Source organism: Talpa europaea (assembly GCF_964194135.1).
Source record: "Talpa europaea genome assembly, chromosome: 10".
In the NCBI taxonomy this organism is placed as follows: domain Eukaryota; kingdom Metazoa; phylum Chordata; class Mammalia; order Eulipotyphla; family Talpidae; genus Talpa; species Talpa europaea.
Window position 1 is genome coordinate 92,250,710 of NC_140077.1, and position 72,089 is coordinate 92,322,798.

Genomic DNA, 72,089 nt, shown 5'->3' on the forward strand with positions numbered 1-72,089 from the left:
TAAGTTCTGTGTGTTTGTGTTTGTGTGTGCTGCTTTTGTAATTAGGGAAAAAGGAAACTAGAAAAATAGGCACTGAAAGTGATTCATTTCCAAAGTTGTCATTGGCTGAATATTCCTTTTTTTGCTTTGAAAATCTGTGAGCCTTCCAGATAAGATGCCTCCTGCCTCTCTAGCCCGTCATTTCAGTTAGAATCCACTTCTACAAACTGGCTTCCTCTGGGAGTGTGAACAAAACTCATGCTCTTGCATCAGGTCTTGCATTGTGTGGGGCCTGCCACACTCAACTTCATTTCTCTCTCTCTTGGCCACACTGGCTGTTCCTCAGGTCCTTGCCGTATCAACTTTCTCACCCTTAATTCTAAGCCCACACTGTTCACTCACCTGCTTCCTTTGCCAGCATCTCTCTGCCCCCGCCTCTTCCTCTGATCCCAGCTGAAACAATTCTTCGGTAACATTTTCTCTAATGCCCTCAGGTCCAAGCCTGGTGTGTCCTAGGGAGTTAAGAGATGATTGTTACAATTTTACGCGGAAGTTGTTTGAGTCAACACATTTTGACCATTCAGAGGCAAGAAAGGAGCCTATATTTACAGCAATAAAGGGAATTTCAGAGATGGTGAAACTTCATTTTGGCTCTGGAGGGGGAGACCCAGAAGTGATAGAGGATAAGAATAGGAAAGTTGGAAAGGAGGCATCACAAGGCCAGAAGCTGGAGATAGGGGTAAAAATAATTAATGCAGTCGTTAAACAAGCTACATAGGCAAGAATCCAGAGGTGCAGGCTAGAGGTGGGGATATGGGTATCGAGGGCCATTGTAAAGGAATCACCTGTCCTTCCCAATTGACCTAGCCAAAGCAAATAAAGAAAGAATCCCCCAGGCGCCAACCCTAGAAATAATTAATTTAACAGCAGTTAACAATCCTGGAAAGGATGATCTCCTCCCCAAGAAAAGAGGACTATGTCAGTGCAATCTCTGCACAGGCTCGGGGCAGCGGCCCTTCTGCCTTCCTGTGACTATGCAGGGGCTTCTTTTCACCAACCTTTCCCTCCACAGGGCAGCACCTTCCTGCCTGCCCGTGACCTGCCCCCTGCCGGGGCTTCTCTTCACTGACCTCCCTCAGTGGAGGCAGCTCTCCTCAAGGCCGCCCGCCTGCAACCATGCAGGCCTCTCTTAGCAAACCTGTCCCTTTGGGGCAGCTCTTTCTGCCCCTTTGTGTCTATGCACGTGACATTTTCCTTCCCTTCCTTTTCTTAATAAACCTGCCCTTTTGGATATAACTAATGTTTCTGTGTCATGAGAAACTCACCGGTGCCACTGAAAGGGGAGCTCTGCTGAAACCTTTCCCACAGTGAGCCCAAGGGCCCCTCTCTCCAAACCCAACAGCTCTAAAAAATAGCTTCAGGAAGCGGAGAAGCATGGGGGGCGGGGGGAGAACAGGGATGAGGAAGTATAGTTGGAAATGTGTGGTATTTCTAAGAACCCAGGGGGCATGGAAGCTTGACTGGAAAGGAAGGCTTATTGAGACATGAAGCCCCATCGGACTGTGGGGAAGCTCGCTAACACATAGACAACAGCAAGAATTGGGGTAAAATCTCAAATGCATATCCCCAGGGATGTGCCCCACGGTGATGGTCACAGGCTCAGTATTCCAAGCAGCCTGAGGGTGAATCTAACTGAATAGTAAGATAAGCAACTGGAATAATAGTCGATGCCTTAAAGCAATCTATGTAATCAGATAAAACTATTGAGGTGAGCAGAGAACAGTAGTACAGACCCTTTGGGAAGGAAGTGGCAGATGAATGGGCAGCCACCAAGCACTAGACTGTGACTTATGCTGGAACCTGAGCTTTCATACTGGCTGTTAGGTCCATAGCCTTGTTAATTTACCAGAGACACACCCACAAAGATAAGAGCACTGGGGCGCAGCAGACCTCTCCTGACTCGCTCACTGCTCCCCTCAGCAGTGTATTTCAGTAGATCCACCTGTTCTGCTCCCCACTGTCTCTGGTGAATCCTCTCACTTCTCACACCTCTGGTCTGTACCCCAGTTCTTGTATGCATAAATAAATCAGGTGTGTAGGCCAAAGATGCGGGGGGTTGGGGAGCAGTGGGCAGGACAGGAAAGGTGTGCTGTGCCATGTGGGTCAGCAACCTGGCTGGGAATCAAACTTGGTCCTTAGTGGTAATAGCACTGAGACTTAAACCCTAGGCCACCAGGAAGGCCCCCAAACACTGTTCATTTGCTAAGGGAAACTGAGGCTGGCATTTAGTAACAAAAGGACTATCATGCTTTGCAAATCCATATAATCCAAAAGCCTTACTTTATATACTTATTAATAAATGAAAAAACAGAATATATCATCTGTGGCCGAGTAGAACCCTTCCCAAACTTTTAATTTGCTCCCCTTCACTTTCCATTCCCCTGTAGCTTGCTCAGTGAAATGCAAACATGTGAGGTGAGCTACTGCTGCAGTCAGGTGAGAGAGAGTTTTACCTGCCAAAGCCCTGCACTTTGGGAGTTAAGTTGCAGTGTCTAGTCTGTGCTGATTAATACACCCATATTATGAAAATCTTACACCTTCCAAATTCCAAACTTACAACATTGATCTTACTCACATCCCATAAAGGATGTGTACCTTTGAAAATGCGAGATAACCATACAACATATCTCTAAAGCAACAAAAGTAAAAAAAGACTAGAACTGATGTCCTGACTTGAGTCAGTTCTTTGCATTGTGATTGCAGGTGAATTATTTACTGTTATACTTCTGTTTCTTTACCTATAAATAGGGGACATTATTGAATGTTTATTTTTCTCATAAGATGGCTCAAATGAGAAAAGTTATGTTATACCTTTAACAAGTTAATGGTCTTTGTGGATCTTATTTTTATTTCCAGAAATTACCTCCTTGAGAATCAAGAAACTGATTGTAAGTTTTCATTGCTTGAGTCCACCAAACTTAAATACAAAAGTGTTAACTGTCAGTGAATAGGGACATACTTATTCACTGTATGAAATTCATTAACTCAGGTATTTTCTTTTTTATTATTTAAATATTTTATTTTATATAATTCTTACATCTTTTTTCATCTTTGCACAATGTATGCATTTTCATTTTGGTTATATTCCCCATACAATTGCACCTCCCCCCTTATTTTGACTCTAGTCCTTCCATTCCCCCCTGCCTCCCTCCCCCACCCCCCTAGTATGTCTCTGGTTTATAGTTGCTTGTTGATTTTGACTTTTACTTTGTATTGATTAGTCTTTTTCCTGGTATCTTATTTAGGTTTTCTAAATTCCTGCTATGAGTGAGACCATCTGGTATTTTTCTTTTTCTTTCTGACTTATTTCACTGAGCATAATTCCTTCTAGCTCCATCCATGTTGCTGCAAACTGCATGTGTTTATCTTTTTTGATTGCTGAATAATATTCCATTGTGTATATGTACCACATCTTCTTGATCCAGTCATCTAGTTTTGGGCATTTGGGTTGCTTCCATAGCTTAGCTTTTGTAAATAGTGTTGCTATAAACATAGGGGTGCAGGTGCCCTTTGGAATTACTGTTTCTGTGTCACTTGGGTAAATACCTAGGAGTGGAATTGCTGGATCATATGGAACCTCTATGTTTAGTAGGTCAAGAAATCTCCACACAGCACTCCATAGTAGTTGGACCAGTTTGCACTCCCACCAGCAGTGCAGGAGAGTTCCTTTTTCTCCACAACCTCGCCAACATTTGTTGTTGCTAGTTTTTTTAATATGTGCCATTCTCACTGGTGTGAGATGGTATCTCATGGTAGTTTTGATTTGCATTTCCCTGATTACAAGTGATGTTGAACATTTTTTCATATGCCTGTTGGCCATTTGCATTTCTTCTTCAGAGAAGTTTCTTTTTAGCTCTTCTGCCCATTTTTTGACTGGATTATTTTCTTTATTTTTGTTGAGTCTCATCATCTCTTTGTAGATTAACGCAGGTATTTTCAAGAGCTAGACAATGAAGTCACTTGTAAGTGCAGTTCCCAATTTGGCCACTGGATGGAAGCATTCTTCCAAAAATTGTTCTACTTCACTTCGTCATTTAATGTTGATAAGGTTCTATTTCTCCAATAATTTACCTTCAGGACATGCATGCACTTAGGATCACACACGTAATATAATATAATTTAATTACAATAATGCAATTCATTTTCAAATAAGTGGTTCAACTATTTTTTTAAGGACGGTAAGGAGATCCTTCCCTCTATATCTTTTTATAGTCTTTCAATTTTTAACCTTGTGAATATATGATCTGTTCAAAAAATAAATTAAGTTGAACTTTTATTTTTATTTCTTATACACCAGGCAAATAAATCACTGAGAGAAGTCAGTAGAATTCTGTGTTTTTGAAGCTGATTCCCATTATTGAGTTGTCTGCTATGGAAACAGCCAGTATTTGTTTTTACAAATCATTCTGACTTACTTCACTGCACATAATTCTCTCCATTTTTGTTGAAAATGACTGCTTTTCACCTTCCTGTGACTCTTTAATACTCCATGGTGGGGATGTATCACATCTTTTTGATCTGATTATCTGTCCATCAACATTTACGCTGCCTCTGTGTCTGCTATTGTAAATCATGCTCTTGTGAACACTGTGGAACATATGGGGTTTGTGTGGATGGTTTCTTATTCTGCCCAAGAGTGAGATTACTGGGTTGTAGGATATTTCCATTTTCCATTTTTTAAAGTAAATCAAGATTGCTTTCCGTAGTGGGTGCAACTTTTATTCCCTTTGTTTTCTGCTGCAAAACAACTTAAAGATACACAGGAATATAATGCAATTATGGGAAAGAGAGCATGAAAACCTAGGTCTGAATGATCTGTCCACCACACTACAGAGAATCAGTTGCCAGCCTCTATTTTAGCTCTTTCTTGACCGTGCCTTTATATGTGTTACCCTCAGCCTGGAATTTCTCCAAAATCCAGGGGTGACTTGCTCTGCCAGGCCGCCACCCTCCCCTTATCCTAAGGGCAGGGGACCAACTCTCCTGGCTTCCCTGCAGGTCTGCACTCCCTACACACGATTCAGCACTGCCCCTTGTCCAGTGGCTGGTTTATTAATCTGTCTCCACCTTGTTATGAAATTTTGAGCACAGGTGCTAGAGCTGCTGCCCGGCAGTGGTGTCTGCAACGTTGCACTAAGATATGATTTGGTCCAAAGTGATCAAATCAAATGGTCTTCTGGACGATCTCTATAATTCCCCCTGTGCTGGCTACATCTGCAGAAATTCAGGTCCTGGAAAGGACCCAATGACAGAGTTTTCAATTCCCTGAGTTTCTTATATATTTTGTGAATGTGAAAAACTCTTCAGTTTAAAATCATTAACTTAGAGATTATTAAAAGTTTGGGGCCTGAAATCAAATAAAATTGAATTTTAATAATTGCTTAGCCATTTGCATTAATGTGACTACTATTAATAAGGATATTAATTAACTGTTTTAGGGAAAACTTTAACCTCAGCAATTGACAGATTAAAAAATTTCCTTAAGGAAGAGAAAATTAAAATAATACAAAAATAGTTTACTTTGTCATATATAAAAGTAGTTTCAGTAGCAACAGAGTAATCCTATCTTAGCTTAAATATTTGGCCAAAGTTTGCATGAAATTAGCTGCTATAACCACACTGTGGCACTCCTTACTTATTTACTGAAGACTTTTCATTTCAATTTTTCTCAGTAAATTATGCTTATAAAATACAATGCCAAAATAAATGCATAAAATGCAATGCTGCATTATTTCTGATAATCCATTGTGTTTTCTGACACATTTCTAAGTATTTTGATAATTTACTGCAAAGTTTCATAAAGACTGAAGCTTTTGAAAAGTAAAAACTTTTCATTACAAGTTTTTGAAAAGTAAAACCTTATCTTAATATTGTCACGGTAAATTCAGAAAACCCTAACTTTGGCTCTTGGTTGTGTATGAGTGTGTGTATGGACGTGTGTGCAGAACAGTAATGATAGTGCAAAATCACATGCACACCAGCAAACCCTTGGGAGCACTCCCCACAAAGCCCAGCACTGATCAGCCAGCTATGTGATCCCCCGAGCTGCAAATCCAGAATATGCTCTAACTCTAGATGTTGAAAGTGTGTCTTCTCAGCAACAGAAATGAAAAGAGAGCCTTCAAAAGAGGAGAGATGGACCCAAACAACAAACAGTATTCATGGAGGACCTATTGTTTTTTAAGATTTATTTATTTATATAAGAGCTGGAGAACAGGCCAGAGGCATAGGAGGGTGAAAGGATTCACCAGAGACAGAGTGGGGAGCAGAACAGGCAGGCGGACTGGTGGACTGAAAATTCTGAGGCTAGCAGCGGACAAGACAGGAGAGGTCTGCCACACCATGTGGGTATCTCCATGGCCGGCCGGGAATCAAACACGCGCTGCAGAGGCTGTAGACAGCTTCACAGCTCTGCACTCAACCCACTGCACCACCGGGGAGGCCCTATGGAGGACCTATTGTGTCCCAGTCACTGGAATCCAGACATCCAGGAGTTGCTTAGAAGTAGCTCAATTGTTTCTCTCGCCACAGCCACTTAATGAAAGGAGATTGGACAGTGAGGTGGGAGCAGCTAAAACTCTCTGGACAGAGAAACGTGGGCCTGCTGGAGGCTGGACAGCTAGAGCACTGACTCCTCAGGAAAGCTGAGACGTCGCCCTGAGCCCAAGCCTGTCCCACAACCATGGTGTTTGGGGACAGAGAGGATGGAGGGGGACCATCTCTGACTCTGCAGCAGCCTGCAGAAATCTCTAGATGCATCGCTCATACACTCAACACACATTTACTGAGCACTGCTACTTCACATGCAGAGTATGGGGTCCCGGCATAAAAATGACATGCTTGAGGTTTGAATCTCAAGGAACACACACCCCTGTATGAGGATGGACACGGGTGTGAGTAACAGGAATGCATATCTCGCTGTGGAAGTTCCTTGAGAGAACATAGTAAACATCTGTGGATAGGGAAGATATTTCACCAGCTGTGCAAGCATGTGTCATACATTTAAAGACCACATTATTTACTCAGCCTTTGCTACATGCTAGGGGTTGTGGTATATTCTGTAGGCAAGTCCTCATTGTCACAAAACTCTCCAAGGTAGATGACATTACAAGTGAACATGTGAGGGTGGTCTCTTATCAGCTCAGGTTCTGTCTGGTTCCAACATTCAGGTTTTGCAAAGTAAGTTCTAGGCATTCTGGCTCCAATTTGAGGATCTTCTCACTCCCAGGAGGACAACAGGATCCATGGGTAAAACTGCTCACTCCTGATGCCAGGGGTGGGAGAAAGAGGCCCAGAGGGGCAAGCACATAAGGGACTGATGGAGCCAGGTCATCTCTGGCCCCAGAATAGTCCAGTTCATCAGACTTGCATCTAAGCTCATTCATCAGGATCATAATTATATGCTGTTGTAAATGGGCTCAAGCCAGGGAGTCCACGCTACATGATCTTGAGGGTCAGCCAGCAAAGCCAGGACAGCTTTAGAGACAAGCTGTCAATAGGTGATGGGTGAGACAAACTGTGGCAGAAATAAATTTGCCCCCATATGTTCTTCCAGTGCTTTCAGACGCTGAGCAATGCCAGGTGGCTTAAAGCTGTCCCAAGACCAGCTGCTTCTTGACACTTAATTCCTCCCATTTTGCCCATTGCATGTTCTGCTCCAGCTACACAGTCCCCCTATCTATCAAGTCCTCTCCTGTGCGAGGATCTGTGCTCTTGTTTATCTCTCTGCACACATATCCCTCCCTCAGATGCCTGCATGACTCACCTTCCCACCCTAGGTCCCTGTTCGGGTGACTTCACCAGTGAGAAGTGGAAAGTGACCACCTGTCCTTAGACTCTTCATTTATCTCACAGACCCATTGCCATTCACCAAGGGGCACTGCACCTCTGTGTTTGTGTTGGCTTCGTGGTGAAGTTCTGAGAGCAGAGTTGGCCTGTCTTGCCCACCTCAACACCAACTTTAGTGCCCAGAGAACAGTAAATATGGATGGAAGGCATGTGGTTATTTTGCTAATAGAACAGAAAGGTGTTTATTTTCCCTTTTTACTTCCCTGAAAAGACCACGCTACATTTAGTTAAACAAATAAGTTTTGAGCACCACTGGTTATGCCAGAGACCATGTGGGCACTAGCACAGCTACTGGGGTCCCTTCAAGGACTTAAGGTGAATAAATAGTTAAGTATAACACAGAAAGAGATGAGGATTCATTTCAAGTTTCCCCAGGTGAACCTAAGATGGTCATTGGAATCGGTAGCCAAGAGGAGTGGATATGAAGGAGAAGAAAAAGTTAACCAAGCAAGAGGAATATTGCATGCATGGATAAAATTTTAAGTGGTGGGCCTCTCCGGTGGTGCAGTGGTTGAGCACTGGGTTGTGAAGCTGCCCGTAGCCTCTGCAGCGCCGGTTCGATCCCCGGCTGCTCCCCAGCCACCAGAGGAGGGTCCCACATGGCGTACAGACCTCTCCTGCCACACTCGCTGCTCCCCTCAGCAGTGTGCTTCGTCAGTCTGCCTGTTCTGCTCCCCGCTCTGACTCTGGTGAATTCTCTCACCCTCTCGCGCTTCTGACTGTACCCAGTGCTTGCATAAATAAATAATCTTAAAATAAAAATGCAAGTGGTTCCAACCCAAAATCACATGAAATAATACATTTTCTAAAAGTATTTTTTTACCATTAACCCAGGAGCTTGAGTCAAAATGAGTTTAACAGACACCATGCACTTAAGTGGTGTGTCTTCTTAACCTATTGCTGCTGAAAAAAAAGTCATTTACTGACCTAGGAGGAGAGTAAAGATCAAGGACAACAGATGTGGACTTGGAATTCTTCTCACTGAACTTCTGGGTGATTGAACCAGTAGTACTAAGTTTTCCCAAATGTAAAAGCAGCCCACCACCCGCTACCTCATCAAGTGGCTGTGAATGCTCATTTATGAAAATACCAGGACCCAATGGATGCCAGGAGCAATTCTAGAAATGAGGTCATAGCTACAAAAATGGAGCAGAACCCTACCCCCGTTGTGGTTACTCTCCCGTGGATCTACAGGGCAGAGGGAGAAGCAGACAATATGCAAAGAAATCAAGCAGAAGCAAGTGCAGGAACATGAAGACCAGCAGGTAGAGAAGCGGGGTGAAGATTATTTTTGATCAAGGGCTCATGGAGATTTATTTTTAAAGATTTATATATTTTTATACAAGAACCGGGGTACAGACTAGATGCAAGGGAGAGTGAAAGGATTCATTGGAGACAGAGTGGGGAACAGAACAGGCAGACTGATGAAAATACACTGCTGAGGGGAGCAGCCAGAGAGACAGGAGAGGTCTGCTTCGCCATATGGGATTCTCGCTGGCCGGCTGGGATTGAACCCGCGCTGCAGAGGCTGTGGACAGCTTCACAGTGCAGCACTCAACTGCCTGCACCACCAGGGAGGCCCTCATGGAGATTTTTTTAAAGGAAATGTAATTTCAACTGAGAACCTGCAGAGTAGTTGGAGCCAGTTGTGAGAATTTGGGGGGAATAAAATTCTAAGCAGAGCCAACAAGTATCAAGCTTGAGCTGAAGTGAGTTCATACGTTTCTGGGAAAGACTGTAAGGGGGTGTTGGCTAGACCAGATGGACAGTGGAGGTGACTTAAACCCCAGGATCAGACAGCAGAGGGTGAAGGTTATTGCAGGTCAAAATTAAGATTGTTTCCCCCAGTTTTACTGAGGTATCATCGAAAAAATTGTAATATGATTTGATAGATGTAGGCATTGTGAAATGCTTACCACCATCAATTCAATGAACATCCATCATTTCACACAACTGCTTTTTTGGTTTGTTTTGTTTTTTTTTTTTTGGTGAGGACACTAAAGATCTACTCTCAGTAAATTTCAAGTACACAGCACATTATTACCAATTTTGGTGACCAATCTGACTTGAGATTCTCCCAGCCTCCAAAAACGTGAGAGACAAATATCTGTTGTTTAACCATTCTGTCTATGATATTCGTTTATAACAGCATGAAATCAGACTGGAATACTTAATTGAAAAGTAAAGAGCCAGTCAAATGAGTCACTGCTAATGACAAATTAGGAATGGATGGAGGTAGAGAGAGTATCCATCAGATATTATTTCATTGAAGTAATACTGCTTTATATCATTATATAGGTTCCAGGTAGACAGGACTGTAAGTCAACATGTGTTCATCACTAGCAACCTAGTTTCCAGTCTATGCCCTACAATGACCCCTTTTACTCAATTTACCTGCCCCTCTTTCCCTGTCTCTCTAAAAATCACTATTTTGTTCTTATAATTTTTTAAGGTTTGCTTTTGTTTTGTTTGTTCATTAGTTTTGTTTATCTTCACACATGAGTGAAATAATAGTGTTGGTGTTTCTTTATCTGACTTATTGCACTAGGCAAAATATTCTCTAGATTCATCTATTTGCAAATGGCAGAATTTCATTATTTCTTATAGCTGAGTAGTATTCCATATGTATATATACCATGTCCTCTATATCCAGTCACCAGTGGACATTTAAGTCCTTTCCATGTTTTGGTTATAGTGAATAAAGATATGAGGAACATGGGGATGCATGTACATTTTTGAATTAGTGTTTTTGTATTTTTCAGATAAATACCCAGAAGTAGAATAACTGAAGTTATAACATATAGCTTCTATTTTTAATCTTTTGAGGAACTGTACACTACTTCCCATAATAACTGCACCAATCCACATTCCCACCTTAGCCCAGGTTTCCCTCCTCTCCCACACTTGTTCTTTCTCATCTTATGGACAACAGTCATTCTCATAGGTGTGAGTGATGCTAGAACTGAGACTAAAAGGTTCAATTGTTTCCAGGCCCTCAGAGCACAAAAGGAAAAAAATAAAATAAAACAAATGATTGAGGCTTGATTTTTACAGGCATGGCTGAGGCAGGAGACTTACCAACACGTTTGAGCCCAGCACCAAGGCTGGCTGGGAACTGAGAACCCGGGAGAAAGGGTGCAAGCACTTCTAAAGCAGGGCACCCCCACCCTTTCTATAGCCATTACTTTTCTTAGTTCCCTTAGCTCTTCCTTCCTGGTTAGTAAACATTTCTGAGGAAATGTTTAGCTATATCAAATGTTATTCTTTTAACTCATTTTTCAGCAGAACAAAGCTGATGGAAACATTTTTGCGGTTTTTATTCACAGACCTCTACAATGCTTTGGCATCAGCTGGAAAGAAGTGTGGGGGCAGGATCTTTCCAACATCTTTATTTTTATGCCTCAAGGATGTCTAACTTCCCCTCACCCAGGCGACTGGAGGCCCCTTTCGCGCTACTCTCTTCTTCCCTTCCATTGATGTGATCTTATATTTTTATCCTATTTGTCAGCGTTTCATGCCCTACCTCCCACTTCAGCTTCCAGTGTTTTTCAGACACATCCCTTCCAAGGAATAGCATGATGAACTGGAACTTAAGCGGCCTGGGTTTCAGGCTCAGCACTGCCATTATTCATGGAGAATTGGCCTGGGGGGAGAGACTTCTCTAGGCTTCCTCCATTGCTAGAGTTCAGCATTTGGCTTATTTCATAACTATTTACTTTCCTCTCAAGATTTCTAGTTAATTCAACCTGAGTTGAATCTGAAACATTTCAACTCAAAGATTAGCTCATGGATAATTAAGCCAGGGCATCACCAAGGAAATTGTTCCAAAGCTCAGGCCTTCTCCAGACCTGCTAAATCAGAACCTGCATTTCACTGAGGTTCCTGAATCATTTACATACACATTTGCAGTTTAAAAGCATTTATCAAAAGCACATTTCCTGGAAGTCTGAGGGAACACATCCTACTGGGACCACATGACAGAAGGAATCTGGTAGATTCAAGGAAATCTGTGTCTCATGGTTATAGCTTTTACCATTGACAACAAGAACCTCGGAGCTTCTTCCTGGTTCTGTATTTGAAAAGGTGCCACTCTGAAAGATCCAGAAGCATATATTTTACCTGCAACAAAGAACCAAATATACCACCAGGAATAAAGGGAAAACCAGTGACAAACTCAAGCAAAAGTTGTCTTAGTTATTCCTACCTCATGAGATCTTATCCTTGTACAAGTGTCCTTCTGTCTTTTCTCTGGCCTCTATTTATTCTGTTGTTCCACGTGGCAATATTATAGAAATAAATTCTCTGCTCTGCTTCCTTTATGACTTATTTGAATCTAGCATTTTTAACAGCTTTCCCTGAAATAATATTATAAATTAGTAAAAGTAGCCAAATATATCTGGCATTAAAATCACACTCTGGCCTGGCTCCTCTCTCAATACCAGAAGAATCTGGCTCTCCAATTACCCACTGAGTTTCCCTTCAGAGCTGGCAAATGCCATCACAGATGCAGCTGGAATAAAGGGAAAACCAGTAATGAATGACCTCAAAGAAAAATTATTTTAGTGCTTCCTGCCTAGTGAGATCTGATCCTCCTACAAGTGTCCTGGCAGAAGGTGAGAAATTAGATTTGGTTAACAATAGAACAATAAATTCTACACTTCACATTATCCCAAGTATCTCACAGTCTTATTCCTCCTCTTCTCAATTCAGGAGAACCAGTAGTTAATTTTTAATGAACTCTAAACTGCAAAACAAAATTATATAGACAATATGAATAGAATTGATGTATTTTATACCTCACTCACGATTTAAATACGCTTGCTTGACACTTTGTTCTAATAAACTTACATGTCTAATTTCCAAGTCAGGAAATTATAAAATCAATAAATATTGCTCTAGAAAAGTGCACTGTCACTGTCATTTGGCATGGAGCAAAGGGTAGACCCTCCCCTCCACACCAGCAGTGTGGCACAATTTTATGTAGAAAGGAAGACCATCCTTACACATCACTTACAGTCCTACAGAGCATTACAACACAATGCTCCAGTTAATGTTCTAAACAACAAAGCTGAGTCATGCAGGAAATGTGAACTCTAGTAAACTGAAACACAAAAAGACACTTCAACATGAATGATAATTTAAATGAAAAAAAAAAAACACCTGTAACTAAAATAATAGAATTTAGGAAAATTTACACTAAAATAATTAACATTTTGATGTGTTATTCCAGGATTCTAATGAGTTAGAGATTTATAGCACCTTTTATTTTGTATAATCTCTAAGGGTTTTTCAAGATGGGGCCTCCCTGGTGGCACTTAAAGTCTCAGTTCTATCAAGCTATCCTCTCACCCCCCCCCAACATCTCTGGCCTATAACCCAGGTCTTGTATGCATAAATAACAATGAATCTTTAAAAAAAAAAAAAAAAAACTTTTCAAGAGGTTCTCACATATATTATTTTCTCTTTTCCAAATGAAATGAGCAAAAAAACTCCAAGAATTGAAGTAAACAAGTGGAGGAAGGTGATTGGCAGAAAACATCTGTGTGGAGACAGAATGATTTCATGATTTCTATCACTCTGAATTTATAAAGTACTTTAGGAATTGTAAAAAGAACAAATGTATGTAGAATCATACTTCTCAGAATGGAATAAGTTTAGCAATTACTTGTTTCAATTATCCATATATTATTCAATATCTTTCTACAATATCTGATAGATTTTTCAATGAGGATTAAAACATCTTAAGGGAAGGAGAAATTATCTCTAGATCCAGATCTTTAATTTCCAAGTGACTCTCTTAGACCATTCTATGTTGACTCATAATCTGCCTCTTACAGCTTCTACTAATGATCCTAGCTTTATTTATTTATTTTTTTATCTTCTTCAATGGGAAGACTCAGGGGTAGAAATAAAGACAGGTGAAGTTGATCTCTTTAGATACTTATGTAAAAGAGAAACTGGAACTGTGTTCTACAGTAATTGTGATCTATGACTAGAAGTTATGGAAAACCAAAAATAATATTTAAACAAACATCACCATCCACCAAAGTAGCAAACTCCTTGGAGAAATGCTAAGGTTCTTGTTAATGTAAGTATTCTAACAGAGGCTTGATTACCAATTATCAGGATATGATAGACCATGCTTCCATATTACATGAAAGATTGTGTTTTATAAACTGCCAGTTTTGCTTACTCTAGCATTGTGATTTCTGGGTGTAATTCAAGGCTCAACATTTTAATCATCATCATCATCATCATTAAAATTTATCCCAGTAGTAATGTGTCCAATATTTTATATATTATTTGTTCAACTTTTTTAACAACCAAGTAAATAGGTATTATTAGCATTATCACTGATAAATTTAAAAATCCTAATTATACAGAGATCGAGAATTCTGTCTTTAAACTAGAGAGATTAAGATCAAATCTGTGGTTGCCAGAAACTAGCAAGAGACTACAGGGTGGACTGATTACAAAGAATACATGAGAAAATTTTAGGTAATGGAATTGTTCTGTAAAACAATGGTGGTTACATGGTTGAATGTATTTATAAAATCTCACAGAACATATTCAAAAGAGTAGGTTGTGTAATATAAATTATATCTAAAAAAAATTTGACTTTTAAAATCTTATTGTTGGGGCCTCCCTGGTGGTGCAAGGGTTAAGATGCAACCTATGAAGCAATCCACAGCCACTGCAGCATGAGTTCAATTCCCGGCCTGCTAGCGAGCAACCCACATGGCGCAGCAGACCTCTCCTGACTCACCGGCTGCTCCCCTCAGCAGTGAACTTCGATCAATCTGCCTGTTCATTTCCCCACTGTCTCGGGTGAATCCTCTCACCCACCACATCTCTGGCCGGTATCCCAGCTCTTGTGTGCATAAATAAATCTTTTTAAAAAATTAAAAAAATAAAATCTTACTGTTGATTATACATGTAGTTAATACTCCTCTGTGAGTGAAGATCTTTATAAGTTTGGATTCTGACATTATTTGATCCTTGCGCAAGGTCTGTAATTGGGTAAGGTCCCACATTTGCAATGGGGGTTCTTAGCATAGGCCTGAAATCTACGTTTGTAATGTTCTATGGGGATGTCTCCGTCTTAATAATTTCTAGGATGTTGTACTATTTACAAATATGTTGTACTCTAATTCAATAACTTTATCTTTCTAATTATAATTATATAATTCTGGTTTCTTTCACAGTATTTGATTCAGGCTCAATGAGTCTTTGCGTCAGTAAATCTCACTAGGAAAACTGAGATTTGGATTCAGCTCCAAGAAACATTTCAGATCGTCACTGATGCTCAGAGACAGACCAAATGCCCACTAGTGCAAGGGTGGCTTACATCAGAGAAAAAAGTATTTCTAAAATCACCTTTAACTGAATTTATGTTTCCAAATTAAAAAAAAAAAAAGTTCAATGATTTCCACAAGGCATGGAGAAAACTGACTTAATAAATTTATAAACACAGAAGAGCTTTGCTTTTTCTAAGGCCACTAATCTTTCTGTTCCTGCTTTTCTTTTTCCTTCTTTCTTTTTTTTAAAGGAAAGACCACCTTTATTTATTTATTTTTTAAAGATTTATTTATTTATGCATACAAGAGCTGGGGTACAGGCCAAAGGTTTGTGGGGGGTGAGAGGATTCACCAGAGACAGAGTGGGGAACAGAACAGGCAGATTGACCAAAGTACACTGCTGAGGGGAGCAGCAGGCAAGTCAGAAGAGGTCTGCTGCGCCATGTGGGTAGCTCCCTGGCTGGGGACTAAACTCATGCTGCAGTGGCTGCAGACAACTTCATACGTTGCATCTTAACCCCCTGCGCCACCAGGGAGGTCCTGTTCCCACTTTTGTAGAGATTTTATAGAGATTCCCATTGAGGGTAATTTAAGGGAAATATTTTTAGACAACTGATAAATTCACGGTTATTAAGTTTATAAGGGGAAATATTTTTGTAATGATGATATATAAAGGTATTTATCAGATCACTTGTTTTGTTTCAACTGAAAAGTCAAAGACTCAAAGTAGTCTAGGGTGCTTTAATTGGTAACGATATGAAAATGTGGGTAAGAGGGAAACCTGCATAAGTGATAGATGATTGTTGAAAAGCAAATTCTAGAATTCCTATTTTCTTTACATATATGTCAGATGGCCACACACCAGTCTCTGAAATTTTCTAGAGCCTACATGATAATATACTGTCAAAACCATCATTACAGGATGCTGAAATTTCCACAGCACTGAATCCCCCAAAAGAGAGCATGATTAAATATGTACTCAAAGATGGAGTCCCCTGGGAATTGAGGCCTGCAGTTCTCTGCAACAAAAAGTGTACAGATTGTTACAAGGGAGGTAGCTCCCTGACATCAGGCAGGGACTCAGACCCGTCCTCCCACTTAAGTACATGACCTTAAACAAGCTACTACAGATTGTACTTTTGTTTATCACCTGAAACATGAGTGATGCGCACTGGTTGCATAGATTTCAGAACAAATCTGAAATTATTTAAATAGCTGATATTAAATTCCTTAAAATTCTGATCTGACACTGAGAGTATCTGGAAAATTCTAGCTTTTCATATTTGCATGAAGTTTGAAATGCCAAGCCATTGTGAAAATGTCTTTTACAGCTTTCCAATGTCTGGCCAATCAGGCAAACAGCAACCCGTGTGAATTGAGTAAGATAAAGAGTAATTTTAAAATAGAAAAACCTTGCCCCATAGAACTTGTGTCACTATGAAAACTAAGAAATGTCAAAGAACAATTTCTTACAGTTGCTCAATAGTGGTAGAAAAGGTTAAATAAAAGGGACAAATTGCCTAATATATACTCCCCCACTAAAATATAAAATGAAATTAGCAGGAACAAGAGGCAACTAGATAAAACCAGGAAGTCCTAAAACAGAAAAGTCAAAAAGTAAATTTCTACTAGACTAGAATGCTACAAAATATGGGAATATACAGTATGTTTTATTGAATTAACATTGGATCATAATACTGTATAATTTTGGTATTATTAATAATAGGCTCTTTTTGTATTATGTTCTACAAAATAAAAAGTGTTCACACACATTGTATTGTCTTATTTGTGATTCAGCAAAACCCTGAGATAAAGTAGCCTCTGCCATTTGGATATTTGTTCCTACCTCCAGCCCTAGAAGCCAATGGGAATGGCCCACATAAATCAATGAGCAAACCTTTGCAGTCACATGACCCTTGTGTGCATGGGAACCAGCTATGGTCACATTTCCAATGCCATTCCTGGACCTGCGAGAAGTGACACACGTTCTACAAATAAAAACTTGGGTCACTTGCAAACACGAGAAGATTAGAAAGACAATCTTATTTTCCCTTCATCCATCCCATCCCCCAAACTGGCATAACTTATCATCAAGCGGGAACTCCTCATTGAGAAAGAGTTCCCCTCACCCAGAAAGGAAGAGCAGAGAGCACAGCCACTTTATATTCCTGGGTCAGAAGAAATGATATTGTTAATGTCCATGCTACCTAAGGTCATCCACATGTTCAATGCAATTTCTATCAAAATCCAATTGTACTTTTTAATTAAAATATATTGACTTATAAATTATGTAAGTTTAAGATATACAATGGGTGTATATGATGCATTTTTACATTTAATAGGATTATACAGTAACATTAACACGCCTGTCATGTCACATATTTATCATCTTTTTTTATGGTAGGGACAACTATGATCTAATCTCCTAGCAACTTTGAAGTTTAAAATACAATATTGCTGACTAAAATCACTAAGCTGTGTAGTAGTTCTTCAGGACTTATTTATATGCTACTTCCCAGTTTATACTCTTAAACAACATCTCTCTAATGCACTTTGGCACTCCCATGCCCACAATTTGTGGTAACCACCATCCTCTGTTTCTGAGTTCAGTTTTTTTAACTTCCCCATATAAGTGATATTATATGGTATTTGTCTTTCTGCGTGACTTACCTAACTTAACATAATGCAATTAGGTTCCATCTATCCATATTTGTGTGTGTGTGTGTCATAGCACACAAATATACCACAACTTTACCCCTTAATCTATAAACTTTGGTGTTTCTATCACTTGGTTATTGAGAATTAGAGGAGTGTGTATATCTCCTTGAATTCCTGTTTAAAGGCATATGAAAAAATGTTAAGGGCACCCTCATGTTTATTGCAACACTGTTTACAGCAGTCAAGACAAAGAAGCAAACTAAGTGTTTATCTGTGAATGAATGAATAATGTGATATGTGTGTGTGTATTTGTGTATATCTCTGTGTGTGTCTGTGTCTGGTGCACATGAATATTATTGAATCATTAAAAAAGAAGGAAATGACCGCATATTATTGCTCCCTGCTATGTAGAAGTTCTGGTTTAATTGACATATATCTGTGTGCAGCCAACACATTAAAATAAATTGTCATCAGTGAAAAAAAAAAAAAAAAGAAGGAAATTTTGAAACAACCTGGATGAAACTTAAGGCATTCTATTAAGTAAAAAAATAAGTGTGAGAGAAAGACAAATACTATATCATCTACATGGAGAACCTATAGAAGACAAGCTTATGGAAACAGAGAGTGAAAAGTTGGTTACTAGAGACTAGGGAGTGAGAGAATTGGGAAATGTTGGCTAAAGCATACAACCTTCCAGTTATGAGTAAGTTCTGAGGAGGAGCTAAGATCCCCGTATATAATCCCTTGGTGACTAAAGTCAATAAAGTTGTAATACTTAAAAATTCTTAAGAGATAAAATCTTAGTTCCTATGGCAATAGTGGGAATTATTTCTGTAATGTATGTGTATCACATCAATACATTGCACCTGTTAAATTTGCACAGTAATATCCTGATAAAGCTGTAAAATAATGATAAATACATGCCATACTTAAAAAAATTTTAAAAACCTGCAAAAAAAGTCCCTACTGTATACAGGCCCAGGCCAAGCATTACAGGTGCATCAAGGGTATGTTCCTTGACCCTGGATTTCACGGTCTAGAAAAAGAGGGGGAAAAAAAGGAAAGTTTTTTTTTTATGATCTACAAAGCCCCATAGGGCAGTTACACTTATTTAAGGGAGGTGGGACAGACTGACCTAGTTCAAATGTCAAAAGTGAAAAAAAAAAAGGAAGTGAATTCCCAAAGATTCTGTCTTGGGGCCCTGACTCAGCTTCCTGTGTGTACTTGTCGCTCGAGTCCTAACTTGGACTTTCATGTGTAAAACAGCTGCAGAATTAGACGAATGATCACAAACATGTTACGTAATCGAGTTTTTATGTAAGTACAATTCGAGCATTTTCCTACTTCAGTCATGTGAACTCTGGGGCAAGGCCCTCTGTGGTCCAGGGAATGAAGCAAGACCCGTTATTCTCTACTCACAACACCATCCCCTCGGCTTTCCACAGAGTTGAGCTCAAAATGCTGGCTGAGAATGAGGTGTGCTGACGTGAAGATGAAACTGGCTCTGATCTCCCCCAGCGTGTAAAGTTCTCACAATGCTCTCCTCACACGTCAGATTTTGTAAATTTGTGGAGTGGAAACATGTAAGAGGAAACAGAGAAAAGAAGACATGTGGAAGTGGCTATAAAGGTGAAGCAAAAAGCAGAAGTTGAAACAAATACAGCAGCTTAGTACCTGTTTGTATCCATGGCAGGGTAGCCGCTGCACCACTGGGCTCCAGGCCAGGCCTTGGAATGCGAAGCAGCTATGTGATTTGGTCACAGCACCAGGTACCTCCACTGTTGCTGTGCAGCAAACTGCCATGGTTTGGTAAAAAGATCAATAGAGTAAGAATCAGGAGACATGACTTTTAGCACAACACCGTCATTACCTTGGCAAGTACATGCACAGCTCGGGCCTTCACTTCCAAATGTGTAGAATGAGTGAGATGCAACAGATGATGTCCAGGAGTCCCTCTGGCTAGATAAGCTTCAGAAAGCTATGATTCAATCAACATAGAATTGTAATAAAATGTCACAACTCCCTAGTTTTATGGAAAATGTAGTAAGCTTTTATGACCCCTGGTTTCCTCATAGATAAAATGTGAATAATGGTTCCTGTCAGTGTATTGGAGGGATTAAGTGATAGAATGCATAAAAAGAATTAGCATAGCATTGGTAGCATAATAGGGGATAGTTCCATTTCCCTCTGAGGGTTCTTTGATGTATGTCCCTATTAAACATTGATTCAAACTCTCAGTGTATTCACAGGGGGCATTTCACAGAGGAGCCACGGTGCGAAATGGCTGGGGTTCTTGTTCAGTCACCCACTATGACCTCATGCAGTCCTGAGTACTAGAGAGCTTCTCTTTCTCCTCATGTAAAATAAAGATACTATTTATTACTTGTCCCATTTAATCTCTTGAAGCTATTGTGAGAGCAAAAAGAATGAACAGGGGATGTTTTATAAACTCTGAAGCACTACCCAGGTGTCAGAGGGAGAGTGGACAGGGAGCAGCATCCACACTTGCCAAACAACCTCTTGCTCACTGTGGGAAGCAGCTGCCCAGCGCCACCAGACTGCATTCATGCTCAGGTGTTGTGGAGCTAACTCAGACTTCTATGTCCTCTAATCCACTTAATTTTTGGATACTGAGCATATTTTTTTCTTTAATTCTCATCACACGAGACTCCTAAGAGCAGAGGTGCTCTTAGTGCTAGCTGTGGGAGGAAATTGCATCCAGGCTGCCTTCATTCTGCTTGGGCAAGTGACATAATTAGGCATCAAGAGTCACAGTTAGATTGCTTTGAACAGACCATGTTCCTGTGTACAAAGATTTTATGTGGTGATTACACTATGGTAGGCAGAGGTTTATGTTTATAACTATTGTCAAGGGTTAATGAAGAATATTTTTCATTATTTTCTTTTTCTGAGAGGCTGATTGTGTTTCTGACATGAAAAGTGTGTTCTAAGAAAATACAGTTTGTCCCATTCTGAGCTCCAGACCTTAATTCCACCCATTGTAGATTTTCCTCACCAGTCTTAACTCCATGGCTTCCTGATAATGTGCCTCACCAGTATGAAATCCATGGCATTCCTATGAGTGCCAATGCATTCTCCATGCATGATCCTTGGAAAAAGTTACTCATTAGGTCTAATCACATACACACACAAAATTGCAAAGCAAGTCATCACATATACTTTCTATCAAAGATCAAACTTTCTAATTTTCTTTAGACACCAAAAAGAAAAGGACTATAGGAATGGGGATGTAGTAAAAAAGTTTCAGAACCTTCAAAACTGGAGACAGTTACCTCACATACATTCTTAATCACATTAGGCAAGAAAATAGGCATCTGTTAGTGTAATTGAATATCTGGGATGACATAAAAAGGTCTATTCATAAAAATGAACCTAGAGCTAGATCAGAATTGATTCATTTATTTGATTGTCTTCTGGCTATTTTGAAACATCCTGCAGATACATATTTATACCTCAATGGCAATTATGTAATAATGATATGATGACAAAATATATAATTACAAATATATAATGTCTAGGGTTTCATCATGGAAAACTGAATATGTACTATGACATGTCTGTGTTATACAATTAGTCATCATCAGGTAGCAGGATTCTTTTTTTTTTTTTTAAATTTATTCATTTATGTATACAAGAGCTGGGATGCAGGCCAGAGATGCAGGGGGGTGAAAGGATTCACCAGAGACAGAGTGGGGAACAGAACAGGCAGACTGACTGAAAGACACTGCTGAGGGGAGCAGTGGGCGACACAGGAGAGGTCTGCTACACCATGTGGGTTGCTCCCTGGCCGGCTGGGGGTCAAACTCATGCTGTAGAGGCTGCGGATTGCTTCATGGTGAGGTGCTCAACCACTTGCGCCACCAGAGAGGCCCTGTTTTTATTCTATTATTTATACTGAGATAACAATGGTTAACAACTTTGCATATAATTCCAGGGGTGTATGCCCGCACCTCTTCAGATATCTAACACCACATCCACCAACAAAGCACCCAAAATCATTCACACTTTCCTCTCCTTCTCTTGTTTCCTTCCCTTGCTGGTAGCTTAAGTTTACAGGCAGGTTTCTAGGTTTTGTTTTGGTTTAGTTTATCTATTCCTTTTATTTTTCCCACTATATTTCACATATTAGTGAAATTGCCTGGAATTTGTCTTTCTCCTTCTGCCTTATTTTGCTCAGCATAACTTTCCTGTTCTATCCATGTTGTTGCAAATGTCAAATTTTCAGTTTTTATACCTGAGGTGTATTCCACTGTGTACGAATACCAGTGGATAACTCATCTGTTGTTGTGCATTTAGTTCATGTCCATAACTTGGCTATTATAAATAGTGCTGCAGTGAATATAGGAGACCATCTGCCATCTGTCCTTTCATATTAATGTTTTTGGAGTGAGACTGCTGGGTAATAAGGTAGATCTGTGTTTTAAATTTTGAGAAACCTCCATCCTACTTTCCATGAGGCCTGGGCTAGCCTACATTTCCCACCAACTGTGTAAGAGGGTTCTTTTTTCTCCAATTTCACAAGAATGTGTTGTTTTGGGTCTTTTTGATATGGGCCATTCTTAGAGGTGTGAGTTGGTACCTCATTGTAGGTTTTTATTCGCATTCCTGTGATGACAAGTAATGGTGAATATTTTTTTCATGTGTATGTTGGCTATTTGGATGTCTTCTTTGGAAAACTGTCTATTTAGCTCTTCTGGCCTATTTTTGATAAGGTTCTTTGTTTTCTTTTTGTTGAGTTGTATGAGTCTTTGTACATTTTGGATCTTAGAGCCTATTGTATATATAATATACTGATGTGCAATTATTTTTTTTCTGAGTCAGGAATGTGTTTTTCCACTTTTAGGATACTTTATTTTACTATACAGAAACTTTTTTTTTTTTGTAGTTCTATTTGTTTATTTTTTGCTTTTGTTTTCCTTTCCTGAAGACATCACTGAAATCAAAGTCATGGAGTGTTTTCTCCTATGTATTTTATTGTTTCAGGTCTTACCTCCAAGTCTTCAATCCATTTTAACTTAATTTTTTTAGATGGTGTGAGATAGTGATCTAGTTTCATTCTTTTTCACGTGGCTATCCAGTTTTCTCAGCACCATTTCATAGAGAGGCTTTCTCTATTGGACACACGTGGCTCCTTTATCATAGATTAACTGCCCAAATACGTGTAGATTTATTTATTTCTTCTTTATTCATAGGGTCTCAATTCTATTACATTGGTCAGTGTATCTATTTTCATTCTAATACCATATTTTTTGGTATTTTTTGGCATCTCTATTCTTTTGTCAGGATTGCTTTGGCTATTTAAGTTTTTTTGGTCATTCCATATGAGTGTTGTTTCCTCTATTTTTTTTTTGTAGAATACATTGAAAGTTCATAAGGGTTGCAGTCAATCTTCTGTCAGGATTCTTGTATTGGGCTTATAGATAGCACAATGTGTCAGGATAAAAATTGGAAAAAAATTACCAGATTGCAAATATATGACTATTTGATTTTATAAGACAACACATCTGAATAATTTCTTGATATCATGTAGACAAACTAGAAATCATGAGGTACTATGCTACTGCAGAATTCTTTTAACTCCCAATTGCAAAACCAAGATAGTAACACAGAAAGTATTTCTTCTTATTGACACCAAGGCAATCAAATATATAATACAATTACAGTTATTCTTTGAATCTTTTTAGAGTACATCTTCCCAAAACAAGGGCTAAATTCCATTGAGATATAGTAAATTATAGAGACTTCCCTGATAATTTGCTCAATCCGTTAAGTCAAATCATGGTAAGTAGGTACTACATTTTTGCATCAAAAATTACAGCCATTGAAAAATAAACTCAAGGACCTCCCCGGTGGCACAGAGGTTGAGCGCTGGGTTGCGAAGCTTCCCACAACCTCCGCAGTGCCGGTTCGATCCCCAGCCACCAGGTGAGGGTGTCACAAGGCCGCAGACCTCTCCTGCTGCCCGCTGCTCCCCTCAGAAATGTAATTCGTCACTCTGCCTGTTCTGTTCCCCGCTCTGGCTCTCGTGAATTCTCTCACCCTCCCGTGCTTCTGACTGTACCCAGTGCTTGTATAAATAAATAAATAAATAAATAAGTAAATAAGTAAATAAATAAATAAATAAATAAATAAATAAATAAATCTTAAAAAAATCAACTCAAGATAAAAAACAAAATAAATATCAACTCAAATTCATAGCAATTGTAAAAATTAATCCTATGTAATTAAATTTCCAAGTGCAAACATTTTCACAGTGAAATATTTCAAAGCATAGAATGACACTATGGACACAGCAAAATAAATAAAATGAGCACTCTGAAAAATTCACAGAAAATCAGAACCAAAACTCAAAACAACAATAAATCTTACTACATTTCTAAATAAATTTATAACTTTAAGTTAATACCAACTTTGCTTTATAAAAATTTTGAGTGCACTTTGTTTTCAACTAATGTAGTTATTCTTCACTTTTTAAAAATGATTCCATATTTATAATACTGATATTCAACTAAAAATTATTTCTTCTTCTCTAACATTGTCTTGTCTTATTGAAGATATTAAAATGTTTTATTTTTAAGATAATTAAAAGGATATATAAGTACCCAACAGAAATATAATCGATGGAGAAATAAAAGGCTAGATTTGGGAATGGAGGGTATTTACCTCTGTGGGAAAAAACTCCCAGCTCTTCTCTCCTGACTGAGCTTACATTCTAAGAATTTAGAGTTTGGATTATTTGTATTTTATATTTAGATTGCAAGGCAAAGCAGAAGAGAAAGGTGGAAGAAGTTTGGGTTATGTCCAGAATATGCCTCTTTGCCTATGATATCCTGGTATAGAGTTCCGACCAGTGAATTACCTTTTCTAGACCAATGTATACTGAGTTGAGCTGCCTCCAAAATGAAGAGACAAAGGTCAGTGGTCACTGTTGACTACAAAGTTCTTTTGAAATCTTCACATTCTCAAATATACTTTAGCAGATGCCTTCTGAAAAGCTTAAATAATATTTCTTTGGAAGTTTAGGTGACAAAATAGACTTGTTTTCTAATTTACTCTTCGTAAAGGACATGAACACATCAAAGTATAAACAGAGAGATTCTGACCGCTTCAGACTCCAGTAGATTCAGGAGCACAGAAATCATGTAAGGATCTTAAGGAGTGACATTGAACACACATAATACATTGTCTCCAGCATTTTTCCTGGTAAGCTCCATAAAGAGAAGTGGCCCTGGACTCTAGGTACCAAGGTTATTTCCTTATGCACTTATTAGAACTGTGACTTTTAAAGGGTAAAATTCTGAGAAATAGGAAAAAATATTACATGGTGCCAGAGTACTGGGTCAGAACAATTCTGAGTGAAATTTACTTTCCGCTCAGACATAAGCAGTTTCAGGAACACCATAAATTTGAGTAAACATAACTTACTATTGGTATTTTTAGCTATTTCTTGTGATTTTCAATCTTTGGCATTGAAAGTTTACTTTTGGGGCGTAATATAACATTTCAAAATACTATTTCAACCTTAGAAAAAAGCAACATCAAGAAGCTACAAATTATACCTGTAAAACAATGCCTGAGACAAAAGCTTGGTCTTTCTTTATTGGGAGATGACACAAGTCATAAGAGTGAGAATGAAAAAAGGACGTGAGACTGGGAGGAGGAAAAGCAAATACAAGGAAATACATTATGTAACTGGCAGAACTGGTTGTTTAGTCTTGCCGGGTTGTTTAGTCTTGCCGGTATCTCCTGAGAATGACTTAGAACTCCTACATCCAGAAGTGTTCAGTCTAGGGGGAGTCGGGAAAGAAAAGTTACCAATTTATGTGTGAGTTTCTTCCCATTTTCCTCTTCCATTGGTTAATATCTTCCCAGTAGCACATTAGTTCCTGCCCAGAGGTGCAGAGGAACCAGTAGGTTACCTGGTTCCTTCAAGCATCTTCTGAGGTTTCGAACTAGCCTAAGCAAAACTATAGTGGTCTCTCCTTACCAGTGGTTCTCTGATCAAAACAATAACATGGGCTATATTCAGGACATTCCCCTAATCAATTTAGGGGCTGCCTGAAGAATCTGCTATCTGTTTCCCCTAACTCAGATCCCATGAAAGGGTCTCAGACAAGACAGAGAAAGATTAAAATCCACAAATATCTGGAGCAAGAGATTAAAGATAAAGACATACAATAGAGCATCAAATGCAGCAGCCTAATTTCTGATCCCTCTTTCAAACTAAAAGGAGCAAAGAAATTGTACTTATTGTATTCTAACCTATCGGAGGTCTTCGTAAAAGACTAATTTCAGTTCCACCGCACTCAGGCTCCAGTAGAACCAGAATCAGGTGCTGTTCAGGAATTTCAGGGGGACACACACAGATACACAGGGCAAGAGATTACAAAGGAAGACATGCAACAGAACGTTGAAGAAGAGAAACTGAGTAAGACTTTACGCACACTAGGATGGGTATTACTTGGGGGAAAAGGCAGAAAATAACTAGTGTTTGTGAAGAAGTTGAGAAATTAGTATCCCTGTGTATTGCTGGAGGGGGTGTCAAATGTTATAACTGCTGTGACAACAGAGTGGCAGTTACCCCACCCCCCACCCCAATAGCATATGATACCATATTATTGGGAACAGATGTTAATAATGCATAAGAGGCAGAAACCATTTAGATGTGAAGCACCTGTAAGATTAATTTCTAATAGGGAAGTATTAGCAATGTTTATAAAGTAGCCATGGGTTCTTCCACTAGGAAAGGAGAGAGCAATTATAGGGATGTCCTCATCAGTTTCACCACTGGAAATATATTTTAGTCTTAATGAGTATTGCCTATGAGGAAGCTTTACTTTCTCAAGGTTTTCACCAAGGTTTCTCAACTTCAGCCTGATTGACACTTGGATCCGAATAATTTATTATGTGGGTTTGTAGGAAGATATTTAGCAGCATTTCTAACTTCAACCCACTAGGTGGCACTAGCAACTCCTCACTCCTCCCACTTACAACCAGAAAAAATGTTGCATACATTTTCCAATGTCACCTGTGAGCCTGGATCAGGCCACTAATTTATATATAGGCTTATCTAGAGTAGGAATAACTGGTATATTGATATATATTTAACAACCACGTCTTGGGTAAACAAACTCCAGCTTCTGCTGTTTGCTGATTACCATGGTGTAAATAGTCCCGCAGGGGCTTATTTCAACCTGCTTGCCATCAACCTTGCCAAGTTCCTAAAATTTTAACAATCAGCTTTAATAAGCCAACATCAGCCTATGCATTATAGGTAAGGATTAACAGTATTTGATAAACCAAGTATTCCATCTTAGGGCCTCTGTGACTGCTGACATCACAGTGATTCCCCCAAGACCAGAGTTCTCCTAACCAGGAATAAGCCAAGAACTCCAAGTTTTGTGGTCTCCTTCCCTTTTATTGTGGACCTTGCCACCTATTCTCAATATTCTCTGAGGTTCAGTGACACATACTTTCCTTGGAACATTTAACTGAAACTGCCAGCACTGCACTGTGAGAAGATAAAGGCCACCTCATTCAGGCAGGACTGAGTTGATGAGACTGCCTATTTCCTAGCCAGTCAAGTAGACAAATTAGGCTCAAGGTCTCTAGAGAAAATTCTCAATTATGTAGACTCAAGGTCCTGGCAAATTTATGCCCCTCTTACATTGCTATTAGGTAATAAGTCAACTGGGTTGACCTTCTGTAGCCTAAAAGGATCCAAAGAGTACATCTAGGGTAGGGTAGGGTAAGTGCATTAGATTTGGGATGACTGGGTAGAGTTTTGGACAAGGTTTGACCCAACCCCTGTGTAGTGAAAGGAAATGTGTTAATTAACACGTGAAGTGAGAAAGCAGAACTTTTAGAAATAATTCTGAAAATCAATTTGTGTGCTGATTTTCCTGGGTGGTTCTTTGAGAATCATGACAGGTCCAGGAAAATTCTTAATGCTGAGTATATGTAAAGGACTGCCTTTACAAGTCTGTCCACATGTGATTCATTGAATTATCATTAGGCTGTTCAAATAGCTCTAGTGAGAGATATTGGAGTTGGTACCAGACAGCATATATTTTTTGATAAAATAGTACTCTAATTTCTCTAACTTTACCAGCAATGGCAAAGAATTCATAAAAAATGACAATTAGTAGGAGAATAAAATCACCTATAAAATATGTCAGTTCCTATGACATACCTAAGTCATATAATAAAAATAAAAGTCACTACTAACCATATACTCACCATAGTTCTAACAATTCCAGTTCAGATCTAGATGTCTTGACATGGTTCTGATTTCTTGCATTTACCTTTACTTCATTTGTGAATAGCATCACACTGTCATGTTTATTCATATGTAAATTATTGCTTTAATTCTAGCTCTATTATTTAACACTGTTGCCAAAAAAACCCTAGAAAACAAGTTGTAAGATAAATGTAAATACCTTGTATTATATCCTGACTTTTGGAACTTTCAAACTTTTCCTTCCATCTTTCTTCTAATCAATCATTTGTTGACATAAATGTTTGATTGCTTACTCTGGTATACAATTCTATGTTTGGTACAAAGACTGGGATTCTATCTCCAACTTTGTGAGACCATATTCTCATACAATAAACAGTGAATAATATCACAGTGAATAATAATATTCTGGGAAGCAGTCCTCCCTGGTCTTGCAGGCAAGAGAGAAAAGTCATCTGCCTAGATTTTAAGCCCTAACTGGCTTATTTTTTAAAAGAGCTACGCAAAAATCTACTGCATATGGGTAAAAAAAAAAAACAAAAAAAACCCACAAAAACTTTCAACCACCACTAATGACCAAGGAGTCAGATTAACATTTGAACAATGGAACCAAGCCTTTGCATCTCTCCAATGTGTTCTTTATAAACCTGGGAGGTGATGAAACCCCAACATTTGCCTTCTTTTTTTAAAAAAGATTTATTTATGTATGCCAGAACTAGGGTACAGGCCAGAGGTGTGGGGGGTGATAGGATTCACTAGAGACAGAATGGGGAACAGAACAGGCAGACTGACTGAAATACACTGCTGAGGGGAACAGTGGGTGAGTCAGGAGAGGTCTGCTGCGCCATGTGGGCAGCTCCCTGGCTGGGGAGCCAACTCCTGCTGCAGTGGCTGCGGATAGCTTCCTAGGTTGCTTGTGTTAATCCCTTGTGCCACTAGGGAGGCCCAACATTTGCCTTCTTTTATGCAAAGATACCATCAACATATCTTCGGGTTCAAGGAACTTAAGGTCAGTATCCCCACTTCAAAAATACCTTCATTTTTATATTAAATGACTCACTGTTCCTATCTATATAATCTAAACTCAAACTTGCAATTGTTACAACAGTTCTCACAGTAAACCTCATTTTGACACTCTTTAACTATTATTGAGACTTTTATTTTAAGTATAATAATCAAGACATGAACACTCTTTTCTTTGCAACACGTGGAGGTGGTAACAAATTCTCAGAGGGACTTCTGGGAAACTCAATCGAGAAAGAGGTACTTAGGGCCTCCCTGGTGGTGCAGCGGTTGAGCGCTGGGTTGCGAAGCTGCCCGCAGCCTCTGCGGCGCCGGTTCAATCCCCGGCTGCTCCCCGGCCACCGGAGGAGGGTCCCACATGGCGCACAGACCTCTCCTGCCGCCCGCTGCTCCCCTCAGCAGTGTACTTCAGTCCTTCTGCCTGCTCTGCTCCCCACTCTGGCTCTGGTGAATTCTCTCACCCTCCCGCGCTTCTGACTGTACCCAGTGCATGTATAAACCAAACAAACAAACAAATAAATAAATAAAAACATGCCTCTATTAAGAAAAAAAAAAAAGAAAGAGGTACTTAGCATTTTGGAAGTTTCTCAAAGAATTAAACTTATAGTTACCATATAACTCTACGTATTTGTGAAAATTTAAAGCATATTGTTCCCACAAAAACTTGTAAATGAATGTTCATAGTAGCATTATTTATTCATGGTAGTCAAAGAGTAGAAACAACCCACATGTCCATCAAGTAACAAATGGATAAATTACATGAGCGATAGTCATACAATGGACATTATTTGGCAATAAATGATAGAAGTAACAAGTCATACATCAGCATGGATGGATCTTTAAAATATTAGGCTAAGGGAAAGAAGTCAGTCACAAAAGCCACATATGATTTCTTGTATAAAAATGTCTAGAATAGGTGAATCTCAACAAAAAGTAGCTTAAAGCTGAGGGGGAGGGAAAGAGGAATAGAGAGTGACAGCCAGTGGATACAGAACTTCTTTAGGCATGACCAATATGTGCCTTTGAATCATTTTAATACAACTCTATGAATATACACAAAACAATTTACTCGTATGCCCTAGAGGGATGAATTGTATGATATGTGATTCATATTTTAATAAAGTTGTTTTATATTACATTAGTCATATATGTAAAGCTCTTAGATTAATGCCTGGAACATAGAAAATGCTATGTAAGTTAGCAGTTATAATTATTTTATTGTTATTATTATTTAAAAGGAAAATTAAAACAAGAGGCTATTTATATTTTCTAGGTTGGTAAAATTACATAGAGGATCAGTGGCTTTACTTTATTAGAATAATAAATAATCAAACTTTTGGCCTCAATAATCTCAAAGAATTTTGTCTTTGTTCATGGTTTATATGACCAAAAGTCCAAATAAATATTAACAGATATCTGTTTTGATAACTAATGATACAATCATATAAGGAAGCTAACATGGCCAAGAAAAAAAAAAAAGATTCTTCATTTTGTCATCTCTAAGTTAGATTATTGGGTGAAAAAATGCAGAACAGTGCTTGTGGTATGCCAATGTTACTATGAAAATAAGTTGCATATGTATGGGTGAATATACACTCACACATGCCACATTTACAAACACATTTGCACTTTCAAATCCATAGATTTTTCTGGAAAGATACACAAGACAGAGAACTACTTTCTTCTGGAGAGACTAAGAGTGAAACATCTTAGGTCAAAGAAAAACTTTTGCTTAGTTGTACATACTTTCATGCTATTGAAATTTTGTCTTTTGTGGGGATTTTTTCATCAAGTGTATATGTCATTTTTAAAGTGTATATTTCATTGTGATCATAAACTTTTCTGGGGCCCCACCCCCCCTTGGTCTAGCAGGCAAGACAGCAAAGTCATCTGCACAGACTACATCCTGTCTTTAGGAATCCACTGCATGAAGGGAAAGCCAGTCTTTTTACAGCCACTGGCACCAAGAAGCCAAATAAGGAAGATTTAACAATGGGTCCCAGCCTTTGTGTCTCTGCATGCATTCTTTGGAGAGGAAGGAAAGAATAAAATCCTGCACTCCCTTCCATTAGATAATCACATTTGTAGGTCAGAAAAATTTAGAAGTCCCTCCCTTCAAGAATGCACATTCTTGATGTCAGTGACTCACTCCTACTCACATAAGCTAAATGCAAACTTGTGTGTATTGGAACACCTCTCACAGAGTAAAATCGGTCAGACTACATCTTGGGTTCAACTTTTTCTCTTTGATTATCAAATAAACTCTGTCTAACTATCGTTGAGACTATTTTTAGTTAACAAACTGAAAAGTTAATTAAAAGGAAGATATGAAATATATGAGGCCAGGGGGAATAAAACCACCCAGTTATATGAAGTTGTCCTCCATTTCCCTAAGCCATATTTCACCTACCTAGACTATAATATGACAAGGATGTGTGTGTGCATGTATGTGTGTGTGCGTGTGTGTGTGTACGTGTGTGTTCAGTTTCATAGCTACTAAATCTAGTAAAAAATCTTAAATGAAAATATCCTGGTTTCTCCTCCAGTTAGCACTGGATCATTATTTTTCATCGGTGTTATTAAATCTTAGTGTGTTCTTCCCATACAATTTCACGCTAAGGACAGTACCACAGAGGTGAGAAAAACAAAATGCCACTTCATTCACGTGACATGTAATTTTACAAAAGAAATAAGAACAACTCAAAATAAATGCAAGATAGCAAAGACATCTTCACAGACTCCTTCCTGTCTTCAGAAATCCACTGCATGAAGGGAAAGCCAGTCTTTTTACAGCCACTGGCACCAAGAAGCCAAATAAGGAAGATTTAGCAATGGGTACCCCGCCTTTGTGTCTCTGTATAATGCAGAGGAAGGAAAGAATAAGAGGAAGGAAAGAATAAAATCCTGCATTCCTTTCCATTAGATAATCACATTTGTAGGAAAATTTAGAAGTCCCGCCCTTCAAATGGTTAATCCAGTTGATTCTGTTTCAAGCCTGTTAAAATGTGTTTTTTGAGAAGTTGCAGTGTCTTCAGGAAGGCAGCAGAGGGCACTTCAAACACGTCACTACTAAGTGCACCTCAGCTCATTTTCAATCTGGGGCTTTGCTGTCCTGTCTGAAGTTCTCTCTGAACATGAATCCCTCAGCAAAAAAAATTCACCATCCTGCATACTCAAACCATTAACCAGATCTCACACAAAGTTTCCTTTTATATCCTACATGGGGCTTAAGTTTTATTTTGTTGAAAGATGAAGATAGATTATAAATCCATTCAGTTATTTGTGGGACATTCTGCTTAGTTTGTTTGAGTTGCCTTCTAGGAAAGGCCCGTTATCTTTCTCCCCCTTGGCCTGTCATAGTTTCTGTGACAGCATCTATTTTTCTGGCATGTTTCTATGGGTCCCTCTCACCATAAAAGCTTGTTCTAGGACAAGTCACAGCAAAGCATTGACTTTTTTATTTTCGATTCTTATTTTTAAATTATCTTTATTCTTTTTAACTTAGACAAATCATTTCATGCTAATTTCACAACTTAACATTTCCTATTTCTTGTTTCCTTTTGTTTTTGGAAGCAGAGAGGGGATGAGTATTCCCTTCTCAAGAAAACCAAAGTCCTTAAGATATGTCTAGATTATTTAACACCATGCCATTTTCAGAAGCAATTTCCCCCATACCCTACAATGACTTTGTCTGCAAAGAACAGAAAGTAACCTTAATTCCTTTCCTCAAGCAGTAGTAAATGGACCAAATATAACATTCATCTGTACTTTAAATTTTGTACAACACAACACCCAACTTTGCCAGTGGAAAATTATGTTCTGTCTGAATTTAATCCTCCCTTGAAGTAAGCTACTTGGAATTTCTTCAACACAGCTTTGCTATGTTGTTAACATTTCTTATATTTATGATTTTTGTATTTGTAAATGAATAAAAGAGGGTAATGAATAAAAGAGATTCTGCAAGACCAGCATCTGTACTCAGCTGCCCAGCATGAGACCTCCAGCTTCCAATACCATACCCCAAAGCTAAGACCTCAACCTCATCCTCACAATCAGTGACATCACCAGCTCTGTTCAGACTCAGCGTGAGCTCCTTCCTACCAAGAGTTAGTGCTGTAATATGGGTGGGGACCAGCATAAAGGTTTTTTTATGGCAATTTTTAAGTACACATCTCTTTTTTAAAGATTTATTCATCTATGCATATAAGAACTGGGGTACAGGCCAGATGTGTGGGGGGCGAGAGGATTCACCAGAGACAGAGCAGGTAACAGAACAGGCAGATTGAAATACACTGCTGAGGGGAGCAGCCAGCCAGACAGGAGAGGTCTGCTGCACCATGTAGGCAGCTCCGCCGATGTGGGCAGCTCCCTGGCGGCCGCTGCCCGGCGGCCGGGGATTGAACCAGTGCTGCAGAGGCTGTGGACAGCCTCGTAGGCTGCATCTTAACCCCTTGCACCATCAGGGAGGCCCTTTAAGTAAACATCTTGATTTTCTTATATTTATGATTTTTGTATTTGTAAATTTTATTTGTATTACTCATGTCGTCTACATTCCTATGATGATTCAAAGGAGACCAGAACCTCTTCAGTGCTGATGTTCTCCTAGAGTGCATTAGATATTTTGACATATTTCAGCAAAAAAAAAGTCACAAAACAAAATCTACACTGGTCTATATATGTACAAAAAGATCTGCTATCCAGACTTTTCCAGTCTACAGTTACACATTAAAATATAAATATCAAATACATTTTTCTTCCTTCATGAGATAGCCAAAGGAAAAAATACTTCATGATTGTGGTTACTATTATTTAATATTCCCCATGTTTCATTTTTTCTCATTTATACAGTGACAGTGGGGTTATTAAGCTGGCAACATATTTGTAATGATTAGATGTAGAAAGGGATGAAAATTATTCAGTGTGTACAAATCGTAGGCCCTCAATCAAAAAAAAAAGGATAGATGATTAATAGATAGATAATAGGTAGAGAGATGACTGATAGATGATAGAGAAATGATAGATGTCAGTGGGAGGAAGGGAAGGGGAGAGAGAGGGAGGGAGAGAGAGAGAGAGAGAGAGAGAGAGAGAGAGAGAGAGAGAGCCATTTCCTTATGTATGGATGTGGAGTTCTGGAGTTTCTGATCATTTTCTTTAGGTATAACCATTTAACTTTTTACTTCCATCATTTAAATGTATACCAGGTGCAAGTGTCCTACCATAAGAGTACTGATTTTTTAAACGTTTATAAAACGCTTCTCTTGAATCTGATTTGTTACAAAGGAAATGTCAGTTAGGGAAAATGTTAGGCTTCACGTTATCTACGATCAAATAACCTTGCTGAAGTTCTGGAGGAGGCACGTCTCTAATGCACATGCCTGTCTGTACAAGACTCAGGAACCTGATCTTCCCAAAGCAGCCAATCAGCAGAGTTCATTGCCACCACACCCACCGGCCCACCGGCTGTTCCCAGGGATTGGAGCCAATTTGTCTGCTTTCCTACCAAGTTGAGTTGCTGTGAATTAATTCTTCCTGGAAATTTCTGCAAATCTAATGGACATGCAACATGTCCATTGTGCAGACCACTCCCAAACCAGTTTCATATTAAAAACATAAAATAATGACTCTAACTCTTGATTATTTTGAATTTGATGTCTGTTAACCTGGGAAATCATTTTTAAATGATTATAAGCAGCAGCCTTCTCTTTAGCAATTACATAATTCTTTTCTTTTTTTTTTTTTGGCAGTTCTCTAGAAGGCACGAAAGTGCAGGTTGGCTTAGTTGTCTTAGCAACTGTTACTTATCTGTGAAAATAAGATGCATGTATTATACATAAGAATATTCTATGTAAGATAGTAGGAATTTTTGTACTATCATTTGTTTATATGTCATTTACACATTGGTCACATCCAATGCAACTGTACTTCTCGTGCTATTTTTTTAAATTTAGAATTTACTACATAATTTCTGAAGGACTGCCAAATCATAGTCATTCACCCCCTATATCGTCTGTTTGGTCACTTCTAAATTTCTGAGCCATTTAATTTTGGGCAGGTTTCAAGATTCCTCTATGTGCTTTCTAGGATAGAATTAAGGTGTATAATTGTTTGATAATTGCACTAAAGATGATATATTGTGGCTGTAGCCTTTAATGCATAAACTTAAAGATAAAATTCTATCTATAAAGCAACAAACTTTGAATTATTGGGGTTTTAATAGGTGTCTTTCATTTTTGAGAAAAACTTAAAATGTAAGCCTTCTTAAAATTGTATAGTTTTTCATCCTTCAAGCTACAAATGTAGATTTTGTGTGTGTGTGTGTGTGTGTGTGAGAGAGAGAGAGAGAGAGAGAGAGAAAGAAAGAGAGGTGAATAGAAGAGGGCATTAAAGAAAGTAAGAGAAAGAATTCAACACAGAAAATGAATTAGAGGTTTTGATATAACTGTTTCTCAGATGTAAAGTGGAGAGTGATATACTTAGTCCTTCCTGGCTAATGCAAATTTTTAATATTTAAAAAGATATTTGAAAATATTATGAGAATTTTGGCAAAAACCAAATAGCTAATGTAATTTCATTCTTATTATTTATTATACTTGGATTCCTCAACACATTTAAAAAATATTTCACATCCCATAAAGCCTACCCATTTAGGGTGTACAAGTAAATTTTTTTTGCATATTTACCCTGTTGTACAACCATCACAATAATGTAATTTCAGGACACTTTCATCACAAACCCCCAAACACTTGTCCATCCTCTCCCTTCGCTAATTCCCAGTTCCAGGCAACCATGAATCTACTTTCTGTCTCTACAGATTTGACTATTTGTGGATATTTTATATAAGCAGAATCACACAATGTGTTTTCTGTGACTGGCTTTTCTCACTTAGCATAATAATGCAGTTTTAGATTATGTGACTTCCATTTTCTGCCTCTGAGGATACAAAGATATCTTTGCACTCCTTGATGAGTTTGAGTGTTGGGTAGAATATACTTGAGGCAAAAATCAGAAATTAGAGCAAGAAGCTTTCACAACCACATTTTGCCAGTGTTAAAACACCAAATTGTGCAAGTACAAACTCCAGAACAATGTGTGCCTGTGAGTGTTTAAATTTGCACTGTCCAGGAGAATTTTTCATGGGGGGGGGGCAGGGGCAAAGAGACAGGGGGGTGGAGGAGGAAGGTGGTCACTGCAAACAAGATCCATCAAAGCAGGAGAGGGTTTAAGCACCTCCTAAATGTGGTTTAACAGCTTAACTTTCCCTCCTTGGAAAACTGGTGATTGCAAACTATTTAACAGAAATCCAGCTAGTCCGTACTCGGGCGTGCACAGGGGGCCCTGGAGAACCAGCCTCTTCTGCAAAGCAAATAGGAGCCTCACAGTGAAAGGAAAATTTCCCTCCTGCCCTTTCCCTCTCTTCTCTTTGGCAGGGATTCTCATTACAGTTTGCTAAACATTTGGAAGTGAATTTAGGGCCCTCCCCCCAACTTGTGATTTTATAGCCAATAGGTGATGAGGGTTATTTGCATATTTCCAGTCACAAATGCGGTGGTGGGGTGGACGGTATCAGACTCCATTCGATTCCTCCACCTCCTCCGAGGAAACTTGCCCCTTAGAGTCGCCCTCCCGCCTCTTTCCAGGGCCGCTTTGCCCCCTGCTCCCCAGTCCTTCAGCCTGCTCCCTCCACAGGCTGGTGCAGCCCCGCGCCGGCGACTCCTGCCGAGGGACGCGCCCGGGATGGAGCGCAAAGCGCTGCTCCTGGCACTTCTGTGCGTGTGGTTCCCGAGTCTGACCGCCGACAGTAAGTTGTGGGTGCAAAGCCCCCTCCACCTGCAGACCCGGCCCTGGGGCACGTGCCCGCGTTCGGAGAATGGGCAGGAGGAAGCGGCGAGGGGCTGCGGGTGCCCGGGGGACTCCCGGGCGCTGCCCGCGCGCTCGCAGGTCCCCGCACCGTGGCCCGGGCGCGGCTCTGCACGGGGCAGCGCAGGGCTGGGGGGCCGCGGGAGCGGCGGGGGCGGGAGAGAGAGGGGGGAAGGCAGGACTCTGCGGGAGTAACCTTCCCGCTTGAGGGGTTCTGGAATGAAAGGCACGCGGGCCATTGTGACCCTGCTCGGCCGCGGCCTGGGCTCGGGCGCGCCGGGGAGGGCGCGGGCAGACCGTGGCCCCTTCTGGAGAAGTGGACCCCGGGCCGGGGACGGCACCTGAAGAGCGTGGTCACTGCCTCCGCGTCCAGGGCGGGTAGCGCGCGGGGATGCGTGGCGTGGAGTCTCGCAGAGTTGAGGGCGCCGGGGAAGCCCTCCTGCTTCACTCTGTCCCAGGGTCCCGAAAACCCTGCAAAAGGTTGATTCCCCGGGAAACGAGACTCAGAGATAAGCAGACTCGGGCGGGGTTGGGGGGGGTGGTTGCTGATTGCTGATTTGGTGTTGCCGGGTTTGCTCTTCGCTCCCCTTCGGGTCCTCTGGCGAGCAGACTCCGCCAGCCCAGCCCCACTACGGAGCCGGGAGTCCCCGCGCCTGGGGCTGCAGAACTGGGGTGCAGAGGGCGTCGGCAGGGGCGTGGAGACTGGGGGTTGCACTCCGGGCGCAGGCGGCTCGCGGGGTTAGGGGTTAGGGCTTCCGGACTGGGAGAATTTCTTTATTGCAGGAAAGATGAGCGCCCGGCCGGAGACCTGCCTGCAAGAGAGGCAGCCTGGCAACTTGAATCTTGGTTCCACTGATAGACTATAGCACTGAAAAAGCAATTAAAGCAAGACAGAAATCGAAGCAGCATTTTCTCTGCCTTCTCTAGGTGGGGTTGCAAATAGGGCCTTGGCGCTTATGTGTGGCAGCAGGGGCCGCAGGGGCTGAGTTTCCCAAGGCTTTGCTGCCTGAAGGCATATTTTGCCACTGAATTGTAGAAGATCATTTTTGTTAGGTTAAAAAAAAAAAAAAAAAAAGCAGGTTCCGCCATAGCTGAATTGGATAAAAAGACAAGTTTCTTTTTTTGTCGAATCAGTTTGAGAATAACAGAGTTTCCATCCTAAACTTAAGGAGTGGCCCTCGATAGTGTTTTACACCGTCCAAAAAGATGGTTGGAACAAAATTGAAATTATGATTTCAAAACGTATGTCATAGAATAATGTCATTTTTTAGCATAAAACACGCAAATCTATGTTGTCCAGTTTAAATTTTTGCCTCCGTCCTGTAGAAGTTCCTGACCCCGAATATCTTGGACCTCTCTGATTTAGATTCCTCGACTCCTAAAATCGAGAGTTTGGACCAAACCAAATTCTGTTAGGCCCCTTGAATTCTTACTCTTTTATTATTTCATGGACACAAAAGTGAGGAATAAAGTAAATTGGACCAACACAAGTTTTTCTGGCTGTAAATGTATGAAGAGAGAAGTAATTTTTAAGTAGACTTGAAATTAATCCCTCTCATCCTTCACCCTTATTGTACCAACCTCCTTCATATTATACCTCCGCCAACACAGCAACTTTTCACCTTGTTTTTATTCCTAATTGAGTTCATCTAGGCAGAATTTCCAAGCAGAAAAGTACAGGTGTGAGGGAACTATAAGCAGCACCTACTCTGAGCTCTGACAATTCTTATTCATTCTCAATTTCTTTCCAGGAAGAGTGTGAGGGTAGGAGGCAGTGCCCTCAGGCACTTTGTTCTTGGAGCTGCCGCAATCTTGATGTGGCTCCACTATGATACCTGACCTAGGAGACGAGCGTGTGGTCAGGTCTATTTGACTGGTTTTAGGGATTTTCCAGTCTTACATTTGAGTTCCACATGATGGGTGATGACAGAAAACAGCAGATGCCCTTTGGAATGGAGCAGAGCTCAGCAAGGGAGTGATTGGTTAACAGCTGTATTGAAAGATGGCGTCACACACTAGGGAAGAGTTAGAATGGAAAATTTTCATTTTCTTTCAGTCATGTATTTTTGGCTCAGCCGCCAATTATTGCTTCATTTGAGGCAGAGAAAATTGGACTATACAATTTATTGCTCTATTTTTTATTTATTTTTTGCTATTAAAATGGAAACTAAATCTGTTTGTCACATAAATTATTAGATTAGAAAATCTGAAAAGATTAATAGGGTCAGTAAGACAAATAAATGATATTTTTCCCCTCACCAAATTGACCATTTACCAATTCAACTTGTGTTTTGGCATTCCATAGAAACTAACGGAGTCAGTAACTATGACCTTCTGTCTCAGAGAGGACCTGGATTACTGATGAAGTCCTTTTGGAGTGGGGTGTGTGTGTGTGTGTGTGTGTGTGTGTGTGAAAGACAAAGAGAATGTAGAAACTTCAAAGAGAATTACAACATGATGGGACTCTTGTAGTTTGTGTCTCCATATAAATTTTAATCATATTTATCTAATAACTGTGAACTGTATTTGGAATATCATTCCTAGGATGCTCAATGCTTCTTTCCATCAACAATAATGTACTTGATAAATTAACCTTTAAAGTGTATTGGCTTCTCAGTCTAATTTCTGTTGAGTTATCATCCACATGCAGATAAATCCCTTGTCTTTATTTATACACTTAGTTTTTTTTAGCTATCTGTTTGGGAATTTATGTCAGCAAATACATTAGGTTTTTATTTGCCTGGTACCCGAATATTTCTCCTTAGTGATAATGACATGTTTGATAGGACCAGGTTGTCATGGCGGCACTGATGGGTAAACAATATTTAGGATAGAGGTCCTTATGAAGAGTATACCTAGTTTTTTTTTTAAAATATTGTAATGTAGCTTTCATTTCTAGAGGGGCCTCATAAAAGGCCCTTCTTCCCTTTGAAGGAAAAGTGTGTAAGTGCAGAGTCACTAATATTTACATGCAGGGAAAGCAATAATTCCTTTTTTTTTTTTTTAAACAAAGCAGTAATTTCTTAAGTAATAAGTCAGATCAGTTCATTGGCGAGCCAGGAGCAATCCCTAAGTACAATGGCACATCTAAGCATACTGACTACATAGTTAGGGTCCAACTTTCTCCTGTCTGTCTGTGACTTCAGTTAGCTTAGTATGCACTGGTAGAGGGTTGAACAACACATTCATCTTTAGGCTGCAGAGACATCCTTGAGGGCTTGCAAGCACCTGTGATATGAGCATTGCTAACATAACACTAGAGAGAAGGAAAGACTGATGAGGTGTTAAGAATATTTATGACTTTATAGCTTTGAAGTTACAGTTTCAAATTTTGCATTGTGAAAAGAGAGTATGTTTAGATCAAAGATTTATAAGTATGTCTACATAACCTCAGTTATTTATCTCTTGAAAGTTTTGAAAATTTAAATCTAAAATCTATAAGTTATTATCTTCTTATAGTGAATGGATAGGTTTGTCTTATTTTTTACTTTACAAGAAATTAAACAATGTTACCGAATGTAACTTCCTTCTGATCTGGCTTTGCTTCTTAAAAGTCTCATTTTACTTGCAATACAATTTAATCCAAGTGTTCACCATGATAGCACATGTACTGTCTGTCTACAGACACCCTGTGAAGATTTATCAACAATTATATTTATTATCTAGAGAGTCAAAAGAAAGGCTAAACTTTTCTTTTTCTCCTTACTCATGCTGAGATAAACTATGAGGAACCAAAGTGAATTCTTTCTGAAACCAGTTTTGCAGTAGTTTTTAAGTTTTGACTTTGTGTGGAAGATTGTAAAGACACATATGAGAAATATTTGAGGGGAAAAAATCATGGTTTATACATAAAAATGGTATTTTTGAACAGTACATTAAATAATTTTTAAAATATTTTGAACTGGTATATTTTGCCGTGGGGCTGGGAACAATTCCATATAAAAGCTTTCTCATGCTTCCAACTTTTCTTGCTACTAATATATCTACAATTTATGCTACTGAAAAGGAAAGAACCTTCCCTGAAACAAGTCTTAGTGTACACTATTGTGGGAAAAGATTCCTTTGATGTAATCAGAAATTTAAAACATGTGAAGTAAGTGGAGCTACTGGCCATGAGCCAGTGCTTTCTAGGAGAATGAGTTTTGAACTGGAATAGGAGAAAAGGGCTCCGGTCCTTACTCCCTCGCTATTAGGAGCATAACCTTTGCCATCATGTAAAGTCATATCTTGGGAGAAGACTGAATTAGCTAAGGAATTCCCGAATAGCAGCGTACCTACTTGAAATGGTGTGCATGAAAGACACACACACACACACACACACACAGAAAGAGCAAATAGAAAGCACAGCAGTGGTCAATATTTCTGAACTCATGGTTACTTAAGGTCATTTCTGTCAACTTTGATCACCAATAGAGGATCAGTCATTCTCTTGAAGTCCACATTCACTTAAAAAAAAAAATAGAGATAAAAGTGGTTTTGGTGGTTGTTGCTTCTGAAGCTGAAACATATCATTCTAGCAAATTAAACAAACAACTCCCCAATTAACCTTCTGCCCAACTTTCTTTCCTCCTCGGAATTACAGGAGGAAGAGATTTTATGGACATTGAAAGTAAATTTGCTCTACGGACTCCTGAAGATACAGCTGAGGACACCTGCCACCTTATTCCTGGAGTGACAGAATCGGTGGCTAATTGCCACTTCAACCACAGCAGCAAAACCTTTGTGGTGATCCATGGCTGGACAGTAAGAGACTCTTTAGGAAGAAACAGATGGCTGGGAACCCATGATGGGTCTCCTATCCTGTACTATTCCCTGCTTTCTTATGGCTTTGCTTTAAGCTTGACTAGAGGCAATGATAGGTCTGGGTGAGACTGAGGAATGTTAACATAACAGGTTCACGAGTAGCTCCTGAGACAGTGCCAGCCTTCCTTCTATCACCGTGCTGGGTTGGTGCCTTTTAGTCAGCTATTCCTGTGAGGTGGGAAAACAAGGCTCTGTTCAACTACAGAGGAGAATATAGGTTACCACTGCAGGGAGCCGATGAAATCCTGGCACAAGCCTGATTTCAAAGATCCTTTCCTAAGGAAGACAGCCTCTAAGAGTGAGGGGAGGCCTGCAGTAGAGTGAGGAGATGTTGGTTCTGGTTCTGACTTTGTCATTCTCTGTCTGTGATGTGGATCAAGTCACACCTCTGAGCCTCAGTTTACTGATTTGTAAAGCAAAGAAGTTGAACTAAACACCCCTCCAACATTTTCTAACTGTAAGCTTTTACTGAGTTTTTCTAGAAATAAAAGAGGGCTACCGAGGGAACAGCCAGGCAAGATGATTAGAAAAAGTGAAATCTATGGTCAAAATTACTTTTAAAGTATATGAAGTTGTTTTCTCCAAATATGCCAGGTAGTAACTTTACATGTTACAGTTCTTGCTTAACTATTTTACTTGTTTTGCTTTTTCAATTTTCAATCCCTAGTGAGCAGATTTCACTGTTCATTAAAAAAAGGACTTAAAGATAATGGATGATTAGAGATATTATTTTTCCATTATGTCAGAGTTTGTGAATATGGTAATAGATACTACAATCTAATGAGATGAATTAGCAAATCATTGCTACATACCCAGTCCTAATTTCCTTTCCCATATAATTTAAGTGGCTTTGTTATTTATAGTATTGGACAATTCACACAACTTTTATGGAAATGATGTAACTACTATCAATTCACAGGAGTTTAATAAAATACATCTAGAGTTAACTGTAAATTTACTATCTTATAGTTGCATCTGATAAAAAATTAAATATTCACATTCTTAACATAAATCTTATAGCTTGAGAGATTTAAATGAAAAAGTAATCTGTTGGTTTTGAAGATATTTTAATTGCATATAAAACTTGGCTTTTAATACTTTAAAAAGTTTAATAAGCATTTATATGGCAGGGATAAATTCATTATTTCAGGCATCACCATCTTACTATCTTTGAGAGGATTTTATACTTTAGGAAAATTTGAAAAACATGTTTCTTTTTTAAACTAAGAGGATATAATATCTGTCTATAGTGCTGGTTTCCATCGTGTATCCACTGCCCACCAAGCCCACTTGTATGCCTCACAATGTCCTGGTAATTTGTGCCTAAGCTCAGAGTCCCAGCTGCCTGAGGCTGTTTCATCACACAGAGCTGGCCGGTCTGAGCAATAGCTGATACAGCCAGGCCGGATGGACCACCGACCACAGCTCATGCCATGAGCTCCTTTGCTGGCTCAGCTGAACCACCTGGTGCAGGTAGTAAAGTGGACTTCAGTTCAGCTGTGGGTCTGAGAATCAAAGGTTTTAAAAGTTGGTACTGATTTAAGAAACCTCCAAAGATAACCTCAGAAGATAATACCTCTTCAGAGCTAAAGTAGGTGAATTTTTTGATTTTCCACCATGTTTATAGTTAAGTACAGCAGTATTTTGAATTGACTTGAAAAACAAAAATTGCTTAGTTGTTACGCAGCTTATAGAGGTATCAGTCCCTGGAAGAGTAAGCTGGGTCCCTTGACCTTTGACAGTCTGCCTAACTTAGAAACATGGATAGTACAGAAAAACACCAAAACTAGATGACTGGATCAAGAAGATGTGGTACATATACACAACAGAATATTACTCAGCAATCACAAAAGATAAACTCATGCAGTTTGCAGCAACATGAATGGAGCTAGAAGGGATCATGCTCAGCGAAATAAGCCAGAAAGAAAAAGAAAAATACTGGATGGTCTCACTCATAGCAGGAATTTAGAAAACCTAAATAAGGGACCAGGAAAGACTAATTAATACAAAGTAAAAATCAAAATCAACAAGCAACAATAAACTAGAGACACACTACGGTGGGGGTGGGGGTGTGGTGTCAGGGAGAGGAAGGATTAGAGTCAAAATAAGAGGGGGTGCAATTATATGGGGAATATAACCAAAATTAAAATGCATAACATACATTGTGCAAAAATGAAAAATGATGTAAGAATTATATAAAATAAAATATTAAAAAAATAGATTAAAAAAACCCTTATAGTAGGGGTTTAGAGCAAACGTTTTCCTGCCTTATCTGAGGTAAGCTGCTCAGTGACTCAAGGGTATAAGATAAAAGGAAGTGAAGAGTGTTTTCTGTTTTGTCATGAGTAAGGCAGAAGAATGCTTAGCATATAGTGTGCATTCTAGGGAAGCAGCTTTAGACACCACTGTCCTAGAGCTGGGCCATCTGCTTGGGCTTCATGGGCCAGTATCTGATGTACAGGGTTCTCATTGTGATGCATGAGGACCTCACACTAGGCAGGAAAAGGGAGTGATTATGTTTGCATTCTGAAGGAATTGTATCATCCTCCCTTGGAAGGCATCTGTGAAAGTGGCCAGTCCCCAACCTCAAAGAGAGAATAAAGCACACAGGACTAATTTCTCAGCGTTTTGGGCTAGGTGGGGGTTATAGCTGGTTCCCTCAAAGACCCAGGATGCACTCAGACTTGAAGCAGTCTCACCAAGACATGTGCAAAGATATTTAAATAAGTTCCTAATGAGCTACTTCACCTTTGTACCTTTTCTTCTTTGTTTTCTGTTTGTGTTTGAAATAGTTAAAGAGCTGACATTTTAACACTGCAAGTAGTAGGTTGGGGACCAGAATGGTCACAAGAAGTAATTTACAAGGTGAAGGGTAGCTTCAAGATCATCTGAATCTTTTGTTTACTTGGTGACCTAGTAAGGTGCCTATGTTCCTAGAAGCAATTAGTGGAAAGCTGGGACTAGAAGAAACAACTCCTAAGTCACAGTCTTGCTTTTTCCCACCACAGAACACAGTAATGTCCTGAAGAGTTTGTTAGTATCAGGAGTGAAGTGAGAGCTCATGTTTTGATAGTTTTGGTTTAGAAAATAGATAAAGATGGAAATAAATCTGAAAGAAATACCACTTAAGATGAAAGTTCCAAGATGAAAGTTCCAATTCCCTTAGTGAGGGAATTCAACTTCCTTTTTATCGAATTACTCTAAGAATATAGGTTTTGCAGATCTCCCCCAAAAGCCAGCTTAAACATGGATTTCAGGATCTTGTTGTCCACTGAGTACACAAATTGGGTAACCTTTACTGACTACAATACGATCTTCTCTGAGGATATATTAGGGGTGGGTGAATTTGAGAATTTAAATCCGATTGTTGCCATAGCAAGATGGTATGGGATTTTATAATCTGCAGGTTTTAATGTGTTTAAATTATTTTACAGTGTGCATCTTTGTGAAGATGTTCAACGTCTCCTCTCTAAAAGCATGACTCAAAACTCAACATAAACAGAGTTGACTTAGCAACCTCATAGCTCTTTTGTTTTTGAATATGGGGGCCTTCAATGACAAGAAGCCAAGAATTATAGTTGGCAGTATGCATAATTCCAAACAAGACCAATATGGGAAATGCAACTATTAAAACTCATTAACTTTCACTCTGAAAGTTAAGAAATTTGAGAGAATTATGAAAAAACTCTAAGCTGAAGCTGATCATTTTCTTATGTATTGAGAAATTGCTAAGCAAACTTACTTTCTCTTACAATATGCTTAAAAATACTTTTTTGCCATTAGCACATCAAATGTATTAACATTGATATGCCCTCAAATAATTGTTAGGAAATTCGTAAGTCTAACTGAAAGTAATTAAATTAAATTTCTTTTCAAATAGTCTGTTATTCTGGTACAAAGTTTTATCCCATTCAGATTGATCTTTCTGTTTGATATTATGAGTTACTGAAGTTTTACTACAATTATAAAATATATCCAGATGAACTAACAATTATTGCTACAAAATTTCCAGAAATTAATTATTCTCTGAATCTAGGTTTCATTCTACTCTACTACTCCAAAATTTCTGTTTCTGTCCACCAATATAATAAAGAATAGTTTGTCAAGTGGAAACAAAGTATTGGATAAAACTATTCAAATTTTACAGCAAACCTTAGGTGGTACCAGGACTAAAAGAATTGAGGAAGTATAAAAGTACAATCAATCAGTGGCTTAAAGCACATACTAATCCAAAAAATTTTTGAACAAAAATAAAAAAAATAAGGGCCTCCCCTGGTGGCGCAGCAGATGAGCGCTGGGTTGCGAGGCTGCCTGCAGCCTCTGCAGCGCCAGTTCGATCCCCTGCCACCAGCAAGGGTCCCACAAATAAATAAATAAATAAATAAATAAATAAAGTGCTAGAACTCATGCTAAAAGATCATGCTCAATTATGTGTTTTAAGTATTCTTTCTAATAATTACTGATTTTTGTTATTTTAAGATACTTTTAAAATGCAGCATCAACTATAGAATTATGTATTTTCAAAAATGATTACTATCAAGATCTTATTTTTACCAATTTCAATTCTTACCAATTAACAGAAGTATTTAAAGGAAGGATACAGAGTATAATATAAAATCATGTTCCTCTGAATATGATGAATACAGAATATTTTATCACTATTACTTCTGAATCATAATATAGTTTTTGAAAAAAAATTAAAAAGATAAAATTACAAGTGTGGTAAGCCCCAGTGTGCCATTTCTAAATTCAAGATCTTTTGCATAGCCAACTTGGCTTCAGAAGGAGCAAGCACAAGTCTCTTTGTGTTTAATTTTTGTGTCAATTAAAGGCCTTCCTTATGGACTTTTTTGTTTTTCAATTTAATGTAGGTGTATTGGGTTGACAACTATAACAAGTTTGTAGATTGATATTTTAAGAAATGTTTTGTTTACCACTCTTTTCAGGTAACAGGAATGTATGAGAGTTGGGTGCCAAAACTTGTGGCAGCCCTGTACAAGAGAGAACCAGACTCCAACGTCATTGTGGTGGATTGGCTGTCCCGGGCTCAGCAGCACTACCCTGTGTCTGCAGGGTACACCAAGCTGGTGGGAAATGATGTGGCAAGGTTTATCAACTGGATGGAGGTGAGGCTGGGGAAGGGCTCTTAACTGTCCAAGAGAGAACTCTCATCTAGAGCTGGGCAAATGACTGGTGGTCTTTGTTCCTTTTCACTTAGATACAGATATTTTCTGGAGCAATTCAACCCTTCAGAATGAGCATAGTCATTTTTTAGATGACTATGATAGAATGATTAAAATTATAAAATCCTGCCTTCCCTGTCTTTTGATATTTTCATAGTGAACAGATCCGCTGACCCCAAGAGTCAAGTAGGCAGAACAAGCAAAAGTTTGTTATTTCAGGACAGAGGGGAGATGTCATGTTCAGCCAAATACTTCCCAACCAGTTGATTAGCTCATGGAAGTTTTATCTTGACTTTGACCCTTGTTAGAAAACCAATCCTTTTGACAAAAGTATTAATAGTACTTATTCCTTAGTGTGTTTAAGGATCTAGATTTTTTGTTGAGGGTTGAGAGAAATGAGAGTTGAGCTAGGAAAGGAAGATCTATAAGATATGAGATTGGGACTCCCTGGTGGCAGAGCAGCTGAGCGCTGGGCTGCAAAGCTGCCTGCAGCCTCTGCAGCACCGGTTCGATCCCTGGCCACCTGCAAGTGTTCCACATGGTGTGCAGATCTCTCCTGTCTTGCCTGCTGCTCCCCTCAGCAGTGTCCTCTATATGTCTGCCTGTTCTGCTCCCCACTCTGGCTCTGGTGAATTCTCTCACCCTCCCACGCTTCTTCTGACTGTACCCAGTGCTTGTATAAATAAATAATCTTTAAAAAAAAAAAAGATATGAAGTTGCTGAAGGTCAGGTGTTCTGAATTTGGTGTCAGTTTTATCCACTTGTCAGCCTCTAGAAACTACCTTAGAAAGGTCTCTTAGAGTTGAAAGGAAGCTAGTATTCTGGCAGGGCCAAATAATTTAAACCAGATCCTCGGAGGAAAAGAGTAAGCTATGTTAATTGGACTAACTATTAAAGGATAAATATTCTTGACTCTTGCTAGTCAAGAGAGTGAACTAGGGAAACTCAGATCTCCTTCTTGGGCCTCAGGCTTCTCATCTCTTGAATGAGGAGGTGGATCATATGTGCCTGCGGTCTCTTCCCACTGTAATATTTTCTCATTACAGAGGTTGCTTGGATAAACTTAAAGTGACACAGTGAATTTAGAATATGGAATAATAGTTTAAAGTCAAATATGTTTGTATTTGTATATCTGTGCATCTCTGTATATGCTCTATATAAACTGGCATATATAATCTCGTGTTGATATTTTTTCTTTAACAACATATTTGAATTAGAAAGCTTTTTTACACATATGAAATTGTATTATGTAGAAATATATATTTATATGTATTTATGTTATATATGTATGAATATGTATATGTGTATATCTATCACTATATCTCAGTAGACACATATATCTATATAGAGATATATCATATACACATATATGTGTACATGAATACATACATATGATATGATTTCAGACATGGAAAACTTAATTTAAAAATGTTCTAGAGGCCTCCCTGGTGGCACAGGGGTTAAAGTCTCAGCATTATCAAGCTATTGCCAGCTACTGTGGCCTGAGTTCCATCCCCAGCCAGGGAGTTAACCCACATGGTGCAGAAGACCTCTCCTATCTTGCCTGGTGCTCCCCTCAGCAGTGTATTTCTAGATCCACGTGTTCTGCTCCCCACTCTATCTCCAGTGAATCCTCTGAACCACTGCACCTCTGGCCTGCACTCCAGTTCTTCTATGCATAAATAAAAAAAAGTTATGAAAGAGAAAAAAATCAAAGTACATTTCTCTTGTTACACAAAATTAAAATAAGTAGTATTGATTTCAGTATTGCCTATATTTTGAAAACAATGTATGCATATTTGCATTCATTTTATTTCCTTTAGTTTTCATCTTTGGCAAAGAACTATAAGCACCCTTTTTCCTTTTTCTCTTCCAAAGGAGGAATTTAACTATCCTCTGGACAATGTCCATCTCTTGGGATACAGTCTTGGAGCCCATGCTGCTGGCATTGCAGGAAGTTTGACCAAAAAGAAAGTTAACAGAATTACAGGTAAGCAAATGGTCATTTGTCTTTTTTAAAAAAAAAGATTTATTTAGGGCCTCCCCTGGTGGTACAGCGGTTGAGCTTTATTTATTTATTTATTTATTTTATAAATAAAATAAATATTTTTGAAAAAGATGTATTTATTTATACAAGCACTGGGTACAGTCAGAAGTGTGGGAGGGTGAGAGAATTCACCAGAACCAGAGCGGGGAACAGAACAGGCAGACTGACGAAATACACTGCTGAGGGGAGCAGCGGGCGGCAGGAGAGGTCTGTGCGCCAAGTGGGACCCTCACCAGTGGCCGGGGATTGAACCGGCACTGCAGAGGCTGCGGGCAACTTCACAACCCAGTGCTCAACCACTGCACCACCGGGTAGGCCCTAAATAAATCTTTATAAAAAAAGATTCATTTATTCATAAAGACTAATTATAATAAAGCAAAAATCAAAATCAACAAGCAACTATAAATCAGAGACACACTACAGGAGAGGGAGGAGGGAGTAGGATCAAAACAAGGTGGGGTGGGAATTGTATGGGGACTATAACCAAGATGAAAATGCACATATTTTGCAAAAATGAAAAATGATGTAAAAAATATATAAAATTTAAAAATAATAAAAAAATTAAAAAAAATTATTTACTCATGTGTACAAGAACCAGGGTATAGGCCAGATGTGTGGGAGGGTGAGAGAATTCACCAGAGACAGAGTGGGGAACGAGGAACAGAACAGGCAGACTGACTAAACACACTGCTGAGGGGAGCAGCGGGTGTGACAGGAGAGGTCTGCTGCGCCATGTGGGTATCTCCCCGGCTGGCTGGGATCAAAACCATGCTGCAGAGGCTGCAGACAGCTTCACAGCACTGTGCTCAACTTCCTGCACCACCAATAGGCCCAGTCATTTGTCTTATCACAAAAGAATTGAGATGTTCATCGCTCTGAAAGAGAATCAGACTGTTTGTCAATACCTATATTCGTGTAGATCTTTTGGGTATGTCCAGTCACCTGATTATCTCACAGGGGACTCTTTCTAGAGTAAGATAAATATAAGGTTTTTGCTCCCATGGGCTTACTAGCTACGAGCAGTAAAACAGAAATAGAGCCAATAGTATCTCTGAGAAACCTGCTCCTCCCATACTTCTTTTTCGTGCTGTATTAGTGTAATGCATACAATACTTCTTACATCAGTGCCTGGAAACAAGAAAAAGGACCAATACAGAGACCATTTGGGAAAAACAAGAGTCATCTTGGCAGTGTAAATTAGATGGTTTGGCATCTACCAAGAGGAGAAGAAAAGAAATCTCCCACTGTTTAAAGGTCTTCTCACCAAGTTCAGAAATAATTTACAATGGGAAGTCAAGTCATCTTGAGTGAAAAATTGCTCTATGGTCCTAGTTTAATGACTAAAATTTCATTTTTCGACTAAAATTTCATTTTAGAAGGATCACTAAACCTACTTTTGTGACACTTAGTAATTTAAAGATTCAATTGTTACAGGCTAAGAACTAATAAGAATCTATGTGGCTTCCAGTCACATTCAAATAGTGAGAAATGCAATGCTAAGTGATACTTGTGAAGAATAAAACTAATGGAGATTGAAAAATCTATGAGACCTTTTTCTTTTTGTTTCATTTAGGCTTAGATCCAGCTGGACCTAACTTTGAGTATGCGGAGGCTCCAAGTCGTCTTTCTCCTGATGATGCAGATTTTGTAGATGTCTTACACACATTCACTAGAGGATCACCTGGAAGGAGCATTGGAATCCAGAAACCAGTGGGGCATGTTGACATTTATCCTAATGGAGGGACTTTCCAACCAGGATGTAACATTGGTGAAGCTATTCGTGTGATTGCAGAGAAAGGTCTTGGAGGTATATATGATTTAGAAGTTAATTGAATGTAAATTTTGTTAATTCTTACAAATCCAGTGTCCTACCTATTCTCCACAAGAACACAGTTTAAATATACATATTAGCCAAGATATGTTTCTGAAGAAGTCTGTCATATTCAACATGGTCACCTAAGAATCTAATCCTTTCCTGTGATCAGACAGTTTATCTTTTATGTACTGTATTATAGACTATATTAACTACTTGCAATAATAAAAAAAAAAGAAAAGATGAAATTTAAACAAAACTCTACTACCCCTGGTAAGAACAACATAAACTATTTGGTCACACATTATTTTACTTTTAGTTGCAAAGCCAGGAGAATGATTTTGAATCTTACTGAAAGTAAAGGAGGTGTTACTTAGTTCAAATTTCCTTGTTAGCCTTTTAAAGAGACATGAACATCAAAAACAAATCACCATTCTCCAATAATAAATCCTCTAAAACTTTAAAGAAATATGATTTAACAATCTTTAATAATGTTAGTTGTGGTAAAATTATGATTTAAGGGACCTCTGTATACTTTGTAGACAATGGGACCTACCTGTATTCAGTATAGTCAGGTTTTTTGTGAACATGTTATGGAACTTAAAGAGAAATGTAATCATTTTCACTTGTCACAAAACTTTATCATAATAGATGCATTCCTTTTTTTTAAAGATTCATTTTATTTATTTATGCATACAAGAGCTGGGGTATAGGCCAGAGGGGTCGGGGGTGGTGAGAGGATTCACCAGAGACAGACTGGGAGCAGAACAAGCAGATCTATTGAAATACGAGACAGGAGAGGTCTCCTGTGCCATGTGGGTAGCTCCCTGGCCAGGGAACTCATGCTGCAGTGGCTGCTGATAGCTTCAGAGTGCTGAGACTTAACTCCTTATGCCATCAGGGAGGACCAATAGATGTATTCTTATGAGATTACTGGCTATCTCTATGATTCATTTAATGTAAACATCACAACCCTCATTTAGACATAGTAACTATAATAAAATACTGTTCCTTTAACAATGATGCCTTTTATCATGTGGTTTCTAGTAGTACATTTCTAGGAGTATCTACAAGTATTAGATGCTTTCAATATAAGAGAAGGATGCAATAAATTGAAAGAAATCAGCCTTTACCTTGGATGCCTCTTGTTATAGCTTCATAAACATATTAACATATTGAAGACCAAAGAAAAGTCAAAAGTACACTCTAAATTTGCACTTTTGACACTCTGAAATGTAGGTGAGCAGTTATCTTGGATCTATATTCAAGGATTAATAGGGCTAGATCATGAGGTCATTTTATTCTAACACCATAGTTAAACTAAGACGATTATTCATTATAGACTTACATGAGTTGGAATGTTCTTATCTCTCTGATTCCTCAGATGTGGACCAGCTTGTGAAGTGCTCTCACGAACGCTCCATCCACCTCTTTATCGACTCTCTGTTGAATGAAGAAAATCCCAGTAAGGCCTACAGGTGCAATTCCAAGGAAGCCTTTGAGAAAGGGCTGTGCCTGAGCTGCAGAAAAAACCGTTGCAACAACTTGGGCTATGAGATCAATAAAGTCAGAGCCAAAAGAAGCAGCAAAATGTACCTTAAGACTCGTTCTCAGATGCCCTACAAAGGTAAGTGGAGACTATTGGAAATGAGGAAAATCAGTTAGTCCTATTTTTTAAATCAGATTGTGTCACATCTAATATTTCTGTCTCTTGCAACAGAGATAATGAAATGAATGTTACTAAACAACAAGCCCTCACCTGGGTTTCTGTTGGTAGAGAGGGAACTGCACTGATCCATCTTACAGAAGTTCTTAATTCTTATTGTCAGTAAGACATAGTGCACAGCTCACACTGTTCTCTGCAGTGGTCCTGCTTGCCACCCTCTTCTGTAATTTTGACCTTTCACATGAACCAGACTATCAGCACCAAGCCTGGAGTAAATTTGAAGCCATCAACCAGGGTCAGCAAACTATGACCCTTCAGCCAAATTCATTCCACCACCTGCTTTTGCAAATAAAGTTTTCTTAGAACAGGGCCACCTGCAGTCATTTCTGTATTGTCTAAAACAGAGAGTTCAATAGTTGGAACAGAATTGTATGATCCACAAAGTCTAAAATATTTACTTTCCTGTCCATGACAAAAAGTTTGCCAACTCTTAAACTTTTCTTTAAGTGAAGGCAAGAATCATTTGCATTTTAAAGTGTGGCTATTCCTGGGAGAGTTGATTTCAAATTTGGTATCTGTTTAGAACAAGACCTAAAATAATCAAGGAGATGAGAAGAAATATTCAGATAAATCTGGCAATGGGAACTAATATCAGAAAGGCTGGTTCATTTGGACTGCAGGTGGAATTCCCAGGGATGGGATGGTATTAAAGAACAATTTGCCAAGGTAAATTACTTCTGATAGAGGCACCCACTTAGGGGGAGATTTGCTAGTATCTGTAGATGTACATTCAGTGTCCCAGAGATTTGGAACACCTATAATTCAAGGAAATATTTTAGACAATGAGGGAACCCTTAGTTTCCCTGGTTCTTTAGAACCAGGAAATGTGTGTTTTGTACAGAGGAGACTGTAGTCTTCTGAAGACCCAGGTGGGGCTCACTCATTCCCAGTCTCCCTTGTGGTGCCACTCTGTGCCCTCAGTGTGCTCTGGGGCACTTCTGCAGTCTCAGCTAATCCCACTCTTGTTTGTGGTACTGACTGAAGGGTTCTGTTTAACCCCAAACTGTGCTTCTCTTTACCCTTTTATTTGCTGTGTCTATTTCCCCCAAACTCTGTTTTTTTTTTTATTGTGTCTTAAGCTTGCTGCCTTTCCTACCCCTTTAACCTTTCTCCTATCCCATCTACCTGGATTTTTGGTTGGGTGGGGTAAAGAAGGGGAGGGATGTAGAAGTTCAGGTACCTGCTTCCAGAGGTGGTCTTAAAACAGGAAAAATGATGTAAAAATATATCAAATTTAAAAATAATAAATAAAAATGGATTGTGACATCAAAAAAATAAAATAGGACACTTCAGAAACTGACTTTGCAAGACAGTCCTTACAGCCTCACTGATGAGTCAGTGACATAAGTTTTATTGTGCGTCTACTACATACCTACTCTGTTCTAGGTAGTTGGGGAATGTAGGGAATGAACATGACCCTCTGATTTGAAGGAGATTACAAATAGAGTCGGAGATCAGGCATACTCATGTAACAAGTGCCAGATATGCTTGCTGCAGATGCTAAGGAACAAGAGAGCCAAGGAAGGGTAGAGCCCATGAAGAAGGAACTGTGTGTGTTTTGGTCTCTTGCTTTGATCTCCCTAGTAGTCCATCAAAGATGACTCCTTTCTAGGACTACTAGTTCAGATACATTTGCATTTTTCCTATCCACAAGAAAACCCTATGTTTCTGAAAGAGTAGAATTCAAGGTCTGAATTTTATAGTAACAAACCCTGTATAGACTTGAAAAAATATTTCCAAGCCGCATCGATACTTGTGTGTTTGGTCACTAGTGAGATGGGGTCTGTGTTCTGAATTCCAGCTTGTTTGAGGGCTGTGTTGTTTCCATAGAGATTTATCAGCACTTGTTCTACTTTCACCCCTACAGTCTTCCATTACCAAGTGAAGATACATTTTTCTGGGACTGAGACTGATACACAGACTAACCAGGCCTTCACAATCTCTCTGTTTGGCACCGTGGCTGAGAGTGAGAACATTCATTTTACCCTGTGAGTAGCCACATGACATTACTCCTAGTGTCTGGGTTCATTGGGGGCATTGCTGCCTGCTGTCACCATTGATCTGAGGAGCAGAGGAGGAAGGGGATACCTACAAAAATAAATAATCAGTAGAAAAATTTTAAAAAGCTATACGCAAGTGATGGTCATTGCATTGGCACATGACACAGTCGGTATCCAGCATTGAGACAATGGATAACTGAATTGTAGTTCACTTAAATCATATGACCTCTAAAGCTGTAGTTATAGAAAACTAGGCAAAACATGGTAAAAGTAGAAGGCAAAATATGAAGTGAATAGTGCTCACTTCAGCAGCATATATATTAGAATTAGAGCAATACAGAGAAGATTAACACGGCTCCTGGGAAAGGATCACATCCAGATTCCTGAAGGATTCCATATTTTAAAAATCCAGTGAACAAAGAGAATTGTGTGTACATTATGACTACAACAAACTAAATATATGTTTGTATATTAAATACAAATTGAAATATAATGCATGCAAATGAAAATGTCTGAATTATTGCCTATGAATATTTTTCTTTTAAAAATTGTATTAGTTCATATTGTTACAAGTTGGAATAAATTAAAGAGTATAGATATCTTAAAAGATACTAGATACCGGGGCCTACCCGGTGGCACAGTGGTTGAGCGCCGCTCTGTGAAGCTGCCCACAGCCTCTGCAGCCCTGGTTCGATCCCTGGCCCACTGGCAAGGGTCCCACATGGCATGCAGACCTCTCTTGCCATGCCCGCTGCTCCCCTCAGCAGTGTACTTCCTCAATCTGCCTGTTCTGCTCCCTGCTCTGGCTCTGATGAATTCTCTCACCCTCCCCCGCTTCGGACTCTACCCAGCGCTTGTATAAATGAATAAATCTTTAAAAAAAAAAATATATATATATACACACTAGATAGATACCATTGGTACCCATCTTCAGTATTTTGTTGGAATTTTATTTTGCATTTTTAAATATCCCCCAAATAATAAAGCTATCTATTGTGGGAGAAAGAAAAAAGAAAGAAAAAAAAAAAGAAAGAAAAACAAAAAGAAAAAAGGGGAAAAAAAAACCTTATTTCAAGAACTAATTAAATGTTATCTTTTTTTTTATTCAGGCCTGAAGTTTCCACAAATAAGACATATTCTTTCCTGATTTACACAGAAATAGATATTGGAGAACTGTTAATGATGAAACTCAAATGGGAGAGTGATTCATATTTCAGCTGGTCAGACTGGTGGAGCACCCCTGGCTTTTCCATTGAGAAGATCAGAGTCAAAGCAGGAGAAACTCAAAAAAAGTAATTAAATGCATTTTTCTTCGTTCATTTTAGGGTCACCCTAATAGTATTTCTGGAGCCTTCAACATTCAGGTGAAACTTTAGTAAGGTCTTTCCTTTCTTCCTTTCATTGATATTGAGTTACAAAACTGTATGGGATTCAAAGGCATGTGATCATACCTTCAATCCATACCGCTATCCTGGGGTATTTAGATTGTTTAAATAACTTGGCTATTGTAAATTAGAGTGCAGTACTCATAAGGGATCATTATGTCCTTTTAATTAGTGTTTTTGCATTCTTTGGGTAGATAGCTAGGATTGAAATTGCTGAATCATATGGTAGATCTATATTTAATATTTTGAGAAACCACCATGCCTTCATCTATACCAGTGGGACTAGTCGACATCCCCACTGACAGTGTATGAGGGTTCCTTTTTCTCCACATCCTGACTAGCATTTGTTGTTTCTGGTGTTTTTGATACTGGTCTTTCTCAAAGGAGATGGTATCTTGTGGTTTTGATTTACATTTCCATGGTGACAAGGGATGTAGAGCATTTTTAAATATGCCTGCTGGCCATCTGTATATTTTCTTCGGCAACATGTCTATTTAGTTCTTCTGCTCATATTTTGATTGTGTTCCTTGTTTTCTCTTGGCTCCTTTGTCATGGATTAACTGTCCATAGATGGGTGATTTATTTCTGGACTCTCAATTCTGTTCATTGGTCTATGTATCTGTTTTTGTTTCAGTATCATAATATGTATAGTTTGGAGTCTGGGAAAGTGATGTTGCCACTCTTGCCTCTTGCTTTGTCAGGATTGTTTTGGCTATTTGGGGTCGTTTGGACTCCATATGAATTTCAGAATGTCTGTTCTATTTCTTTGTAGAATGTCACTGAAACCTTGATTGGGATTGTATATTGAATCTGCATATTACTTTGTGCAAGATGGCCATTTTAACAATTTTCCAATCCTTGAGGGAATATTTTTCCATTTGTGTCTTTAATATCTTATAGTTTTCATTGTACAGGTCCTTTAATTCCTTTGTTAAGTTTACTCCTAGGTATTTAATTCTGTTGCCATTATGAATATGATTGTTTTCTTGATTCATTCTCCTCTAATTTGTTATTTGCATGTAGAAAAAAAAGATTTTTGTCAATTGATTTTATAACCTGTCACTTTACTGTATTGATTTCCTTTTTTTTTTTTTTTAGTGGAGTCTTTAAGGTTGTCTATGTATCATCTCCAAATAGTGAGTGTTTTAAAATCTTTCCCAACTTAGGTTCCTTTTTATATCTTCTGTTGCCAGTCCTCTAGCTGGGACTTCCAATACTATATTGTATAGTAGTGGTTAAAACATCCCTGCCTTGGGCCTCCCTTGGTGGCGCAGGGTGTTGAGCAGCCGCTGCAGCACTGGTTCGATCCCGGCCGGTGAGGGTCCCACATGGCATGGCAGACCTCTCCTGTCGCACCTGCTGCTCCCCACAGCAGTGTATTTAGTCAGTCTGCCTGTTCTGTTCCCCTCTCTGACTCTGGTGAATTCGCTTACCCTCCTGCGCATCTGGCCTGTACCCTGGTTCTTGTGTAAATGAATAAATAAATCTTTAAAAAAAAAAATCCCTGTCTTGTTCCAGATCTTAAAGGAAAAGCTTTCAATTTCTCACCATTGAGTATGATGTTGGTCATGGGATTGTCATAAATTGCCTTCAGTGTGTTGAGGTATGTTCCCTCTAGCCTCGGTTTTTTGAGCTTTTTTTTTAATCACAGATGTTGAATCTTAAATGCTTTCCCTACATCTGTTGATATAATCACATGATTTTTATCTTCCCTTTTGTTGATGTGGTAATTTACATTGGTTGATTTTCAGATGGAAGATGGAAGACCATCCCTGTGTACCTAGAATAAATCCCACTTGGTTGTGATATTTGATCCTCTTGATGTATTGTTTAACTTGGTTTATTAAGATTTTTTTGAGAATATTTTCATCTGTGTTCATCAAAGAAATGGCTTGTAATTTTCTTTTTGTGATCTTTTTGTCAGGTTTTGATAGAATGTGTTCAGAAGCATTCCTTCTTTCTCAATTTTTTTGTAAGAGTTTGAGAAAGTATTAGCTCACCTTTGAAAGTATAGTAGAAGTCTCTAGTGAAACCATATGCACATGGGCTTTTGTATTTTGGGAGACTTTGATTACTGTTTCCATTTCCTTGCTCATGATTGATTTGTTCAGGTTTTCTGTCTCTTCCTGATTCAGTTTTAGGGGGCTATCGATTTCTAAGAATTTGTCCACTTTGTCAATTTGTTAACATATAGATGTTTATAGGAATTTCACATGCTCTAAATTTCTGGAATGTTTGTTGTAACTCTTTTTCATTTCTGATTCTATTTATTGGAGTTTTCTCCCTTTTTATTCTTAGTGAGTCTAGCTAAAAGTTTACCTATTCTGTTTATTTTTACAAAAGCAAAACAAAACGACTTTTGGTTGCACTGATTCTTTAGACTCTCTTTATTTCTGTTTATTTTTCCAAATTGTTATTATTTCCTTCCTTCTACCACCTTTTGGTTTTATTTGTTCTTTTTCTAATGCCTTAAGGTAGGAGTTAAGGCTGATTATGTGAGCTCTTTCTAGTTACCTGATGTTGGCCTATATTGCTTTATATCTCCCTCTTAGTACTGCTTTTGTTCTTCTAATTGGTTGTGTCTTTCATTTTCATTCATCTCGAGGTATTTTTAAAAATTTCTTCCTTGATTTTCTTTCTTACCTAATGGTCATTCAGTAGTGTTTATATTCAGCATCCATATACTAAGGATTTTTCCTGCTTTCTTTTTGAGGTTTATTTGCCCTTTGATACCATTATGATACTTGATATGATTTCACGCTTCATGAATTTATTGACACTTGTTTTTTGATCCAGCATGTGGTCTATCCTGAATTTCCCATGTTAAGCTTTGTCTTTAAAACATATATGACATAATTAACCTATAATATTTTAGGAATTTTCTTTCATTATCATACTAGAAAAGTAATAGTATTTAGGCATTTAATGGAAGGAAAACGTAAGTCTTGAGTTGGTCAATTATTAAGTGATAGCTGAAATTAGAAGTCAGCTTCCAATTTAGTACTATTTTGTGTGAACACAAAGAAGTTATGGAAATAGCATCAGAGATCCACTTTGACATTGAAAGATTAAAGCTAACCTCTTTTAGACATGTGAGGTTATCCTTCCCAGAGAATCTCATCCTATCTCCCCAACCCTAACCCAACATATAACTATAAAATTTCATAGAAAGCCACTTAAGATTTAAACCTCAAAATAAATGTATAGGGATATTGCAGACTATCATATTTCATTTCATTAATAAAAATGACTCCTTAAATTATGATTAATCCATTATTTATTTTGGTAATTTTCTTTGACATGAAAAAAAAACAGAAAAAGAAAAGGTGAATATGGATGATATAAAAGCTGTGTAGGGCATTTGTTTCTCTTGCAGAGTCAGTTGGATTCCTGAAATCACAGTCTAAGGGTGGTAAAGCTGATAAGTTGATCTTGTTTCATTTCTTTGTAAAAGCCAAGACTTTGTGGCTGTGATTTTATGACAATTCCAGTTTTAAGTGTATCCTGTCTAGATTGATTAACTAGATTTATTGCTGGATTATGGGTTATACTCTCAAATAAACCTCTGATTCAGATGTATTGCTAACCAGGATGTCCTGACTATCAACAGTTAATAATTAATATCAACTAGTTAAATAGAATGAGCAGTTAGTTTTTAAATAGTCCTGACTGAACAAACATTTTTGAACAGTAGTTCTCATTGTTCCATATGGCACTTTCATTTTCTTCCCCAGGGTGATCTTCTGTTCCAGGGAGAAAGTGTCCTATCTGCAGAAAGGAAAGGCATCTGTGGTATTTGTGAAATGCCATGACAAGTCTCTGAATAAAAAATCTGGCTGGTAAGCACCATGGGCTAAACTCTTTTGGTCTCCTGAGCTTACATTCCAAGTTTCTGCTTAATAAGTTGGTCTTCACTCCATAAAGATCTGCACTGATTTTTGTGCCCAAAACCTCCAGGTTGTCCTGAAGGGTCAACCCTTCACTGATCCATTTGCTTTTGGTAGTACTTCCTCTGTTTTTGCTCTTTCTGCCAGCTCTACCCACATTCAGGTGCAATTTTTAGATTTTTTTTTTACTCCTTAAATTACCATATATATTCACTTCCTTTTTATCTGTATTATACACCCCTTCTCCCTTTACAAATTCTATGTTCAGAGGTTGTAGCATAAGTTAGCGGTAGTCATTGTGGATGCATTTCTTCTCAGGATGTCTCCAGGGGAGCGAAACACCATGTAGTCCTCATTTCTCCAAATGCCAGCAGACTCCAGGCAGAGAGCCAAAGGGGCAGCCTGTAGACATGAATCTCAACACTGCCAAAGATGAACTAATGAAGTTAGAGCATAGGGGACAGTTCTCGTTTCCATCACAAAACAACTCCCTGGCTCTCTCCCACCTGACATTTAAAGCTAATCCACATGGCAGCTGCCAGCTGAATCTTTCCAGAGAGTCATTCCTAAGTAGAGACTAAGCATGTGATTTTCCCTATCATGAACTCCCATAATACGTCATTCTCTTGCTCTAGCCATTCTCTTGGTTATTGTCAAGTGCCAATGGGTTACGTATATAAAGAAGGGCAAGCATAGATCATGAAGTAAAAGCCAGTAATACAAGAAATGATGGGAAGGTTTGGTCATGGGATCATCCTTTGATTTTCACTTGGCTTCTCCCAGTCATATATACACACACACACACACACACACACACACACACACACACACACGTACAGAATAAAAGTACAGAAGTATATTAAATGCTGTACTATGTGGAGTATCTCTTACTTTCAATTTCTATTTTATAATATAATTTATCCATGTTCACTGTGGATAGATTAAGAAAAATAGGCAAAATATGTTTAGTTGTTTATATTTTTCATTTTTTACAAAAATGGAATTACGGCATATATACTTTGAATGACAAGATGAGGACATTTAAATTTAAAAAATTAATGTAAAAGCATTCAAGGTAAACTTGGATGGAGAACAGTTACTGGTATTGATGTTACTGTTTTGTTTTTTCCTCATCACAAATGTAAGGTAATTTCACATTTGCATCACTTTTAGGAAGGAATTCCTACATGCCGTTTCATACATAGACACATACGTTCTCTTAAAATCTTCCACAACTTTAAGCCTATACATGAATGTAAAAACCAAAACTCAAATATTTTTGAAATAACTTTAGCTGTTTAGAAAATATTTCTGGTCATATTTATGTAAGTTGCAAGGATCTGTTTAGGAAAGTTTAAAGATACATTCCTCATGATTACAAATTACAACAGGTATTTCATCAGCTTTTTTAATGCATTGAATTTTATATAGGAGGTAATTATAAAACAGACTAGTAACTGCAGTTTTTTTCTGTCATTAATCAAATAAAAAATTCTCTTCCTCTCACTTTTTGATAACTCCTAAGGAATCTCATATCACAAGGAAAGAAAAGATATAGACATTGCATTTGACAAGTTTTAGAAATAAAATCTTCCTAAATTTTGCAATCATTTGGCTCAGTTCTCTGAAAATGATACTCACTGGCACATGGATAAGTAGATGTTAGTGTCTTTCATTCCTACCAGAGAGAGAGAGAGACTTGTAAAATACCAAGCATATAATAAATTATCCTTTTTCCTGTTTTTTTTTTCTCAGAAAGTGGGCAAATATATAAAGAGAAGAGCACATGAATTCTGTGAAGAATGAAGTAACTTTTACTAAAGATGTCCAGTGCTTTGGATGGTTAAAGGTGGATTTTCCTGAGTATTAACCCCAGCTATATCTGTGCTAGTTATTTTAGGAGACAGTCTCAAATACTAAACAGTGGTTAATTCAATTTGAGGAATATTGGTGGCTTAAATAACACAAATCTTCCAACATTGAAAGATTGTAGATATGAAAAAACACTGCATTTTGTCCTTTGAGAAAGAAATAAGAATTTATGGGCTCATGATAAAATAAGAAAGCTTCTTTATGAACTGTGCTTAGCTATACCCCAAAATTGATTAGAACCTCATAATTCAATTGGAATTTCTGCATTTTCCTGACTCAAGATTTTCTCCAACTGTAAATGTAGAAAATTATGTTTTGTGCCATGAACCATACTCATTCACATGCTAATCAAAACACCTGACTATTTCTTGGAATGGTTCTCTTTTGCCATTGGGTTAAGTAAGACCTTGTGGCATGGAGAGAGAATGGGAGAATGGAGTTGATAAAGAATGGAACCTTAAGTAAAACACTCCCTGTTAACAGTTACATCATAACTAAGTTACAAATTAAAGGAGATAAAATTCAGATTGTTAATAGGCTTTATTGTTTATTGTTTAATGCTTGCTTTGTTGGAAGATTATATTTTTTATTCTCTGGGTAGATGTTTTAAAAGAGCCTATAAATCCTCAGCGGACTTAATTTTTAACTATAAGGAATAGAAATGATATCATAATTTTATTATGAGATTTTCAAAATTATATTCATTGATTTCAAATCATTTACAACCCAATAGTTATTGTCACTTTCTGGTTTATCACCTATTCTTCAGTCACTTTGGGCAAGTGTCTTTCTTCCATGGTTTTGATAAGAAAATTTGTATTCAAGGTCAAATTTTACATCATGCAAATACCTATAAATTTTAGACAAATACCATTTTTACTATATAAAAATATGGAAAAGTTACTGGGCTATATTAATAAATAGTACTTATAAACTATTGTGGGGATCTGAAGAATCCTCTATTGTGTTACATGAAATGCCAAGAGTTGTTTTTAACAACTAGTAAAAAGTGAGCAATTATTTATATAAACTAGATCTCATTTTCAGAATGCTTTTCTATATATTAGTATAAAATGATAAAGAAGTCAAATATCTTAGAGAGCATTGCTGAGCACCTGAGCTGTGAACATGTGTGGGTATCTGAACACACACTCACATATCAGGTCCACATGTACATTTATTATTTAGCCTGGCTTCAAAGGTAAACAATGAAGAGAAATATTAGAACATATCTGAGTAGAAAATGTTCTGGAATTGCCAGAAACTCAGCTCTTTGTCTGAGAAATATGGTTGTGCCTGTGCAATGTGGAACAAATGTTGTCATCAATATCAGCAGGCTTGGAATGCATTCTCTCTAAAAAATAAAATGATATGTGATTTGTTGTCGGCATCCCCCTTTATTCCTAATTGATTAATTTTCTGGATTTGGGTTTCGATCACGGTGCACAAATTTAAGAAAAGATTTTCAAATTAGTTCATGGCACTAAAGACTACCTATGTGTAGTTTGGGCTTTAAATGTTATTTATTAGCTGTAAATATATGTGTGTATGTGTAAAGGGAGATTGTGCATGTTGGAAAGGCTGTGGCTCTCTGCCTTTATAGTCAGTGGTGCTAACTCTGTACATGTCTTTATCAGTGATATTTCACTGAGCCAACTTACTTTTATGAAATATAAAAAGGCTTTAAAAAAGAAACTTAACTATGTGAAGAAATGGAATCTGCTTTTAATAAAATTGACAAAATTTTGTTACAAACACTAAGTCATTATTTTGTATCATTTAAGTCCCCTAAGAAAGAAATTTATTCTGAGGGAAGATTCATTCAGCAAATTTTTACTGAGTAACCAATATTCTTAGTAAATAATTTATAATGTGCATTATATTTCATTTTTTGTTTACATTTGTAAAAATACTACGCAGGGCCTTTAAATTAACTCTAGAGGAAAATGATATTTTTCCTAATAAAATACACAGAATACACAGGATTTTTCTTGCCCGAAGTATACCTTTTCACAAGTAAAATGTTGGATTAATATAAAAAACACCTTTGACTACTTTCTGGAATACATTGCCTCTAAGATATAATTGTTAGCTACAAATGGCCTCCCTAGTGGCCCAGGGGTAAAGTCTCAGTGCTATCAAGCTATCGCCAGCTACTGTGGCCTGAGTTTGATCCCTGGCCAGGGAGCTGACCCAAATGGCACAGCACACCTCTCCTGTCTTGCCCTCTGCTCCCCTTAGCAGTATGTTTCAGTAGATCCACCTGTTCTGCAACCTACTCTGTCTCTGGTGAATTTTTTCACTCCCCACACCTTTGGCAAATACCCCAGTTCTTCTATGCAAAAACAAAACAAAACAAAATCTTTTTAAAAAGTGTTAGCTACTAAATGAGTGGCATTGGTAAATGAACTATTTGAAATAGGTGGGTGTTTTTTTTAGTTTGGTTTGGGTAGTTGTGATAATAAAAAAAAAAACAACAATATACAGCCCATCTATGCAAATAAGTAGGGATTGTTTTTGGTTCAATGAGGTAGAATTTAGTTAGAAAACAGTTGTTACAATGACTACTAACACAAGACATTTTTGTCAGTACAGCATGGGATCTTCTGGAACTGGGGTCCACTGGATAGAAGGTGACTCCCCAGTTTCCACTTAGCTCACTGCCCAGCAATGCCTGTGGCTGTAATAAAAAAGACAGACAGTAACAGCTGCTGGCCAGGATGGAGGAGAATGTGAACCTGCATATATAGCTGGTGGGAAAGTAAAATGGTACAGCAACTCTGGAACACAGTTTGACACTTTTTAAGAAAAATGTAACCCATATAAGCAATTCCCCTACTAGGTATATACCCAGGAGGAATGAAAGCATATGTCTACAAAGATTTGTATGTAAATGTTCACAGCAGAAATAGTCATGATAATCACTATAGGGAAGCAACCAAATGTCTGTCAACAGGTAAAATGATAAGCAAAATGTGGTTTGTAATGCAAAGGAATGTTATGAAAAGAACAAACTGCTAAAACATACTACAACATGGATTACCTCAAATGCCTTTTCCTTTATGAAAGAACCAGATACAAAAGAATACATATGAAATTTTCAGAAAAGGCAAATTATAGACAAAAAGTAGATTAATGGTTGCCTAGAAATGGGAGTCTGAAGGACAATTGAGTATTAAGTGGTTGTAAGGAATCTTCTGGGGATGATGGAAATCAGATTGTGGTTTTTATTGCAGAACTGTAATTTACTAAAAATCATTGAATTATTCTGAATTGTTGAATTTTATGGCATGCAAATTGTGCCTCAATAAAGGTTTTAAGAATGTATACATATAGACCGATAGGCATAGATAACAGCAAACTGTATATATGACCCACAAAAACTAAATTTTGGGGACATCCTGCTCTTGTCCCTAAAAAAGCAATCTGTAGAGTTCATGTACCATCTTTTAAAACTAGCTTTCTCCTACCAGCAACCTAGCACTTATAAGTGAATGCTGTCACCACCTTATTTTATTAAAAATGTCTTATGTTAGCCATGACTCAGTGAGACTGCTGGCCTATTTGTTATGAATTTCTCTTACTATGGAAGGGCTATACAGATAATTATCTCTTGAAATGAAACTTATTGGGAATACCAAATTAATATAATTAGAATACCATCAAATAAACTGCTTTAGAAGTTGTAGCACTATTAGAAATCACCTACAACATCTTCATTTCTCAGCTGATATAATAAGTTCAAAAAGTTTAAGTGACCTGTCTAATGTTGAACTGCTAGTCACTGACACACATGAAACTAGAAATGAATCTTATTCACTGATTCTTGTTAACAATTCAGTATATCAGCCATGATTTATGGTTGATGTATGCCTTGTTTATATTTCCTGTATCCCAAATACATTATACACTATGTATTTAGTTACGAGTTTACTTCATATACAAAGGCAATGCAATAAATTTACCAGTAGAAGATACAGGCCTTGGATGTCTAACGTGATAAAATGAATTTGCATTAGTGCCAGCTCCTTCTTATGTCTAGTAACACAGTCTATGTGTGGTGGTGAGGCTTTCCAGTAAGTGCCATCTGTATCATGGATATCACTAGTTCATCACAGTGTTCTAGACAGAGAAACTATTATTGGAATTGTGTAGCCAGCAGTCATCAAGATGGTCCCTAAGATCCTTACCAATAGTATTCACATCCCATAGAACCCCCGCCGACACTGAGCTATATGACCAACAGCATGAAGTAGAAGTGATGGCATACCATGTCCAAAATTAGGTTACAGAAGGATAGCACCCTCCATTTTAGTTATTCTCTTATGCTGTCACTTTCTCTCAGAGAAACCATGTTGTGAGCAACCCTGCAGAGATGTTCCTGTAGGGAAGGACTGACACCTGGGTAAGCTTGAAGTCAGCCTGCAGAGACAAGAGTCCTGGCCAATAGTGTGAAAGTAAACTCATGAGAGTCCTAGGGATATACTTCAGATTTTTGACACATAGAAACTGTGAGAAACCCAGGGAAAGGCTGAGCCTCAGGCACTTGATTATCCAGGATCCTGGAGCAGCAAACTGGTGCTCTGGCAGGCTGGCTTTTCCCCAAGTGCATGTGCCTGCACTTCCGTAGCTCTAGCTCTGGTACCACTAAAGAGATCGCAGCATGTGTTCTGTTGCCGATGCAGAAAACTTACAGACTCCTCAGCCAATCTCTAGATCAGGGATTTTCCTCCTTGCATTTTACCATTGCATTACTACTGGTTTGATTCCCAGTCACACCTTCTTCATTTAAAGTGTTATGGAGCACATATTTTGGTTTCCTATCTTTAAGTAAAATACAGTTTTATACAATCCTAAGATATTTAGATACAGTTACTAATGTTCTAGACATACACCCTCTTATTCATTAAGAAAAGACTTAAGGGTCGGGGCCTCCCCGGTGGCGCAGCGGTTGAGCGCTGGGTTGCGAAGCTGCCCGCGGCCTCTGCGGTGCTGGTTCGATCCCCGGCTGCTCCCTGGCCACGGAGGAGAGTCCCACATGGCCGCAGACCTCTCCTGCCGCCCGCTGCTCCCCTCAGCAGTGTACTTCGGTCCTTCTGCCTGCTCTGCTCCCCGCTCTGGCTCTGGTGAATTCTCTCACCCTCCCGTGCTTCTGACTGTACCCAGTGCTTGTATAAATAAATAAACAAAACTAACTAAATAAATAAAACATGCCTCTATTAAAAAAAAAAAAGACTTAAGGGAAACGTAATTATAACTGAATGACACACCCACACCACATACTTGTCAACACTGCTAGAATACCCCAAGTCACTAGCCTCTCTTATTAGCTTTCAAACCATACCCACTGAAATTAGGAAATGCAACATTTGTATCTGATTGTCTTCATTTCCACTCTTTAAACCACTGTGGCTGCTCTGGAACCCTAATTCATTCTGGTCTAAAATACTGAAATCTGGTCATTTGGTAATAAATTCCCAAATCAGGATTTCAACAGGAAAAAAGCTTGTTCCAATTGACTTTCTCAATCTTTTCATCCAAGAATGTATTGCAAGAAATTTTTAAATGAATAATTGTTCTGCAAGATGCACATAGGGATAAAGTTATCTTTAGCAAGAATAATCTTTGGTTTCAGAAACAAAAAGACTTGAAAACAACTTGCCTCAGCTATGTTTTCTAAAGCAAATTACTCAGTGGAAGCCAGTGTTTCACTCAAATTCAGGCCTTTAAATCTCAAATTCTATTCTTTCTCACTACCTCTGAGGCAGTATAAAGACTGGTGATAATTTCAGGTGGTGGTGGTGGTGATGGTGGTGTGTGCGGCCAGCTAAGGGGTTCTGGAGGTGGCACTCCCAGCACACAAAGTCATCTTCCTAAAACTCAGAGAAAATTCAAGGGGTTAAAGTGAACAACAGCAGCCAATTTTTAAAAGATAAACTAAGAACATATAGATTGAGGGACACTGGAAAAGATCAAAGCAATGTGGGTATATTCTAAGCCCCTTTATCCACACTTTGCTGCTTCCCCTTCATTAATGTGAATGAAGGAAATACAGTAGATGAAATACTATTTATTTATCCTCCTTATTTCATTTAGAGACAATCATTTAGGGTTCCAAATGACTGACTGTCTATATGCCCAAACTCTTAATTTTATTTCTTCCTAGCATCCCATTTTCAAGTTAGGTGAGATCTAATGCCAAGATCTTTAGGTTGAGAGTGATAAACAGAATTAATCAATTCTTAAGCTTCTTTTCTTGGGACAAGAAAAGAATTTAAAAAAATAAACATCCTACCATAGACAAACATGATTTGTGAAGAAAATAGCCTGATGTCTGTTTATAAAGAATAATTTTCAAGATGCCATGTCACTAGTATCTCAATGGTCAGTTTATTTTCTTTTTAATATAGCCTCGGTGATAGTGCTACTCCTTCCTTTTCTGACTGATCAGAAGGTTTAGATCTCAGTCAAATATTAGATGATGACCCTGATGAATTCAGTAAACAACAGAATAGGAAGACAGAAAAAAAAAAAGGAAGGAAGGAAGGAAGGAGGGAGGGACAAAGGAGAGATGAAAGGCAGAAAGATTTGTTGTAAGGTCAATTCTATTCTCAATAAAGAGTCTTCCATTTGGCCTCTTCAATAATTCACAATATTGAAGTTTCGGTAGGACTATAGTTACTTAGGGTTAGATACCAAATGTAGCCTAAGTAACTGATTTTTATATATAAATAACTGATTTATATATATATATATATATATAGCATAAGTAAAAAATATGGATTTGGGGAAAAGACACATTTGTATTTGAGTGGAATCTCTGTAATTTCTACTTGTATAACTTTAAGAAATTTAATTCATTTTTCTCATCCATAAAATCAAGACAGAGAGTGATTCTGAAGTATCATTGTGAGTCATGAATATCTTACTCAAGAAAACTGAGATTTGTTTATCAGAAATTCAAAGAAATGACTAAAAATAAGACAAGACAGGTTGAGTTAATAAACCAAGAAAAGGGAGATAAACTGATATTACAAAAATACTCCAAAAGAAGAAAAATTGAAAGAGACAACAGATGGGACAAATACAAAAAAATAACAATATACTTAAATCCAACAATGTCAATAATAGCATTTAATACAAATACCAAATAAAAAGAAGAGACCAACAGAAAGAATAATAACAATATTGAACAACTAGAACTCTCACATATTACTAGTGGGAATGGAAATGGTACACTCATTTTGGAAAACATTTTGGCAGCTTCTTAAAAAGTTAAGCATACACCTATTATTAAGTGAATCATTTTGTGTACTCCTAAGTATTTACCAAAGAGAAGTGAAAGCATATAGACTTGTATAGGAATGTTTGTATAGATTTATTTAAAATAGCTCAAAATTTGAATATCCCACACAGCTATCAACATGTGAACATATAAAATAGTGGACTATTGATATACTCACAACATGGATGACACAGCATAGTTATGGTGTGTGAAAGAAATGACACAAAATAAAACTACATACTGTATTATTTCATTTATATAAAATTCTAGAAATTTCAAATTAATCTATAGAATGACAGGTAGCAGATGAGTCATTTCCTGAAGATAGAAGAAGGAAGTCAGGAGAGAGGGATTATAAAGGAACATTGAGCAAACATTTTTGGGGACTAGATATTTTATTTTGATTGTGATGATGGTTTTATGATCACAATGGTATTAAATTATATACTTTAGAAATATAGTTACTGTATGTATTGGTATATACCTTAATAAGCTGTTAAAAACAAAAGAGGAAAGAAGTTATATAATATTTACCTGTAGATAGAAGGATACATAGATCAGTTTATTTCCTACAGAGTACCCCATATTTCTGGAGCCAAAAAAGTCTATAGCTGAGGGCCTCCCTGGTGGTGCAGGTGGTTGAGCGCTGCACTGTGAAGCTGTCTGCAGCTTCTGCAGCTCAGGTGTGATCCTGGCCGGCCAGGAAGAAACCTACATGGCGCAGCCTACCTCTTCTGTCTCGCCTACTGCTCCCCTCAGCAGTGTATTTCTTCAGTCTACCTGTTCTATTCCCCACCCTGTCTCTGGTGAATCCTCTCACCCTCCTGTGCCTCTGGTCTGTACCCCGAATCTTGTATAAAAATAAACAAATCTTTAAAAAAAAAAAAGAGGTTATAGCTGAGAGGATCTCACAAAGCCCTATTTGCTCGAGCCTAATACCTGCAACTTTAATGAAACAACCTGTGTTAGAAGACCATCATGCCTTAATTCCATCATACTCAACAACTTTGTTTTCACTGTTCACCAAAGGAGGTCAAGAGTGCCAGGTCATTCATAATTTCCTGACTCTTGCTCCCTAATGGCTGTGTACTTTCAAATTCCCTTATCATACTCTATTTCCCACCCTTCCCCAACCCCCCACACACTTCCACAGTTTTCTCTAGAATTTTTGATTTGACATCAGCAAAATTATATACACAACTTCTTGTCTGAACATATTATTCATCTTCTCTGAGACTAGCTGTAATTTGAAAATACCTCTATGTAGCTTTCACTAATGGCAGGTAGTGTCTTTCCTTTCTAATCAGTTGGCCTGAAGGAGGGGCTGATACCCTTCTTGATCTTCCTTACAACATTTAGTCTATTGTCTTTGCCTCTCCCCTTAAGCCCCTAGTTGACTAGGACTCATATCAATGAATCCATTATCTTCTATTTCTCTTTAGTGTACACACACACACGATGTGTGTAAATATATTTGAGTGGTTCTTATTAATCATTATATAATTTGAAAATTTTTCAGTAAACTTTATTTTTATTACATTAGGCTTTTAAATGTATTATTTTCTTATTGAGGTAACTTTGGGTTACAACATTGGATTTTATTTAGGGGTATATGTTCACACCTCAAATATATGTCAACTTACCACACCTGCCACCAAATTACTCATAGTCCTGTACCATAGACCACTGGGCTTCCTCTTTACTTTTTTTCCCCAAATTTCCCCTCCCTTCCCCTCCAGTAACTTCAATTCTGTAGTCATGGTTCTAGGGTTTGTTTTGGTTTAGTTTTTTTCATTTACTCTGTTTTGTTTCTAGATATTCCACATATGAGTGAAATCATATCATATTTTTCTTTCTCCTAATTACATTACTTAGCATAATTCCCTCCAGCTCCATCCATGTTGCAAATGGTAAGAGTTCATCTTTTTTTACAGCTGAATTATATTCCACGGTGTATACGAATGACATCTTCCAAATCTACTGCTCTGTCATTGGACACTTAGGTTGTTTACATAACTTGGATATTACAAACAGTGCTGCAATGATTCCTTGTATCACAGGTTACATTGTGCCACTATTAATGACTCATAAACTCCATTTCAAGTTCAAACTCTTTGTCCCCCTCTTCCTGTCTTTCTACTTAACCAATCAAATGTTCCAATGCCAACAATGCCTCAATGCCCTGATAACTACAATTACTTGATCTATCCATTTCTTACTTCTTTTCATATCCTCATTTTGATCCTTACTCAGCTTAAATTCCAAGATTCTATATCATTATTAACATGGTGACTACCATCATACTAAATTCAATGCTAAATTCTTTTTTTAATAAAAATTTATTTTATTTATTTATGCATACAACAACTGGGGTATAGCCCAGAGGTGCAGGGGGTAAGAGCATTCACTCGAGACAGAGTGGGGAGCAGAACAGGCAGGCTGGCTGAAGTACACTGCTGAGGGGAGCAGCAGGCTGTGGATAGCTTCATAGCGCTAAGACTTATTCCCTTGTGCCACCAGAAAGGTCCTCTTCTTTCTCTTCTTACTTGACTACTCAGTATAACTTGGTGCAGCTCATTGCTGTTTTCTTGAAACTTTCTCTATTCTCCAGAGATACCCTCCTCTATGATTAGTTACTTCTTTTCAATCCCATTGACTCCTATTAATGTTCTTGACCTTTGAATTTGTTAATGCTCCAGTGCTCATTCTTTTTCATTTATATTTATTCACAAGGTGATCCAATTTAATTCCATGAATTTACATACCATGTATCTTCTGATAAATCCAAAATTTACAACTTCAGCTTAAATCTCTTTTCTAAATTCTAGACTTGTAAATATCTAATTGATTGTTAAATATGTCTATTTGGAATTTTCAATTATAAGAATTATAAGTTCTAAGGTTCTAATATACAAGACAGTGGGTACATTTAATAATAAAGTTTGGTGTACTTGAAAGTTTCTAAAGGTAGAAACACACGCAAAAAAGGGTCAACTATGTTAATTAACTATATGATGAAGTGGATGTGTTAATTATCTTGATTTTGATAATCATTCCACAATGTATATGCATATCATTACATTGTATACTTTAAATATATAGAATTA

The 72,089-nt window shown here is 38.2% G+C and overlaps 1 protein-coding gene across 1 annotated transcript; it reads left to right on the forward strand.

The window, feature by feature from the left end:
• Positions 1-36,858: 36,858 nt before the first annotated feature.
• Positions 36,859-59,781, forward strand: LPL (lipoprotein lipase; the record flags this gene model as incomplete). Its single annotated transcript, XM_084245563.1, has 9 exons — positions 36,859-36,922; positions 41,549-41,724; positions 46,731-46,910; positions 48,846-48,957; positions 50,588-50,821; positions 52,212-52,454; positions 54,421-54,541; positions 55,663-55,845; positions 59,673-59,781. 9 exons carry the CDS (start codon positions 36,859-36,861, stop codon positions 59,779-59,781), a joined length of 1,422 nt encoding a protein of 473 aa, XP_084101689.1.
• Positions 59,782-72,089: the final 12,308 nt, after the last annotated feature.